This window comes from Callorhinus ursinus, unplaced genomic scaffold, assembly GCF_003265705.2.
Source record: "Callorhinus ursinus isolate GAN/ISIS: 27379988/994484 unplaced genomic scaffold, GSC_fseal_2.0 scaffold24, whole genome shotgun sequence".
Taxonomy (NCBI): domain Eukaryota; kingdom Metazoa; phylum Chordata; class Mammalia; order Carnivora; family Otariidae; genus Callorhinus; species Callorhinus ursinus.
In genome coordinates, this window is record NW_027397086.1 from 29673999 (window position 1) to 29734946 (window position 60948).

At 45.0% G+C, this 60948-nt stretch overlaps 3 protein-coding genes across 3 annotated transcripts in view; all 3 read right to left on the reverse strand.

Annotated features, from left to right (window-relative positions):
- NANS (N-acetylneuraminate synthase) overlaps positions 1-12282 on the reverse strand; it is a 21110-nt gene extending 8828 nt beyond the window's left edge. The window contains exons 1-2 of the mRNA XM_025888581.2: positions 12076-12282; positions 8355-8570 (exon numbers count right to left, since the gene is read on the reverse strand). Of these exons, the coding sequence (XP_025744366.1) occupies positions 8355-8570; positions 12076-12207 (348 nt within the window). The 5' untranslated portion in view covers positions 12208-12282. The remainder of the gene's footprint in view (positions 1-8354; positions 8571-12075) is intronic.
- Positions 12283-25426: 13144 nt separating this feature from the next.
- On the reverse strand, positions 25427-50565 carry ANP32B (acidic nuclear phosphoprotein 32 family member B). Its single transcript, XM_025888456.2, has 7 exons — positions 50189-50565; positions 39880-40029; positions 36282-36404; positions 30652-30841; positions 28205-28329; positions 26908-26977; positions 25427-25876 (listed from the first exon to the last, which is right to left on the reverse strand). The coding sequence occupies exons 1-7, from the start codon at positions 50240-50242 to the stop codon at positions 25809-25811; spliced, it is 780 nt and encodes a 259-aa protein (XP_025744241.1). The 5' UTR covers positions 50243-50565; the 3' UTR covers positions 25427-25808.
- A 9426-nt stretch (positions 50566-59991) lies between these two features.
- On the reverse strand, positions 59992-60657 carry LOC112836759 (ubiquitin-conjugating enzyme E2 L3). Its single transcript, XM_025888689.2, has one exon. It carries the CDS (start codon positions 60642-60644, stop codon positions 60180-60182), a length of 465 nt encoding a protein of 154 aa, XP_025744474.1. The 5' UTR covers positions 60645-60657; the 3' UTR covers positions 59992-60179.
- Positions 60658-60948: the final 291 nt, after the last annotated feature.

Here is a 60948-nt window from a genome sequence, read left to right on the forward strand (position 1 = left end):
CAGGACAGAGACGCCGCCCTGTCCAGACAGCGTGAGGCAAAACAACTCCAAAGGGCTCTCAATAACAGAACAGCTATCATCCGGTGGATGTAGATCTTGCACGGCCCTCACACCCAACCCCTCCCCATAGCCAAGTGGGCTGGGCATCTTTATTATCCTGTTTTTACAGATGGGACACCTGGGGTTCAAAAAGGTTACGTGGTGAGCCCGAACCCACAAAGGGTCAGCACCAGAACCCGAACTCAGAGAGTGTGGCCGCCGAGCATGTGGCACACCCCACACAGCAGGGCTTCCTGGGGAGCAGAGGGAAAGGCACCAAAGGGTAAGGCCGAGAGGCAGACCCCGAGCACCACCACCCAGGCTCTTCTCCATCTCCCAGCTGCTCCTGCTTCTACCCCAAAGCCACCTGGGAGTGAATGACCTAAACAAGTGACCTTTCCTAAGCACGCCTCACAGATGCAAGGAGGTGCCCTCTCTCCTTCAGAGTCCACATCCAGGAGCTCAGGTGCCCAGCAGCATGGGCTGAGAAGGGAAGCCCTCATTCCGGATGCAAGTGGCCTTAGTCGTATCTTCCCTGGCTCTGCATCGGAGCTGGGAGAGAGCCTCTGGACAGCAGCTTACACAAAAGGAAACGGAGGCCCAGGGAGGGAAGGGACTCACCAAGCTCACACCGAGATCAACTCAGAGCAGAGTCAGGGCAAGAAGCCAGATGTCCTGACGCTCGGCCCAGGTTGCCCTCCTTAACTGTAGCTAATGTTCGCTCAGCAACAGCTGTGTGCTATGCTTTATGTCAGTAATCACGGATAATCCTCACAACAACCTTGCAAGATGGGTTCAGGTACTAACCCTGCTCTGCAGGTGAACAAACAGAAGCACAAAGAGGTTGAACGACCTCCACATGGACTCAGAATCTGACCCCAGAGTCCTCGAGCTTAACTGTGAAACCATACAGCCTGGGTGTGCACCATTCAGCTTGGGGCTCCCAAGGTTTGGGTGTTCACACTCTTAAAAATGACTATGGACTCTACAGGGTTTTTGTTTATATAGGTTCTATCTACCCATATTTACGGAATTAAAATTAAAACTAAGGGATTTGTAGGTTTTTTAACTTTGAAGTTTTTATTTTGAGATAATTATAGTTTGACATGAAGCTGTAAGAAATAATACAGAGAGGGGCGCCTGGGTGGCTCAGTTGGTTGAGCGACTGCCTTCGGCTCAGGTCATGATCCCGGAGTCCTGGGATCGAGTCCTGCATCCGGCTCCCGGCTCAGCGGGGAGCCTGCTTCTCCCTCTGACCCTCTCCCCTCTCATGCTTTCTCGCTCGCTCTCAAATAAATAAATATCGTTAAAAAAAAAATAATAGAGAGAGATCCTCTGTACCCTTCAGCGAGCTCCCCCCTATGGTGACACCTTGCAAAACTAGAGTACAAAATCACAACTGGGAAAGTGACGTTGACAGAGTCTATGACCCAATTCAGGTATCATCGTTTCTACATGTATTCCTTTGTGTGGGAGTGCATCTAATTCCATGCAGTCTGACCAGATGCACAGACCGGCGACTACCAGAGTCACAATACAAAACTATGCCATCACTCCAAGGCTTTATAGCCACATCCACTCGCCTCCCTTCCTGTCCTTAACCACTGACAACTGTTCATCTGTTCTCCAACTCTGTAATTTTGTCATTTCAAGACTGCTATATAAACTCAACGGTATAGTACACAACCTTCTGAGGCTAACTTTTTCACTCAATATAATACCCTGGAGAGCCCTCCAAGCTGCAGCATGTATCAGCAGTTCACTCCTTTTTATGGCTGGAACCGTTCACCTGCTAGAGAACTCTCTGGGTTGTTCTAGTTTGGGGGCTATTACAAATAAAGTTGTCATGGACCTGCATGTACAGGGTTTTGTGTGAATTTTAAGTTTTCATTTCTTTTGAGATAAATTACCAAATGATACCTGGCGGGCTACGTGCTGAGCACATGTCTAGTGTGTGGTGTTGTTTTTTTAGGTATGCAATAAATGGTTATTTTTTATTGAGCTATAACTGACACCTAACAGTGTATTAGTTTTGGGTGTACAACATGATTTGATATATATACTGTGAAAGGATTACCATAAGTTCAGTTAACATCCATGCCCATAGATGCAAAATTTTTGTGTGTCCAGTTTATAAGAAACTACCAGTATACCCTGAGTGAGTGAAATGTGATATGATACTGCATGTGAACTGTATTAAAATAAGGTTGTGTTTAGAAAAAGGAGAGTGCCCTATCATTCTGCAGAGTGATTATACTTTTCTACGTTCCCACCAGCGGTGTATGAATGATCCATTTTCTCCGCATCCTTGCTACCATTTGGTGTTATCGTCACTCTTTGTTTTCGCCAGAGTGATAGCTCTGGAGCAATACCACATTGTGGTTTAAAACTGAGAAATTTTTTTTAAAGATTTTATTTATTTATTTGAGAGAGAAAGCATGAATGGGAGGGCAGAGGGAGAGGGGGAGAGAATCTCAAGCAGACTCCGTGCTGAGCAAGGAGCCCGATGCAGGACTCGATCTCACAACCCTGAGGTCATGACCTGAGCCAAAACCAAGTCGGACACAACTGACTGTGCCACTCAGGCGCCCCTAAAACTGAGAAATTTTAGAACAGACAAGCACAAAAGAAAAAACATTAATTGGATGTCATTAAAACTAAAGATGTTTGTGCTTCCAAGAATACCATCAAAACGTGAAAAGACAACCCAGAGAATGGGAACCATTTCTGCAAATCATGTATCTGACTAGGGACTCATATCTGGAATATATAAAAACAAATAACCCAATTAAAAATTGGCAAAGGATCTGACATTCTTCCGAAGAAGCTATACAAATAGCAACAAGCACATGCAAAGATGCTCGACATCAGGGAAATATGAATCAAAACCACAATGAGATGCCATTTCACACTTGCTAGGACACCTAGAATCAGAAAGTCGGATCTTAACAAAGGTGAGGATGTGGAGAAACCTGGAAGCTCCCACACTGCTGGGAGGATTATCAACTGGTGTAGCCACTATAGAAAACGGTCTGGCAAGTGCTCAGAAGTTAAACACAGAGTTACCATATAGCCCCAAAAGATTAAAAACATGTCGGCACAAAACCTGTACCTGAATGTTCATGGAAGCATTATTCCTGCTAGCCAAAAAGTGGAAACAATCCAAATGTCTGTCAACTGATAAACGGGTAAATAAGGTGTAGTGTATCCGTACTAGTGACTGGCACTCGGCAATAACAGGGGGCGAGGCGCGTGCACAACACGGACGGACCTCGAACACATCACTACATGAGAGGCCAGATACACAGGACCACACGCTGTCCCAGTTTATATGCAATGTCTAGAAAAGGCAAGTGTACACAGACAGGAAGCAGATGAGCGGCTGCCTCGGGCTGGGGGGAACTGAGGTGACTGAAAAATGACTATGAATGGGTACATGATAAAAATGTGAAGTCGACTGTGGTGACGGCCACCACAGCTCTGAAGGTACTAAAAACAGCTGAACTGTAAACTGTAATTGGTGAATTGTGTGGTCCGTGACAGGAGTTGTTACTAAAATAAAAGAGCACGCAGCACACCTTTCCTTAGCCACTGCCAAGGGAATGATGTCATCACACACCACACAGCCTCTGGAAAACTCCACTACACACTTGGGACAGAATGACAGTGAAGAAGGCAAATCCCATTTGAGTATCACTATGAAAACAGTTTGGAGCTGGTGGATCTTCTGGAAGATCTCCATCCCCCCAGGGGTTCTCAGACCACACTTTGAGAACCACTGTCATACTCTTCCCATTACTCTCCTCTGTTACTGTTGCTTTCAGGTGTCACTGCAGTGGAATTCCCATGTGAGCTTTCTTCCACTTCCCCTTTCTTTGGTCAGGTTTTAGGAAAACTGTCCTGGGGAAGCAACTATGTGGTGGAGGATGGGGGAGTACTTACACCACTGAGGCTAATTATTTTTATTTTTTTATTTTATTTTTTGAGGATTTATTTATTGGGGTGCCTGGGTGGCTCAGTTGGTTAAGCGTCTGCCTTTGGCTCAGGTCATGATCCCAGGGTCCTGGGACTGAGCCCTGCATTGGGATCCCTATCAGTGGGGAGCCTGCTTCTCCCTCTGCCTCTGCCCCACTCGTGTTCTCTCTCGCTCAAAGTCTGCTCTCTTTCTCTCAGAGAAAGAGACCGTGTGCTCTCTTTCTCTCTCTCAAAGAGAGACAGCGCATGCACACGCAAGCTGGGGAGAGGGAGAGGGAGAGGATCTCAAGCAGACTCCCCACTGAGTGCGAAGCTCAATGCAGGGCTCTATCTCACAACCCTGAGATCATGACCTGAGCCAAAACCAAGAGTCAGATGCTTAACTGACTGAGCCACCCAGGCGCCCTGAGACTAATTATTTTTAACCAACAGGTCAGGACTTAGTCCTCCAATGAGAGTACTTCTCAAATCTGTTATTCTGGGAAAGGCTGTATGCCTATTCCAAAGACAACACTAGAGATCCAGAATACTGGCATAAATCTTTGGAAATTCTCTCCAGAGCTTTGCGGGCCCTGTCTCGTTACTGACTCATTACTAAGCCAATCAGGCCAAAAGTTTCACATTTATTTGGCACAAGAAGGATTAGCAGTTTCCCAAACCCAAACCTGCCCTCTGAGGACAAGGGCTTGGCTGTCTCTGAGCGCTTGAGTTCTAGAGGATTGCCAAAGAGCAATACCAAAATGCTGTGAACTCACAGTACATGAAACAAGTACATGATGAAAACAAATGTCACTTTCTAGGTGTGATCTTCCTTCACCGAGGCACTGACTCAGGATGTACTAAGATCAGGATGTACTAAGTGCCAGGATCTGGGTTCACAGTGAACACACAGACAGGGTCCTATCTTGAGACATGTACTTTACATATATGGTCTCACCTGCTCCAGAAGACAAGCCTGCAAGTTAGGTATTTTAATCAATGCCTTGCCCTTTCCCTAAGAGGAAACAGGCCCAGGGAGATGAAAGAAGAGTGTGGTCAGGAGGGCAGGGGTTAGCTGATTAGTGACTACTGACATCCTCCCTGTGAAATGGGGATAACTGTGCTCTTTGAAGAGGTTAAGAAGAGTAAATGAGTTGATATATTTAAAACACTTAGCATAGGACTTGGTACATCATAAATACTCAAGAAATGTTAGTTAATGGTAGAACCAAAAACAACACCCAAATCTTTCAGATCCTAAAGCACATACTCTTTCCTCTTAAACTTTTTTGACTACAGATCCTTTAAGAATCTGATAAAAACCACTAATCCTCTCTTTTGTTTGGCTCCTTCATTTATTCCTTCAACAAATGTCTCCCAACCACCTACTGCAGGCCAGGCACTGGGGCTGCCGGGGCTGCCGTGGGGCTAGCAGTCTGGGAGAGAGATGGGGTAGTTAACACACAATTACACAAGTAACGAGCACCAGAACTTAACAGAAGGGGCCTGAACCAAGCTGGGGAACAAGAAGAATTCCCTGAGGAAGTGTTCTCTAAGCTGGGATCAGAAAAAAGCCCAGCAACCTCTTCAGGAACACTTTCCTCAAAAAATCTGTCTCCTAGTCCCCAGAGCAGCTCTTGGGCCCAGAAGCTCTCCAGCCACCAACATCAAGGTGGTAAAGAGCAAAGGGGAAGCCCAAAGGCTCTCTGAGCTCCACGAAGCCACACACACCTGGACTGATGCCCAGGCAGAGTTGTAGGACCAGAGAAAGCACACTGCACCTTCGAGACCCATATTTCCTAGCTATATGACTTTGTACAAACTTCCCGGCCCCTCTGAGCCTCCATTTCTTCATCTGCAGAGTGGGGCAGAGGAGGGATAAAATATATTTACTGTACGTGAAGATGCTCTGTAAGCAATAACATATAATTCAAAAGTAGGAAATTATGATCATCAAATGCACAACTGGATCTGATGACTGTCATGCTTATGAAAGCTGTGAATTAAGGGCTGAATCTGTCCTACAGAACTGAGGCCTGGACTTGTTGTCTCCCAAAGATGCCTAGGTTCTCTGCCTCCCTGCCCCTGTTAAAACTACCAACAGCCTAGACTAGACTTATGTTTCTTTTCAACTCAACTTACATATTTTGAGATTGGAACAGGGACACAAACGGTCAAGGAGGCCTACAGAATGAACTGGAATCGCTTCAAATATTCTGAATGCCCAAAAGCATTCCAAATGTTTCAAGGGCCATAAAAATGCTCGTAGGTTTCATCTAATGATCTATTTCTGCAAAGCTATCCTAAGAAACAACACAAAACACAGAAAAATGATGTTCATCTCAGCACTATTTATAAGCACAAAAAACTGAAGGAAACATTCATGCCCAAAAGTAGAGAAATGGTTAGGTACATTATAAATCCTCAAAAGAAGTATTTCATTGCTGGGGCGCCTGGGTAGCACAGTCAGTTAAGCATGTGACTCTTAGTTTCGGCTCAGGTCGTGATCTCGGGGAGTGAGACTGAGCCCCACGTCAGGTTCTGAGCTCAACAGAGTCTGCTTAAGTTTCTCTCTCCCTCTGCCCTCATACCCATGCACGTTCTCTCTCTCAAATAATATTAAAAAAAAGAAGAATTACATTGCTATTAAAAACTTTAAGCATAGGGCGTCTGGGTGGCTCAGTCGGTTGGGCGATCGACTCTTGCTTTCAGCTCAGGTTGTGATCTCAGGGTCGTGAGATCGAGCCCCACATCGGGCTTTGCACTGAGCTGAGCGTGGAGCCTGCTTCTCTCTCTTCTCTCCCTCTGCTCCTCCCCCCTGCTCACTCAAGCCCATGCGCAAGCATGCAGGTGGTCTCTCTCAAAAGATAATAATAGGTGCACCTGGGTGGCTCAGCGGTTAAGCGTCTGCCTTCAGCTTAGGTCATGATCCCGGGGTCCTGGGATCAAGTCCTATGTCGGGCTCCCTGCTCAGCAGAGAGTCTGCTTCTCCCTCTCCCCCGTGCTCATGCTCTCTAATAAATAAATAAAATCTTAAAAAAAAATAAAAAGATAAGGGGCACCTGGGTGGCTTAGTTGGTTAAGCAACTGCCTTTGGCTCAGGTCATGATCCTGGAGTCACAGGATCGAGTCCCGCATCGGGGAGGGGGGGGGAAATCCCTGCTCAGCGGGGAGTCTGCTTCTCCCTCTGACCCTCCCCCCCTCATGCTCTCTCATTCTCTCTCTCACAAATAAAATCTTAAAAAAAAAAGTCTTTAAAAAAATAATAAAAGTTTAAAAAAAAAGGAACTAAAGTTGTGGGGACTTATATGTCTATTATAGCTCGGTAAAGGTGGAAAAAAAACCCAGATGTGGGTAAAAGCTTATGGCATAATGTTAAATGGGAAAATAATGCACAAAACTAAATATTCACAAATGTAGCAACCAGGCAATAAAACATGCACATAAAAGACTTCAGGAGGAAATCTATAAAAAGAACCACCAGGGTGCCTGAGTGGCTCAGCTGGTTGAGCGACTGCCTTCGGCTCAGGTCATGATCCTGGAGTCCCGGGATCGAGTCCCGCATCGGGCTCCCTGTTCAGCAGGGAGTCTGCTTCTCCCTCTGACCCTCCCCCCTCTCATGTACTCTCTCTCTATCTCATTCTCTCTCTCAAATAAATAAATAAATCTTTAAAAAAAAAAAAAAGAACCACCATATAGGGATTATGGGTTAGTTTTTCCTGTTTCTAAACTTTCAGTGATATTTATTATTTTTACAATTGAAATTTTTACATTTGAAAAAGAGTACATGAAGGAATCTCAAAGAGGCAGGTCACAGAGCAGAAGGGCTGAACCCTTCAAGGACGTTAGCATGACATTCTGTGAGCTGCTCAGGATGACTACCAACACCCCCCACCCAAATCCACCAAGGCCACTCAGCAAGAGGCGGATCCCTATCAGAAGGGAGGTTTCCTGATCCCTCGTCCAGGCCACTTTCCGCTGGGAGAAAACTGGTCCGATAGGGGTCTCCCACAAGCTTGAGGGACTCAGGGATGCCAGTGTGGCTGCCCCCTACTCCCAAAGACAGCTTGTCTGGAAACTCCTGGTACTCCTCTCACAAAAATCTCACTGGGCCTCTGCTCCTCCTGGCCTTCTATTTAGTTGGGCATTGATACAGTTAAAGTGATTGGGAACGCTAGGTCTAGAAAGCACAATAAAAGTCTCAAGTAAGCAATGGCTAGAGCTGACTCTAGGCCAAAAGCCACCAGGCCACCTGCTGTCCCCTAGCCTTTAAAATGAAACGAATAGCATCTACCACATTGTGTTGTGGGAATGGAGTGAGATGGTGCATTTAAAAGAGAGCAGCTCCCATGAGGACTCACCTCATCCATGCCGGAGGCAGTGAAGAAGATGCCAACCTCCTGGGCGTAGCTCCGCAGCTCCCTGTACTGGGCATGGCTGAACTCCAGGTGGCGCTTGTGCTCCCCGTACGTCTTCCCCCAGGAATGCTTAGAGGTATAGGGCCTCTCCAAAGCTTTCCGATTAAACTTGTACTCCAGCTCACTCTTCTGGAACTTGGCACAATCGGCCCCACACTCCTGCAACACACAACAGGGCTCCTTTCAATGACCTGTCGGGGATTCTCAGAGAAAGGGAAATGCTGGGACAACTCTCTGACATTAGTATCTTTAAAAATAAGGTTGACTGACAGAGGCAAAGAGGAAAAGGAGAAGCAAGAAAGTCTCAAAGGAAGAGAAGGCTAGGGATGGGGCTTCCCCCTCTTTTTCCCCCTTAAAATGCAAAAAGAAAAAAAAATTGGCACTTTTTTTCACTTTGTTTTATATGAAAAATAATTAAACATCTAAAGAAGATTTTAAGTTGGGTAACTCAGCAGAGGATAACAAAATGAGCACTGGTCCAGAATTGAGGGGAAGTCAGGATCTGACTCTCACTCCTGGATAAGTCACTCCCACTCTCAGGACTCAGCATCTCCATCTCCATCAACAGCTGCTCTGGGCTCGCTCCAGGACCTGTACCGTTCTGAGGAGCCCCTCGTGGGGCAGGAAACAGACAACTCTGCTTTAGTTGTTCTGTACTTGTGCTTTTCAGCATGGCATCTCATTTGAACAAGAAGCTCTGGGGCAAAAAGTACACAAACAAGACTTAGAAAGGTCCAGGCTTTACTGAACAGAAGCTGTAACATAAAAGCTGGATTGTCCAGCTGTAAGAGCTATAATACGATTGCCACTCAACCCCCAATCTCTCAAAACTGCTTTTAAAAACCACTCAATAGAAAGATGGAGGAAAACCCTCTAAAGTCTCCGGCTCGCTGACATTTCTGTAGACAGTTATTCATGCTGCTAAAAACCTCACTTCCAGAAATATCTGTGCTAACAGTGCTCCTCCCACTCCCAGAAAGACCACAGGATGGCACGGTCAGGAGTTTAAAGAACATGAGAAGTGGGAGCGCCTGGGTGGCTCAGTCGTTAAGCGTCTGCCTTCGGCTCAGGTCATGATCCCAGGGTCCTGGGATCGAGCCCCATATCGGGCTCCCTGCTCAGAGGGAAACCTGCTTCTCCCTCTCCCACTCCCCCTGCTTGTGTTCCCTCTCTCGCTGTGTCTCTGTCAAATAAATAAAATCTCTAAAAAACAAAACAAAAAAAAAAGACATGAGAACTGAAAGTGACCTTGGGCAACAGCGTTCTCATTGTCTAGAGGAAGATCCCCAGGCCCAGAGTAACCTAAGCACCTTTGCACAGTGAGTCCCGGGCAGAGCTGGACAGATCGCTTTGCTAAGGCTGCCGAGCACCTGTCTCCTGGCCCATGACTGCCACCCGGATGCTGGCTACAGCAAGGCCTCCAGCAAACCAAGGGGGAGGCCTTCACAGGGCACTGCTTCCTGCTCCCTTTGCTTCTCAGCTCTAGCTCAAGGAGTGAAAGAGCCCGTCTGTTCTGGGCAAACCTTTCATTTACAGGAAGAAGATAAAAGTGAAGTAGCAGAAACTACTAAAGACAAGAGGTCAGGTTCTTCCTCTTCTTTCCTCAAACTGAGTGATTTCTCTATCTGTTTAATTCTATGGTGAACTCCAGGGTCAGAAAACACAATCACTGTCCCCGTTTTACTACAATGCTGATGGTTTCTTTGTTCAAGTATTTTTTTCTCTCTCCTGGCAAAAACAAAAAACAAACAAAAAAAACAAGCAGCAAAACTCCAGGATAGGCAAAGGCGTGATGCTCCCTTTGCAGCAAAATTTGGAAGTTAAAAGTATATTCAATTAATAAATCTCTAATTGTAATACATTTATAGTTGATATATATTACATAACTAATAATATATTTTGTAAGAAAATAAAAATAATTGAATGAACTCAACTTTTAATATTGCAGATAGATTCATTTCATTGTATGAGCTACTCTGAGTAAACATGGGAATGTGACTTTATTTGGCAACAAAGACTAAAAAAATCCTAAAATACAAGGATTTCACAAGATTCCACTGCTTTAAGTTTAAAAACAAACACACACACATTGTAAAGTAAGTGAAACTGAAGCCTGAAGAGGAAAAGTCACCTGCCCAAGATTATTCAGCTAGTAAGTGGTATCTTCACACCAGGACAATGTTCTTTCCACTGTACCACAGGCTCAACCTCTTCAATCTCCTCCCCTCGCCCCAGAACCAGCCTCCAAAATTAAGAAAGAAAAAAAGCTTTGTTTCTCTGGCTTCAGTATCTGTGGGTACTTTTACAACCTCAGCATTCAGAGGCCGCACCTCCACAAACAGGTTGTTCCCAACTCAAGAGTAGGAATTTCCCCCCTTCTAGAAAACAATGTTACACGCAAAGGCTAGCACTCCCTGGTTCGGAGCAAAGCTCTGAAATCCAGTATTTACTGTGTGCCCTTCGGCAAGTCACTTCTCTGAGCCTTTAAAATGAAACCAGTAGCATCTACCACATTATGTTGTAGGAATGAAGTGAGATGGTGCACTTAAAGCATTTAGCCCATTTAGTGCAACTGTCACTCTTTAGCAGTATTTTTATGATCCAGTAGGCTTCCCTAAAAGCAGAGTTAGTCCTGAAAGAAGAGCAAGGTAAATACCTAATCACAATCGATGACATTAGGTGAACAGCTTTCACTGAAGGGAAGGGGGGAAAAAAACGATGGAGTGAGCCAGAAAAGAGCAAGAAACTTGGACAGTGACAATGCAATTCAATGGGAGCAGTGATAGGGGCCCAGCCTTGTGGGGAAGGACTGGAAAAAGCATCCAAGCAGACCTGTACATGAATACAGGTTTGAATAGAAATAAAACTTGCCAAGAGGGCGCACTGAATAGTCATAAACCTCCTATAGCTAAGAGCTAACATTTATTGAGTCCTCTCCAAGTCCTGTGCTAAGAGCTTTACATAAGTCATCCCATTTGGTCCAACTCTGAGGTAAGTACTATCATCAACCCGATTTTCAAATGATGCAACTGAGGCTCACAGTGGTTAAGTAACCAGGCCAGGTTCACACAGCTTGCTAAGTGGTGGCGTCTGAATTTGAACCCAGAGCCCCGGCATTTTAACCGTTTCATTTTCCAAACACAAGGAATGGCAAGTGAGAGACCCCAGCAACTTCCAGGAACTTCAGAACTTGCTGGAGTAATTCAAGGTCGCTGAAAGATGTCAGAAATGAAACATGATAGGCAGGAAGGAACCAGGTCATTAAGGTCCTGAAGGTCATGTTAAAGGGTTTCGACTCTACCCTTGGACAGAGGGGAACCACTGAAGGTTCGTGAGGCGGTACGACCTGATCAAACCTGTGTTTTAGGAAGATCATTCTGCCACCAGAAGGGGGCAAAGTTCGGGTTAGGCGGCACCTGCAGTAATGCAGACATGTGAGGGAGGTGGGGAGGGATGAGGAGGAGTCCAAAGATTTAGAAATGGTGCAGGTGAGCTGGAGGCCAGGCCGCACGCCGGCTACCGAGAGAAGCAGAGGAAGGTGGTCCCGGCTCCCCACCGCAGGCTTTCCCGCGGCCCCGCCCCCCGGCCCGGGCCCCGCCTCCCGGTCCGGGCCCCGCCCCCCGGCTCCGGCCGGCCTCCTTTTCCTCGCGGTCTCTGCCCTCACCTTGGCCGTGCGGATCATGCGCTTGGCCACTTCTAGGTCGCCCTGGTGGTTCTGGCCGATCTCGGCAATGATGAAGCACGGGTGCTGCCCGCCCACCCAGCGCCCGGGACACAGCTCCAGCTCCAGCGGCATCGCGGCGGCTCGCGTACCGGCGCCCCACCGCCTGCCTCGAGTCCGGTCCGCAACCCAGTAGGGACTACACGCCGCGCTGGCCACGTCAGGTCCGCCACGTTAGCCGGCGGCCGCGCAGCCAATCCGCGGACCCCAACTCGCTCTCGCCAGCCAATCGCGACAGGGGGCGGGGCCTCCCGCGAGGCGGGCCGTGCGGCGGGAGGAGGAAATCTAGCTCGGTTCTTTTCAGCTGGCCTTGTTTCCTGGCCGGGAAGGCGAGGCCGTTGATGGTCGCGGCCTTCCCGCTTCCCCCGTGAGCCAACATTCTCCTAAGGGGAGTGGGAGAGGGAAGACGGCTGCCTTGGGCGTGAGGAGAGCGCGCCCTACGGTGTAATGGAAAAAATGGATTATGGAGTTGGAATTACAGAGCTGGTTTGAGCACAGGTCCTCCCACTAACTGGTTCTTGATCGTGAATACGTTAGTCTTACTGAACGTTATTTTCCTTTTCCCCGAAATGGGAAAATTATATAGGTTCATGAGATGATGTATAGAAAACCCTGATCACGGTACTTAGCCTGTAGTAAGGTTTCAATAAGTGGTCTCCAGTCTTGTTACACGAGAGACAACATGTTCAAAAAGTTCCACTGACTTGCCCAAAGCCATCCAGAAAGCCAGAGCAGAGCTGGGACCAGGACCCTGGTCTGCCTCCCAGTCTAGGGCTGTTGAAATACGCTGTTAGTTTGCAAAGTTCAGAAATGGAGGCAGTTTAAAGAAAAGAAAAAACACTGATTTCCAACTTGACTTACCAGAACTGATGAGCAAAGTAATAACAATAAGAGAAAGGCGGGGAGGAGGCATCTCTGGGTGGAAGGTGAGAAGAGTAGGGTTTGGACACGTTGGTATAAATATGCAGGTGAAACTGCCCACCAGGTAGGAGAAAAGGCAGGTCTGAGGCTCAGTGAGGTCTGGGCCAGAGAGACACCTGAGCCATTCTGAGTGAGGACAAGACCAGGGATGGTTAGATCGCTGTAGGAGAGAGTGTGCAGTGGGATGAACAGCGTGGAGGAATGAGCTTGGGCAGCTGCCATGACAGGAATAGAGAAAAGAGACTAGAAGCAGGTGACAGAATCAGGGTGGTCTTGAGGTGGGGAGACCCACAAGGTCAGAGGCCCAGAGCAGTCCAGGAGAATAAGAAAGAAGAGACCAGTGGACTTGGGGATCAGGGAGCCGCTGGAAAGAGCAGATTTGTTGGCCAAGGGAAGTGAGGAAACAGAAGGGACAAAAATAGACCTTTTCTGGGGAACATTTGGTTGTTAAAAGCAGATGGAAAATGGATCCTGGGCTAGATGGGGTCCCAGAGTTGAGGGGTTCTGAAGAAGGGCATCTTTGGAGGCCAGGAGGAAGCAACCAAAGGAAAGAAGGGGATTGTAGCAGGGTTCACTTATCTGTTATATGTGGGTGTGCTAGACTGGATGGCACGTGCGTTCTGTCAAGTTTAACTGGCATTGGACATCTGAGGCTGAGCAAAAGACCCTACCTGAGTCCAGAGAAAATTAAACCCCGCACTAAAGTAGCTCAGTGCTACTTGTGCTAAAGAAAACCATTATGGTTTTGAATAATTTGTGAATAAGTGAAAGTTAAGTTTAAAGGGAAAAAAAGGAGAAATCACATTTAAAATTACAACCAGGGGCATCTGGGTGGCTCAGGTGGTTAAGCATCTGACTCTTGATTTCGGCTCAAGTCATGATCTCAGGGTGGTGAGATTGAGCCCCGTCGGGCTCAGTGCCCAGTGTGGAGTCTACTTGAGATTCTCCCTCTCCCTTGCCCACCCCCCACCGGCTTGCGCTCACGCTCTCTTTCTAAATAAATAAATAAATAAAACCTTATAAATAAATAAATAAAAATACAACTATCCCACAAAAGAAAGTTAGGCTGATGTTATTTATGATTAAATAAAAGCTTTCAGTAAATTAAAGTAGTGCTGTATCTTACTATAGAAGGGAGGAAAAGACAATTTTCATTTCATGCTCATTCTTTTTTTAAAAGCCAGTTTCCAGTGCTTTCTGTTGCTTTTTCTGCTTGGATAATGAAGCCATGCTCAATATGTAGAAATGGATGAGAGTAGGTGGGAAGGTCTTAAAAACAAAACCAACAAGGGATTTTTTTTTTCCTGGTATTGGCAGGAGAGGGTAAGGAAGAACTTAGTTTTAGAGAAACTAGGGTAACTCAGAGTGCTGGGTCATGGGGATCAAGGTAGAGAGGGATGGAGACCCAGTTCCCAGACCTGAAACCCTTGGGTCTGAGGCCCCTGTGGTCAGCCCTACTGTGCTAATCCCTTCCTTAAGTTGGTTCCTATAAAGCTTCCTATGACCTGGCACTCCTACCTAATCTTTTGCCATTCTGTGCTCTAGCTTTACTGAACTCTTTTGAATTGCCCTGAAGGATCATGGTCTTTCACCTCCAGGCCTTGGCATAAAGCTTTGTCTGAGTCTGTGGGCTTCCCACTTCTCCACCTCCACCATACTGAGCCATGTCTGACCACCTTCTGGTCCATTAGTATAGAAGTCACTTCCTCTCAGAACCTTCTCTGATCTCCTCAACAATCTTCTCTGGGCTCCCATAAGACTCGTATTTGCCCACTTATCACCTTTTATGGTAACTGCCCCTTGTCTTGTCTGTCTTCCATCTAGGCTGTGAACTTCTCTGGGTCAGGAACCATCTGGATCACCTACTCAGCACTAAACCCAGGGCAAAGCTTTAGGGATACCATGGTGAACAAGACAGACCATACCTCTGCCCTTAAGCTGCTTAGATCCTTGTAAGTGTCCCGCAGGGCCAGGAGCTCCTTGAGAGCAGACCTGGACTGTTTCCTACTGTATCCCTCGCACCAAGCACAGAACTTAGCATGTAATAGGTGCCAATAAATATTTGCTCAATGCACAAGTGCAGAAAAGGAAAAATGACAGTGAATACTGAGACATAACTGACTTCATATGTTTACTCAGGCTCCCTTCAATCTCTTAGGCAAACATGACTATTGCCCGAGTTGCTCTTGAAGTCAGCTTTCTGGTAAGTTCCTCTGAGGAAGAAGTGAATTGTTGATCCACCCAAGTTTCCCAACCCCAGCTGCCAAGGACCTGCCATGGTGTTAAGGGGCCAAGTTGTCTGATTCTCCCGAGTTTCTCAGTTGTTCCATTTACAGGCACCCTTGCTAGTCACACCCTCACCCACACCTACTTCCTGCTTCCTCAACCTTGGGCCTCATTCCTGTAACATAAACATCTTTTTCATACTGTCCCTGAGAAAATAAGCACACCATTACACCCTGGGTGCTCTGGAAGGTGAAAGTCAACTCATACTGACTCCATCGGAGGATTTTGACCTGTGTGCACACCTTACCTGCCTCCATTTTCCAAACGGGACCTCACTCACCCAACAAATAATTCCTGAGCGCCTACTGCGTGTCAGGCACCGGGAATACAGTGGGGAACAAAAGAGGGTGGTCCCTTTCTGTAACCTCTAGTTTACAATAAAAGTAAACTATATTCACACGTTGATATTGTTAAATAACAAGATTCAACCAAGTAAGTGTGAAGATCTAGGTGGCTTTATTAAATGATTTATGAATTGAGCGGCACCCCATCTAGCAAGTAGAGAGGCACTCTGAAGAACTGTACAAAATGGAAGGTTTTTATAGACAGAGGATGGGGGCAAGAAAGCTATTCACAAAAGAAAAGGATTGTTCCAGAGGAGTCTGTTTGCTAGGGGAAAAGATAAGGTATCCTAACCTGCAGAGTCCCTCATCTTTCTCTCTCTCTCTTTTTTTTAAGATTTTATTTATTTATTTGACACAAAGAGAGAACACGAGCAGGGGGAGCTGCAGGCAGAGGCAGAGGGAGAAGCGGGCTTCCCGCCGAGCAGGGAGCCCAATGCGGGGGCTCGATCCCAGGACCCTGGGATCATGACCTGAGCCGAAGGCAGACGCTTAACCGATTGAGCCACCCAGGCGCCCCATTCCCCCATCTTTCTCTGGGGTACGGAGAGGATCCAGGTGACAGAGTCATTGGCTCTGATGGAAAGAAAAATTTCCTGAATGACCTGTTAAGGCCACATTTCTGGGGGAGGTTGCAACTGCAATTAGCTTGGGTATTAAGCCCCAGTTTGGGAACTGGGTCTAAGTGACACCATTTTGGGCCTGAGGTTTTCTTTTTTTAACAATATAAAATCATGAATTATAATAAGGACAATGATAGAAAACAAATTGAGTGCTGTGTTGAGACTAATAAGAGGAGCTCCTCTTCATGGGTAGTCGGGAAGAATCTTTCTGAAGAGTTGACATTTAAGCTGAACCCCCCATCCCAAATTCCTTCCAAATGAAAAAAGCACAGAGTTTGGAATAAGTCAGGCCTGGGTTCTCCCAGCTCTGTCCCTGCTGAGGAATGTCTCAACTTCCTATGACAGACAGGCAACCACCACCAGAGGGCAGTCGTCTGGACTGCGCAAGAAGCGGTGTGTGAGACCCCTAACACCCGGATTCTTGTCCCGCCCCGAGTGGAGACTTAGGGATGGGTCTCGTTCCTAAACTCTGGCAGGTACAGACCTGTGTACCTGCTGGGTATACGCCACTGCCTGTGGCCCGCTGGGACCTTGCCTACCCTCAGACTTCATCCTGATGGTCCATGCCTATCAGCAGCTGTATCTCCTCCTCACTCTGATAGGTCCTGCCCCACCCTACACCCACATTAGGAGAGCGGGCCTCTATGATGTATCTCCACCTGCTCTTCTCACCTTTAACTTCCAAGAGTCCCCAAAGCTTTAAGAACTTTACTTGGGGTGCCTGGGTGGCGCAGTTGTTAAGCGTCTGCCTTCCGCTCAGATCATGATTCCAGGGTCCTGGGATCGAGCCCCGCATCAGGCTCCCTGCTCCGTGGGAAGCCTGCTTCTCCCTCTCCCGCTCCCCCTGCTTGTGTTCCCTCTCTTGCTGTGTCTCTCTCTGTCAGATAAATAAATAAAATCTTTAAAAAAAACAAAAACAACTTCTCCCCTCACACTTAGAATTGCCAGCAATCTCATCTACTCAAAGGGCTTCAAGATCTCCTGTGTCCTCATGGGCAACTCCCAGACCCTCATCACCAGCCCAGACCGAGTTCTCTCCCTGGTTGTCCTCTCAGTTCACAACCATTTCTAAAAAACAGTCCCAGTAGCTCAGAATGCCCCACAGCAACCCTGTCTCAACCATGTGATACTGCCAACCTGAAGCCAACCAAATGGATATACACATGTGTTAAAAGACAATATTCCAGGGTGCCTGGGTGGTGCAGTTGGTTAAGCAACTGCTTTCAGCTCAGGTCATGATCCTGGAGTCCCGGGATCGAATCCCGCATCGGGCTCCCTGCTTGGCGGGGAGTCTGCTTCTCCCTCTGACCCTACCCCTTCTCATGTGCTCTCTCTCCCAAATAAATAAATAAAATCTTTATTAAAAAAAGATAATATTCCAGCCAATAAGCACGTGAAACTGCCACCAGAAAAATGCAAACCAAACCCACAATGAGATTCCACCTCACACTCATGAGGATGTCTAGAATCAGAAAGATAATACCAAGGACAGGGAGACATTGGCACCCTCGTACACTGCTGCTGGGGATGTAAAATGGTGCAGCTGCTTTGGAAACCAGGTGGCAGTTCCTCAAAAGGTTAACCATAGAGTAAACATTTGCACCAGCAATTCCACTCCTCGTATATACCCAAGAGAAATGAAAGCATGTCTACACAAATATAAATAAAATGAATAAACAAAACGTAATATAGCTATAACATTCTTGGGTCTATTTTGCCCCATGGTGTGACAAAGGTGGGGGTGGGGAATAAACCCAAATTCAGCTTTTTAAATGGAGTCCTGTAAATATTTGATGATATCCATCATGCCCCCCAAACCCCAACATCTTTTCCTCACAATTTATCTCAGTGGAATATTCTTTTTTTTAATTTATTTGAGAGAGAGAGAGAGAGAGAGAGAGAGTGTGTGTGCCAGAGCATGGGAGCAGGAGAGGGGTGGAGGGAGAGAGAGAATCTCAAGACTTCACACTGAGCGCGGGGCTCGATCTCACGACTCCGAGATCATGACCAGCAGAAATTAGATCGGACACTCAACTGATTGAGCTACCCAGGTGCCCCTCTCAGTTGAATGTTCTTGCAAGTTGTGATGAGATTCCAAGGTCAGGTTCATCCATGTTGTAGTATGCCTTAGTTTAGGGAGCCTGGATTTCCCTGCATTTTGGAGGTTTCCATGGGTGTCTGGAGATAGAGAACTTTGTTAGCTCCAGATTGGTGGGTTCTGATTTTGGGGTCTCCAGACTTCCTTGTATTGATTTGTATTTATCTGCTGCCACTTTGGCCCTTTGCTCCTCAAAATATACTCATTTTTCTGGTAGGGTTTGAAGGGGAGTAAGACAATGTGAATTAGTATGGTTTGAGAGAGAAATGTAGTTTGAGAAAACTGTCTTACCCAGGAGCACAAAGCTGATGGGAGGCAAATCGGGATTTGACTCTGCTCTCCAAAACTGAGTCCCCAGGTCCTCCTTTTAATCACATTGCTTGTATGTCCAAACACCCAATGGGGCCGGGGGGTGGGCAGGAATTAAGCACCTGACGGCCATTCTCTGTCCAGGGGCTTTCACAATTCCCTCCCTTGGTGTTATGAGTTGAATTGTGTCCTCCCCAAATGCGTCTGTTGGAAGTCCTAACATCCAGCACCCTCAGAATGTGACCTTGTTTGGAAATAGGGGTCTCTGCAGATTCAATTAGTTTAGATGAGGTCATTAGGGTGGGCCCTAGTCCAAGGTGACTAGTGTCCTTATAAAAAGTGAAAATTCCCACACAGACACACACACAGGGAGAACTCCAGGGGAAGAGGCACAGGGAGGAGATGGCATCTATAAGGCAAGTAGAGAGGCCTGGACCAGATCCTTCCCTCATGGCCCTCGGAGGAACCAACCCTGACACGGAGATTTGGGATTTCTAGCCTCCAGAACTGTGAGACAATGAATTTCCAGTTAAGCCATTCTGTTTGTGGGTATTTTTTCATGGCAGCCCTGGGACACTAATGCACTTGGTCATTGAGGCAACGTGCACAGAGTGCACGCGTGTGAGGCACAGCAGAGGGAATCAGACACAGGGCCCGAGTGCCCACTGTCTGCAGGGGAGGCAAGACAGGGAGCAGAGCGGCTAATGCCAGGACGGGGAGAGCAAGTCATCAAGCTCATCAAGGAGGACCCCAGGGAGGGAGGCCTGCCTGCCAGGCCGTGCAGGAGGCTAACAGCTCTGTGTTGGCTCTTGAAGATGGGGTGGGTTTTGCTTGTGCGGATGGAGGAAGAATGAACAAAGTGAAACATGCAGGGAACGTGCGGATGGCTGGGCCAGGTAGGACATGTGGGGGCGAAGGGACAGGGAATAAGGCCGGGAAGGTGGGGAGGTTGTGTGTGTGTCTGCGGGTCGGGAAGGTCGCTGGAAGCTCCCAAGTTGCATGAGGAGAGCCAGGCTGTGGGGAGATCCGCTGAGCAAGGGTAGGGATGACAGGTCCTGGGTGGGACGCTGAAGGGTGGGTCTCAAGTGGCCTATGGTGTGGGAACGTGGATATCCTCAGCTTCATTTCTTCTTTTTCTATCCGCCACCTGCTGAAGCACCTGTATTGTGCGGAGCTCTGGCTTTCAGAAGTTCCCAACCACGTGAGGGACCCCCGGAGAGCAGCTTCTCCCAAGTCCAGTAGACTTGGTCCCATAACCCTCTATTAGCTCTCTCACCCTGGCCGAGCATTCGCTGGGAAGAGCACGAAGTGGGAAGTGAAGTTGGCCTTGCTCTGCTCTCTGGGGTCTTCCAACAGTCCCCCCCGAGCCTCAATTCCCTCATTTGAAAGATGGGGTCAGAATCCCTACACTGCCTCCTTTGAGCCAAATTATAGTGTGCCAGGGACACACTGGGACCAGCATTTCTTTTGTCAGAAGTGGGGCTCAGGGGCGCCTGGGTGGCTCAGTTGGTTAAGCGACTGCCTCTGGCTCAGGTCATGATCCTGGAGTCCCGGGATCGAGTCCCGCATTGGGCTCCCTGCTCAGCGGGGAGTCTGCTTCTCCCTCTGCCCCTCTTCCCTCTCATGCTATCTCTCATTCTCTCTTTCTCAAATAAATAAAATCTTAAAAAAAAAAAGAAGTGGGGCTCAGGATGGGTCAGACTGGAGCTGGTGAGGCCTGAACTTGGCAGGGTGGCTGTAGGTAGGATTTAGACAGGTAGCTGTGGAAGACACAGGGTGGCTACAGAAGCAGGGGAACAATGGGCCAATGTCCCAGCAGGAGAACCTAAGGGCCAATCAGAGATAAGGCAGATGACCCACTTGGGCGCCTGGGTGGCTCAGATGGTTAAGCGTCTGCCTTCGGCTCAGGTCATGATCTTGGGTCCTGGGATTGAGTCCTGCATCAGGCTCCCTGCTAGGCGGGGAGCCTGCTTCTCCCTCTGCCTCTCTGTCTCTCTCTGACTCTCATGAATAAATAAATAAAACATTAAAAAAAAAAAAAGGAAGGAGACCCACTTACTGGAATGGACAAAGCCAAGGGCCTGACAGGCATTCCCAACCCCAGGGGCTGGCTGGGGTCCTGTGGACTTCTGAAGTTTCTGTAGGGTTCTGCCAGCCACTCCCAGAGTCCCCCAGTACTAGGCCAACCCCCTCCCCCTAAGATGCCCACTTCTCACCTACCTTGCTTGCAGGTGCATAGCTGTGTAGAACCCTGGTCTCATGAGTGCTTAGCTTAGTCTGCCACCAACAGAAGTCACTGGCATAGGCCATTCCCAGCTCTTCTCAAGAAGTTAGCCTTCATGGGGGTCCAGCACTTTCACACTCAGCAGAGGGAATAGGCAAGGCACTCCCAATTTACAAATGGGAAAACAGAATTCCAAAAAGCAAAGGGTCTTTTTCAAGTTCACCAAGGTGGCATATGGCAGGGCTGCCTCCCACAATGTGAAATCATTAATAATGGTGATTGTCAGTATTTACAGAAGGCTGTTTGCCTGTCCCCCTAAACGCTTCATGGTTTCGACTCTGAAAACTTTACCTGTTCTCTGTCCTGAACCTCCAAACAGGGTCTGGCTAGCCAGCTTCCACATTGCTCCCAGAGTAAGAAGGAAGAAACATGCCCACTTGCTCATCAGAACAGTCAGGAGCCCGAGGGCCCTAAACGGGCGCATTCATACAGAGCAGAAGCTTTGGATTCAGGCAGAGCTGGATTAGAATCCCAGCCGGGCCGGCTATTTACTGGCTATGTGACTTTGGGTAGGACGCTTCACCTCAAATCCCTTCAGTTTCCCCATCCGTAAAATGGGGATTACGGTGTATTTTTTTCACAGGGGCTAGAAAGAATCCCTCTCAATAAATGGCCATCTGCTCCTGACTGGAAGCTGTAGTGCCCTCTAGTGGCAGATATACATTCTGCTCATGCTAATGAGTCTGTAATGCTACTAGAACACGCACTAGTCTGACTGGTGAGCCGGTTTACTAATATTCCTGTTGCAGTTTTTGGAAGACACCTCACTCACAGTCAGTCCTGGGGTTGCAGCCCTCATCTGGCCTTGCCCAGATAACTGTTAGGTCTCCTCACTGGTCTGCTGCTATGGTGTAGTCCTTTTACTCCGTCAGCCTAAAACACAGCTGACCTTTCCCACCAGCCCCAACAAACACTTACCTACTACTCCACGGAAGGGCTCTGGGGTAACTGGGAGTAAAGCACGAGTAACTGATTACTAGCATCCCTGTTGCCAAACAGAACTTGGGAGTGTACCCCATTCCGATTTGTACAGCTGGAACAGAGCTGTAAGCTCATTTAGCTCAGGCCCCGTATTTTCCTTTGAGGAACTGGAGACTCACAGAAGGGGAGTGTGGGGGGAGGGGGTCAAATACCAGCCAGTGGCCAGGTTGGGGCTAAAACAGTTCTCTGGAGTCCCACTGAGGCCTTCCTCATCGCACTCCACTCCTGCCTCCCCAGGGCTGAGGTGGCGGTGTGCCATAATGAACACGCAGCCCCCTCACAAGCCCCTCAGGACCTGGGGTGAAGTCCCTTTCGTCAGAGTAACTCCAAGGGTTTTTCTCTGTATGCCCTCCCAACACCTCTGGGGAAAGTTATAAGATACTTGGTCAGAGGTTATGAGGCTGACCTAATTGGCTCTGGGAAGAATTCCTACACTTGCTGCAATCTTGGTGGTTTTCCTGCAGAGCAACTGTTTGGCCAACCTAAGCTTAAGTCTAAGTCAGCTGGTAACTCGACTCCCTTCTCAAACTGTCAACACAGCAGTATCATCCACCTCATTAAAATTGATGTCAGCACCACTGGACAGGGATGGAGAAAAGGGAAGGTCATAGCCTAAGCGTAGAACTACTTTTGTGGTTCTGTCTCACCTTTCTCTGGGGGTAGGGTAGTGGAGCCCAAGTAGGAATGCCAGAATGGAAACATGGACTCTGCTGTAACTACCCTCATGCGAGGGGTGCTAGTCAGGAGTCCCTGTGCTGGTGATGGGGTGGGGGCTAGCATCTCACACAAGATGGGTCTGTGTTCCCATCAGAAGTGGCTAGCACTCTTGGGCAGAATGAGGAAACTGAAGGTACGGGCACCAAGTTGAAAACAGGGCCATATGGCTTCAAGGCCAGGTTCTTTCACTTCACCAGGAAACCTTTGGGCCAGTCCTTGACTCACCCTCTCCTGTGCCTCAGTTTCCCCATCTTTGCAATGAGTATTGGTTCTCTTGTATTTTTAAAGGATAAATGCTTCAGATGCAATTGTGACATTCCAACATATCACACAGGGAGAGCAGCTGCTGCGGCTGGAGGGCAGGTCTGGGGAAGACACACCCCCTCTCACCCCGCACCAGCCCTCCAGCCCAACACAGCTCCCACCCAGCATAGACAGTACGTTTGTAACCCGGATAGTCACTGCAAAAGCTGGAAGCAAACCCGCTCAATGAGGGTCTCCTTCAGATGGGAGACAACTCCAGAAATATGGTCCACTCTGTGACCTCATCACCAAAAAGCTTGCTTCTCAAGAATTTAAAGTCTTTAGTCAAGAGCAGCTGAGCCTCAAGGCCCTTCCAGAGGTCAGCATGTCATAGACTTCTGGAAAACCCCATCTTAAAAGAAAAAACAGGGGGCGCCTGAGTGGCTCAGTCGTTAAGCGTCTGCCTTCGGCTCAGGTCATGGCCCCAGGGTCCTGGGATCGGGCCCCGCATCGGGCTCCCTGCTCCGCGGGAGGCCTGCTTCTCCCTCTCCCACTCCCCCTGCTTGTGTTTCCCATGTCTCTGTCAAATAAATAAATAAAATCTAAAATAAATAAAAAGAAAAAAACAGGGTAGGAATAAACACCTGGCTTGATAATTTTCTAGACATCCTCACCGGCCACATGTAGTAGGTCAAAGTGACATTTTACAAAGTGAATGCCCAAGAAAGGTTTGACCTTCAAAAGCCTTCTAGAAGGTCCCAAATTTACTACTCCAGTCTCACCTGCCATTCCCGCATTTCCCATCCTCCAGGCAAACTTACCTATTTGAATCTACATGTACTCAGCAGCTGCCCACCTCACACCCCAGCTCAGTCATGCTCCTCCCTCCTTCCCCCCATTCCTATTCTAAACCCTATTTTATTTCTATACCTGTGTTGGCATGTGCAGCTCAAATATTTTCCTTCCTAGGGAGTCCCCCAATCCTCTTGGTTGGATGCTCTCTTTCCAGCCTCTGAATTCCCCTAACACTTACTGGACCTCCAGTTCCCGGTCCTAATAAGTATCACTCCTGTCTGTCTTCCCTTTCCTACTAGTTACTGTGAGCGCCCAACAGCTGGCCTGTCTCCATCCCAGCCCTCTCCCAAGGAGCCTGGCCCAGCCTGAGTGCTTGGTAGATCCGGCAAAGTTCTGTAAACGTGAAAAGGCAGGAAAACAAGCGTCCAAAGTCACTGTTTGGTATTTGGCAATACATGCAAAACCCAGTTACAGAAGAAACTGCTTCATGATGACCTGAAGATCTGCCAAATGGCAAAGGCCTTGTGTCTTGAGGAAAACATAGTACCTGTTAAACCAGAAATCAAATTTAATTTTTCGGACTTTCCTTTGCAAAAAGCAAATTCCACTTTAAAGCCTAGAGACTTCAATTTTAAAGTACACAATCTGGGGACGCCGTTAACACTACATAATTTTTTCTAGATATAAATTCAAATTAGATTCCAGTCTTTTAACACTACGTTTATGCATTAAAAACCCTACTCATTCCGGTGGCTTATAGTTTAAAATTTACTAAAACAATCCTCAATCTTCTACTACAAAAAATACTGACAACAAAGTCACGCATCTATTAAATGGTTGAGCCATTGAACACAGACTGCAGAACATCTTACCCCTCCCCCAAATCCCTTTAAGAATAGAGAAAATTTCCATCTTCTGGAAAAGCCGAGCTGACCTTGGGCAGTGCCTACCCGCTTCCCTGGCAAGGCTTTTCACATGTCATTCCTCCTTAGCACGCCTGTCTTGGTAACAAACCATACTCTGTTCACTTGTCAGTCAAACCCTACATGTTTCAGCCTTGATGCAAAGCCCATTTTTTTCTTCAGACCTTCTTGTCAGTGAGGGTCACAGACCATCAGTGCTACAAGAGACTTCAGAAGCCATTTGGTCACACCCCCTCAATTTTACAGACTGGGAGGTGATCTAAAGGTCAATGCAAGGTCACACAGGAAATCAGTGGCAGAGGCAGAATTAGAATTAGGATCTCCCAGAACCCAGGGTAAGGCTTTTCCTTTATACTATCCTTTTTTTAAAAAATTCATCTATTACTTGGATCTAACATCTTTTATTGGCTTTCAGGGGCTCCAGAGCACTGAATCTCAAGCTTTGTTAAAAAAAAAAAAAAAAAAAGTGGACTCCCCCAGTAGAGAAATGAGGAGAATCAGATTTAAGTGTTCAAAGATCCTATACACTTGTGCATTTCCTCTCAACAACCATTAACATAAAAATGTCAGAGAAACCAGTTCTTTAGTGTTTTAACATGAGCTTACAATTAAAGTCTAATTTAAAAATGTAAGCATACAACTAGGCTTTACCAAAGAGGAACGTGTTTATTTCACTTAAATTCTTAAAAATACTTTTTTGGCAGTTGACACATAAAATGTCCTAATGTAAAAAAATTCATTAAAAAGAAAAGAAAAGCATGAAAAAACAGACCCAAAATGTTAAGATTTTATTTACAAAGCTTCTTTGTTGTACAGAAAGTAAAAATGCTGTTACAGTCTCGGTGTAACTGGTAGCCACAGACGGCCGGCTCCCCAATCACAGCTCTCCACGCTACAGCAAGTCTGACATGAAAACCTAACAATGCTTACAATTTTGTTGGGGTGAAGTCCCCAAGCTTGGTGGTGAATTTCCAAGAGGGGCTAAATGGAGGAAGGTGGAATGTCACAGGAACTATTCTTTGGCTCTTTGGGTGGGTGGGTGTCCTGGGGTTTGTATCACAGCTACCTTTTTTTTTTTTTTTCAACAGCTACCAAATCCATATGAGCAGTCCAACCAATACTGAACAGTTCTTTCTTTCCAAGTTATTTGGGGTCTTAATCATCTTCTCCTTCATCGTCTGTTTCTCTCTTCCTCTTTTCACCTTTCCCACTTTCTTCCTCTTCTGCACAATAACAAAAATTCACTTTTGAGACAATCAGAAAGGTATTTGCCTAAGTTATTGCTAATGGAAGTAACAACAATGAACTTTTTGACGGTTGGGAGATTGTAAAAAAAAAAAAGTAAGCTTGATTAGATTGGTAGGTTGCTGATTTTAAGAGGTATTAACTAAAAAGCATAAATAGCAACCATTGAATGAAGAAGGGCAAAATGCACAGCAGCATCTCAAATGACAGCAAGTTAACCCAGTTTTCTCCATTCATTTTTAACTTGCTCTCTTTAAGTTGACTCAAATTGTAGCAAGTGAATATTAACTCAGAAGGTATTTCTTAGAATCCTTAGGTATTTGAGCCAAGAATACCTATACATCATCCTGTTTTTTCCAACTAGTAAAAATTCATCGCTATTTCAATGAAATTACCTAAACGTGCAGGATGTTCCAAAAAGCTCCCTAAAGGCAGGTACTGATCCCTGCCTATTGTTGTACTAGTGTAAATTTAGTCCAGTGCCTGGCACAGAGAGCAGACGCTGAGAAAGCACGAACCAATGGAAAGCAGAGCAAAAAATCTGGTACTCTGAAACCCACACAGGTGTGAGAATCTATACTTCTAATGACTAACAAATAAATAGATGTTTCATTGGTTTTGTTTGTGGTAGGGAAAGAAATAACATTAATGAAGTTGGAAAGGTGCTATTATTATTACATTCTGCAAAAGTTATGATCCAGTTATTAAGATTTTAGTGAAAGAATTCCCAAACGAGAAATCTCATGTGTGGCAGTAATCCGAATGATGGTGTCTAAAAACACAACAAGTGTGTGACCAAGCGCAGCCTCCTGTCTGCACGCGGGCATTACTGCCAGAGAGCAGGAGGTTTCACCAGCCTGGGCGCACCGACAGTGCTACGGAAGCGCCTGTGAAGGGCACCGGGGCAAAGGGAATTTTATTTTGTTCTCTGTAGTTTCAAATTCTAAATTAATGGACTTTCCCCATGATTTTTAACTGAGGAGGACCTAAGTGCATGCATCAGACCCACCTTCATCTTCATCTTCATCCTCATCGTCTTCATCTTCATCAACTTCTCCATCATGTCCAAATTCTTCTTCCTAAAGAAATAGCGAGTGCTATTGGATTAATTTGCCAACTTGAGAAGTACAGAGAAAAAGATAATTTGCCACTAAATGCAACAATTCATCAAGGAGAAAACTTTTAATATATTATCTTTATCTACTTTAATGTCCTGAAATCTGTTCATTTTTCTGAATAAGCTTCAATTAAAATTTTCTTTAAAAACTGCTTCTCAGAAGTAAGCATTTTATTTGCCAGACATGTTTAATTAGCATAACAATTTATAACGGATAATTCGAGAAATGATTTTAAAATCTTAAATTTCAGAAGAGAATTTTCTAAATGCCCATTCTCATAAATAGCTTCTTTCAAGAACTTAACTTCATTAAACGCCTATGAGATTACACAAATTGCTCAGCTTTACTTTTTTTGTACTACGAAGCAATGTGCTTTTTGATGACATCTCATTTTCTTTGCCTGTTTTCACAATTTCCTTTGAGGTTTGTCAGAGTCAGGTCACTCCTTTCTCCTGTCCTTCTGTGGCACTCAGCTCCTCAGAGATACTGTATCACTGGGTGTCCCGTAAACGCGACTACATGCTCTTTCAAGACAGAACCACATTCTGGGTCAACTTTGCATCCCCAACTCTTTAAAACAGCAGGCATAGGATATATTCACTGAATTAAGCTGAACATACGAGAACAAGTTCAGACTTGGTAAACATACCCTTCCCTTCAACACAACCAAGGGCAGACATGCCAACAGCTCTCAACACTTCCAGTTTTCCCACCCTATGGAAAGGACACTCAACTCATTACTTCCCCCCAATAAGCTAAAGGGTCAAAACACCTGCAGAGCCAAGCAGTGTGTCTAATTAGCATTCTGTAAGCATTCTGCTTAGTATTTACTGAAAGGGGGACAAGAATTACATCAATCAAACCGTTACTAGTCTATTTACAAGTGTACTACTTTCATCAGAAGCCCTTTCTTTTCCTTTTTTTTTTTTTTAAGATTTTTTTACTTATTTGACAGAGAGAGCACAAGCAGAGGGAGAGAGGGAGAAGCAGGCTCCCTGCTGAGCAAGGAGCCCGATGTGGGACTCGATCCCAGGACCCTGGGATCATGACCCGGGCTGAAGGCAGCCGCTTAACCAACTGAGCCACCCAGGCATCCCTTCTTTCCTTTTTCTTAAAAAACAAAAAAAATCCTAAAAACACCCCTCCACATTTTAACTACCAAGAGGAAACAGCAGCAGTTACACCAACCTCCCCACTGACGTCGTCTTCATCCTCTTCCCCTTCCACATCTTCGTCTTCGTCTTCGTCCTCTTCGTCGTCAAACTCTTCCTCCTCACCATCCTCATCCTCCTCGTCCTCCTCATCTTCTCCTTCTGAAACAGTCCAAAGGAATTCACTAAACACCCTCGACGGCCCACAAGGCACACCTGCCAAGGTGCCGGCGTGCTTTAGGTCTGCCCATGAGACAAACGCTGGGCTACACCGATGCCGAGGAAACCCACGCACCACGCCTGCCCCCTTTCTTGCAGGCAGCTGCAACTCATTCCCTTTGTCTAGCAGAGCCCTTCGTATCTGGAGGCCAGGAGTCCTGATGGACTAGCTGTACAACAGTTACTGATGAAAGGACAGGATTCCTGGGATTTGCTTCAAAATAAGGAAGGGGAAGTGGGTAGGAGTGTGTACGTATAATGTAAGATCAGCCATGAACCAGTAATTTTTTTAAGATTTTATTTATTTATTTGACAGAGAAAGAGACAGACACAGAGAGAGCACAAGCAGGGGGAGCAGCAGAGGGAGAGGGAGAAGCAGGATCTCTGTTGAGCAGGGAGCCCGATGTGGGACTCGATCCCAGGACCCTGAGACCATGACCTGAGCCAAAGGCAGATGCTTAACGACTGAGCCACCCAGGCGCCGCATGAACCAGTAACTGCTGAAGCTCAGTAATGGGAATATGAAGTTAGTTTTACTATTATTTCTATCTTTGTCTATGTCTGAAATTTTCCATAATAAAAAGTTATCACCCCTGCCCAATAAATAAATAACAATGAGCTCCTTCTCTGAGGTAAGGGTACCACCACAAAGCCAGATACCAGATGAGGAACCTGAGAAACCCTCATAAGCCTGTGCTGGGAGGGTCAGGGTGGGTGGGGAACAAGAAGCAGGTTGAAAGGCACCTGCAACCTCTGTGTCTCCACTCCATCTGGTGCAAGCCTGGAGGCAAGTGGTTCTTACCTTTCCTGGTCCTGGAACTGGGGTGCTGTCTGGCTTCCTATTCTCTGCATGCTCTTCCCTTTCTTTTCTGCCTGGCTAACACTGATTCAAACCTTTGGGTCTCAGTTAAACATCACTTCCTCAGGCAGACTCGCAAGACCTCCTAATCCCAGCTCATACGCTCACACACGAGCACCTGATACTTCTCTATTATCACACGCTTTACTCACTTGTGATTACTTAACATTTCTCAGTAGACCGTAATGACCAAGAGGACAGGAACCATGTCTGGTTTTTACTTTCAAAACTATATTCCATAATGCCTGGCACATAACAAATGCTCAAACTTGTTGCTTGACTGATACTCCCTCTCAGGAGCTGCTCTCCTCACTCTCCAAGGAATTTCCTTACAGGCTCTTGCACACATGGCCATTCGACCTGTTTAAGGTGAACTTAAACAGACGACAAGAGGCACAAGGGTTTTCAGGACTACCTGAGAACCTTCAGTGAAGGGCGTAAGTGATGTGTACACCATCCTACCTCCCCTCCTATTTTGCCTTGTCTCAAATCTGCTGTAAATTTGCGAAGATGCTACCACTGTATTACACCATTAATTGCACCCAAGCTGCCTGATGTTTTCCTCCTCTACTTTTCTTGACTATTTGTTTTGTGTATTTTCATCTTTAAAGAAAAGGTATTTAAAATAATGCTTCAAATACAGTAATACCACAAATTCCAGCAACATCAGGAATTCTAGGAGAGTAACTTCTCTTCGTGCTGACTTCCTCTAAGCCACTGATCGCTCTGCTTCCTCTAAGCCACTAGAGAGGCGAGAAACTATTTATCCTGAGTGGCTCAAGAGTCAGTGAGTCACAGTGCAAGGAGAGCACAAGCCCATCAGAAAAGCTATTTTATTTACATTTGGATATAATGGACATGTACCTAGTATCTATGAAGTGCTAAGCCTTGTGAATAAAGATGAAACAGACCATTCCTACCCAAGAAGATCATCATAGCATAGTTGAAAGGGACAAGAATAGCAGAGTGACAGGTTATGAAAGAGGTAAGCGAGGAGGTGCTTTAGCATGCACAAGGAACCTAACCTAGCTCACGGGCATCAGGAAATGCAATCTGGAAGTGTTGACAAAGTTGAGTTTGTAAGATTAAGTCAGACAGTACCCAAGAATGGGGAGTAACGAATAAGGCAGGGAGACATGAGATGATGGTCCTCTTACTAAACTGTAAGCCACAATTATTTCAATGTGTGAGGACACAGTCTCCAAATTTAAGGCTAACCATTTTTATTTTGAATCATTTGAAGGCTTCAATGTCCCAAGATTAAATAGAGGTTCCAGTTCCAAATTTAATGGAAATGTCTATACACATGGATAGTCATTATTGTTCTCAATAGCAAGAATATTCAATAGCTTATCATGACCTTTGATAGGCAGAAATTAGGTTCACTGCACGTCACCCCCACTTACCTTCATCCTCCTCTTCTTCATCCACACCATCCACCTCAGCATCTGAGTCAGGGGCTTCCCGATCCTCCCGATCGTAGCCATCCAGGTAGGTCAGCTGGGGCAGGAGCTTGAAGACACTCTCTCGGTAGTCATTCAGGTTAGTAACCTCACAGTTAAACAGATCCAGGCTTTTCAGATATTCCAACTTTTTCTGAAGAAAAGGATGAAGAAACAAAATTCCTAAACCAAAGGAACATAAGCAACAAAACCCATCTGCCGAAGAGGTAAAATTCCAGGCTCTTTATTCATTTAGCTGCTACCAACGCAGCTTTATACACAGGAAAACATTTCAAGTCCTTTGCAACCTTTATAATAGGTCACTAGATCTTAGATTCTATAATCTACCTTCTCAGAGAACTGTCTTTTTCTGGCAGCACGAGTTTTAAGAAAAATGAGTTTGAAAAAATATTTATTAAAACGTAATCTTTTCACAGTATGAGACAATTCAAACAGAATTTTAATAAATTTGGTTCCAAACTACATTTTAATATTCAAGTAATCAAATGGCCAACAAGAACTTGCTGGATATCAAGCCTAGTCTTCAATGCTCTGGGGTGGCAGGATGGGGAAAAAAATTCATTCAATTAATCAATGCAATCAATCTTGAAGTACTTGAGATTTCTATTCAAAGACACAGATGTGAAACACTAGAGAATGGCATATAATAAAAGCAAGAAGTGTAGTGATAAGAGTTATTCTCCAGGAAGAGAGGAGTCAGTACAGACTGGGGAAAAGGAACGGGCACTCGAGAGTTGAAACTTGAGAAGGAGAGAAATAGTCTTTTTTTAATTTGGGGGAAAGGATCAACACCATTACCAGACCTTTCTGATATAAATTTCTTCTGACTTTACCAGACCCTGAAATTTTGTTGCAATACCTCATTTGTTTAGAACTTTGATTTAATCTATCTAAAATGCAGAATACAAAATAGCTGGTATCTAAAAGCTTGGGCTGAGGAAAGTTTTCTGAGTAGCCAAAGTGGGTAAGAAAATGTCCATGTATTTTAACTCAGAGGTTCATTTGTTATTACAACTGTGTACTAGTATTTTAATCCCAGCTCTTGTAAGTAGTGACTAAGGGTGAAGGGAGACACTGGGAGGGCAGAGGCAGTCTATTACAGGCAAGTAGAAGAGAGCAACAGGAAGTCACAGCAGACCCTCTCAGGAAGGAGAAGCGAACACAAAACATCAAGTAGTATGTAGCCTGGTGCCCTCTAGAATAGGGTCAATGAGCCTGGAGGGCAGAGGACATACAGCTTCATAAATGTCACTTTTAAGCGTTCTGAATCAGGAGAAAAAGCTTGGTATTCTCTGAGAAAGTAGTACTAAAACAAACAAACAAACAAAATTAAGAGGATCTCTGCATGAAGTTGCAAAAAATAAACACTGTTCAAAGGCTTTGATGCTTTATTGGGAAAACTATTTCAACATTCACAAGCACCCAGAAAGAAATGCAGATGAAAAAAACCTTGTCTTCAGGACTTGAGGTATCTTAGTGATTCAGGACAGTTACAAAATGGCTTAAAAATCTTTACCCTAAAGCAGGGCTTGTCAAAAGACGACTGGCCCATCCTGGCCCACTGCCTGTTTCTGTAAAATAAGTTTTATTCTAACATAGCCACTTCATTTGTTTATGTACTATGTACAGCTTCTTTTGTCCTAGAATAATGGCAAAAGTGAGTAGCTGCGACAGACCATATGGCCTACAAAGCCCAAAACATCTATGTGGCCCTGCAGAGGAAGGGTTGCTGACCCCTGCACTTACAGAATCTTCATCTTCCTGGTCAAAGAAGAGGTTCCCACACTTGTTTTATTTGTACTGAGCAGCCCTTGGGAACAGAGAGCCAGGCAGGGAACACAGAGCAGGGTTAGAGCAACAGGCAAATGCACTCCTCAAAACACCAATGTACAATGATCCAAGAGTCTGGGGATCAAATAATGTGCTTATGTAAGTTAGTCCCCTGAGGTCTTAAGAAAGCTGTCCCCAGCCCTTCTAATCATAGGGAGAGCCGCTTTTATGTTGTGTAGCTTTCAGATTAGGTTCCCCACTGGGCAGGCCCTGACCTCCAAAAGCCCAGGTAGGACTTCTTGCCAAAGAGGGAAAAAATGTTGAAATACCACCCCAGACAACTAGCTGGCACCCTGGGAACTCTTTTCTCTTCTACAAAAGGTTGTCTCTATACCAGCTAAGATACGACCACAAGTAAATTTAGGCAGCTTTCCCAAAGTCTAAAAATTCTTCACTCAAGGGAATGAGCCATTTACTTCTCAAAATTATTCCCTAGGAACGGATGCACAAAAATGCATACAACCCCTGATCTTTCACACTCTACAGTGCCTCAAGCCCCTTCTCTAGTTCCATCTCCTGTCACAGTACACAGAGCCTCCAAGGCCCACCTATTTCTGAAACTCCATGAATCTGTGAGATTTTGGCTACTTCCTGAGAAAAGAACCCATTATGAATAATTCAAACATGCCAAACAGTAGGCTAGAAAATGAAGTGAAAGCAAATAAACAACAAAATTCCAAGTAAATGTAGTACTCTACAACTGTTTAAAGTAATAAAATTGTGCTTTAAGGCCCAAAATACACTACCCACAGATTATTCAGGACCCCAATGTAATGTGTAAATACTGCTAAAAAAAAAAAACAACAAAAAACCCCAAAAACAAAAAAAAACAAGAAACAAACAAACAAAAAAGCCCAAAAATCAGAATGCTACCACACCAGAAATGTGGCCTAAAACTAATAGGCTAGCCATAATACACATTAAACATTTTATTAACAATAATTTTGCTTGCCTTCTTAGAATTTAGAAGGGCTTTGGGGGATGGTTTGGATGGCCCAGGTCTCTTAAAAAAGGTGTCCAAGGAAGTTTGGATTGATGCCTTCTTTGTCTCTCGATTAATATCCCTGTAGCAAGCAGAGGCATTCACAATCATTGCAATGACTGTAAGAACTGGGCTCAAAGTAGACGGTGTTCAAAATGTACGTGGTTAATGAGGATGAGGATGGTGTTCCCACTGAAGAATACTTTCAGAAGACAAAACGGACCCAACATTCCCCCCTTCACCTTCTCCTACAGTTTTATTTTATTCCAAGATATAACTTCAGGAGACCTACCTAGCACCCCCAGGCATCTGAACAGCAAGTTCAGGAGAATGGTGGGAAGTCAAGCCTTTCCAGATGGCCCTGGGTGTGCAGCACTGTGGCTCTGTCACTGGCCTAGCCAGGTGTGTGACTCTGGACAAGGGATTCGGACTCTCCCAAGCCTCAGCTTCCTCATGCATAAAACAAGGGCCATGTTATTTCTTATTCTCTTTGTAAAAATGTTTTTTAAGGATTACTAATGAAATAGCATACCTAAAGCATCTACCACAGTGTATGGTATGTAGCAGATCCTCCAAAAATGGTAAATACAACAATGATTATTTCCCACTCTTCACTGTTCTGGGGGACCTAGACTTTCACTGCCTCCAAAGGGCCCTCATACATCGCTGACCAGGTCAGTAACGCCCCAAAAAAACAACTCCCATATAACATTTGCTTCTGCTCTGCCTGTGTGTGCTACGACATGGACAAAGGCTTCTGGTGAAACACCAAAGAGGACTGGGGTTGCCACAAGAATCAGGCAACAGCCAGTGATCCAGCAATGGGAGGGTACTGCGTGGCACTCTGTTCTAGAAAAAAGGGGTTCGTATGCTCACAGTGACCCTGAATCGACAGGCCTATCATAGACACATAAACAATAAAGAAAGGTTCAGGGTAGCCTGTCTAGCTGGGAGACACCAGCACTCAATTTAGTGCTCCTGTTGGAATTCCCAGTTTAATGTCAATTTGGATATGGAATAAATACAAAGGCAAAAATAACAGGTCCCAAGGGCAGTGGAAAGAATGGTAGTTGGATTTGAATCTCTACTTTGCCATTTATCCTGTGGTCACTGAGTAATTATTTAAGCTCTCTGAACTTGGTTTCCTCATCTCTAAAAGGCGGACAGTCATTCTCTTTTCTCTGGGTTACAGGAGGATACAATGGGCCAATGTTAATGTCCTTGAATACAGCAAAACTCACTAATGTTTGCTTAAACATTGGAAATGGGGACTGGGTTAGAGGAAATGAATAAAACTAGTAAAAAGGAAGCAGCCCAAGTATCTGGGTGTACCTATAACAGAACAAAGGGGCAAATTCAAGAAGCAAAGGTGAGAAACAGGCTCCCAGCATTTGAGAAATAGGAGCTAAACGTGGTCCACTGAATGAAACATAAAAATAAAGGGACTCAATAAAAGGTGATTTAACCTACATTGGAGCAGAGCCTTAATTATTGATTAGGAGGAAAAAGATGCTATAATTCTGGCAAGAACTCCTCTTTGTTAGAAGAAGTCACAATTTAACTCTATCTTCCCTAGAAATATCGACAGAGCATTCTGTATAAGTTAGGTGAAACCCAAATATTTTAATGTACTGTGACACCAGAAAAGATAACGATAGCAGAGAAAGATGCCTTATCCTCTTGGGTTTTGCTCTTCTGGATCCTGAGACCCCTCAATATCTGCTTGCAAAACCCTCTCCCAATTAATGTTTGCGAGATAAGTCAAATGGAAACACTGACTTCATGTATACGTAAAAACAGAAAGAAACCATAGGTTTCTTTGGATAGTGTGAAACAAGTTGGGAGTTCTAGGAGCTTATTAAAATGGAATTCAGTCTAAATGCCAAATTTATAGAATGTCATAGTTAGACAAATCAGTCACTTAACAATCTTGAATTCATAGCACTTTCCAGGTGGCAGCCACACAGAACAGCCTGGGAGGCTGCCCCACACTTTACATTAACCTCTCCCTCCAGCTCTTTTCTGCCCTACAACTTCCACGTGGACTGGACCCCCACTAGCACAGCTTCCCAACTTACAGGGCAAAGTTAAGTGCATTACCTTATTTTATTTTCAGAACTCCTAAGTAAAGTAAGGCAAAGCTTATTATCCTCCCTGCTTCATAAGTGAGGAAACTGAGGCCCAGAGAGAAGAAGCAATTTGCCCAAGGTCACACAGTAAGCCTGTAACCCAATTGGCACTTAACTTTTTACAGCTTATCCCATTATGAAGACTGAGGATTTTGGGGTTCCCATGTAAAACTTAAGGCAACAGTGATCCAGCTGGGGCACAAGATCAATTAGAAGACCTAAAACTAACTGGAGCTGTCCTTGGACTGTTCCATCTGCAATTCAGGTATGCCATCCAGTATGAACAGCTTTTTCTGTAAAAGTATGAAAGTACAGAATAGCCTGGCCAGTTTGAGGAAAAAAATTTAAGATAATTATTTAAGTCTATGGTCAATATATGAAAGTTAAAAAGGACAAAAAAAGAAAAGAATTCCCCATTGAAGGAAACCACCACGGTATCAGGCAGGGAGAGAAAAGCCACAGGAACACATAACTAGAGAGGCCCTGATCTTTAAAACTTCTATAGAAAGTACTATAATAAAAACCACCACCTTCTTAATCAATTATTATTTCCAAGCATTTCCCTCACTATAAAGAAATATGAAAATGAAAATGACCAATAAGTCCTGGTTTCCAAGTTCTCATTTACTTACCAAAGGTTCCAAGGTGCTGATATCTTTCAGTTTATTTCCACTTAAGTTTAGATGTGTAAGATTTGGAAGTTTTTCTGCTAACATGTCCAGACCTCCAAAGATTCTATTGTCACTGAGCTCAAGCTGCAAGAGAACATACAACATACAAATACACAGAGAAACACTTATCACCAAGGTGTTATAAGTAGCAAATACAATTCTTAAATACTTATCAAGATCAAATAATATCTGTTCCTATTAGGGCATGTTTGTTCATTTTGTTTGATTAAAACCAGGTAAGTAGTTTACAGATCCCAAGAACATTTCAAGGCAGAAGGAGAAATAGGATGGGTAAGAGCTGCATTTCCTTAACCAGCTGCTAATTAAATAGTTTGCTCAAGATCTGGCCCCTAACATCTGTGAAACCGTTTTCTAACCTAAAAAGTGGGTCAAGACAAATTAGAATTCTTTGAGAAGTTGCAATAGTCTATACCTGCCAGGACGGGTAAATGGTCTGTGCATTCTAAGCAGCTTATTCCGTGTGCCAAACAAAGCTCACTATGCCCACTTAAAACCTGTTCTGGTTCTGTATAGTTCTGACACATTGGAAGGTTCTCTACCTGGAAGCCACCAGGGAGTGTTGCTCCAAAGGCTATAGGAATGGCACAGGTCCCAAAGCAAGCCCTTAAAGAAGCTCCATGACCTCAGTAAAGTGAGTGGGGAAACAGCTTCAGGGTTGGTGAAACCAACTCTCCAGAGGCCCTTTCTTGCATAAACCTGGCACTAGCCTTTATGAGAACCTACTCTAATTTCTTAGTGGCAGGTCAAGTAGCACAGCAAGTCGTGTGCCGATGAAGGAATGAGCCTTCACGGAGGAATTAGAATCTGAAGTGAAAGAAATTGGAGCCGGAAAAATTAGACAGTCGAGAGCATATAATTCAAACTCTTCATTTTGCAGATGAAAAAACTCAGGCCACAGAACTGGTTTCACTTCTCTAGTTTAAGTGCAACAACAATGGCAACCAAATCTAACTCTTACATAGTAAGTGCCAGGCACTGTTCGAAACACTAGAAATGTATGAGCTTATTTGCTCTTACAACAACCCTATGGGATAGGTAGAATTATTACCTGCATTTACAGATGAGGACAATGAACTATAACTCTATGACTTGCCCTAGATCACACAACAGTTACAGAGGTGATCAAGGACTTGAAGCCAGGCAGACTAGCTTCAGAAAAACTCGCCCTTCCCACTATGCTATGTACTCAGAATAGCATGAAAACTTCATGTAATTTAGTCTTTGGCATGCAATGAAATGAACTACATGATGCAGAACAGAGGAACTTTTAAAAACTTGAATATTTGTTGAAAGAGTGAGTTTAAAAAACAACTCAAGTCCTACTTAGGTGTTACTAAATATTTCAGAAGAGGAAACACAACATTTCAAAACTTTTTTTCCTTCCCATGAGATATTCCAAATTATCTAGTCATGCTCTAGATTTATAAATACAAGCCTATGGGTGTCTGGGTGGCCCAGTTGGTTTAAGTGTCTGCCTCTGGCTTAGGTCATGATCCCCGGGTCCTGGGATGGAGCCAGAGTTGGGCCCCCGCTCAGCAGGGAGTCTGCTTCTCCCTCTTCTTCTGCCCCTCCCCCAGCCCGTGCTCTCTCACTCTTCTCTCAAATAAAAAAATCCTTAAAAAAAAAAAAAAAAATACAAGTCTATCAATAAAGACTCAAGTGTCAGCTTTATTAAGATTTCAGTAAATCAAAACAAAAACAGAGACCACTTCCCATTTTCCTTGACCGGTTAGACTATCACACATATATAATATTCGTATCCTTTCAACATGAATATCTTAGGGAATAGAGATAGCAAGGCAATCTGCCAAAGCATTTAATGGCATATTTATTTTGAAATGAAATCAATGGGTAAATTTAGGAAACCTGTGATATTTACACACTAAAAATTCTTTCAGAATCTGTTTCTTTTTTAAAAAACAATCTATGCTCCAGGGTAGGAAGAAAATAAAGTCTGTATCAGTTGTGAGAATGTCTTATCTGCCTTTAAGTTTGATTTGTAGATCTCTCCACTCCTCCCTAACTCTGCAAGTGATTAACAAGGCTTCAGAAGGATTTGATAAAGCCTTTATATAGACGGTCACGGATTCACTTCTCTCCTATGTCTGATAGTACAGACCATAATAAATCAGGAAAATGTATCAGGATGCTAGGAAAAGAGAACACGAAATACAGTAGGATCATACTAGTTTATGCAGACACATGCTAGAAAGCCATCAGTTGTTTAATGGGGTTAATCAGAGCTCCCAGTGTCACCAATAACCCATGTAAATATAAAAGGATTACACTTGAACCTCTAAAGTAGATGCTTAGCAGAAGAAAGGGAACAATATACTAATTTAAATATAACAGGATTATTCTTTCTGATAGGAAGCTAAGTTATCTGAAACTCATGAGGACTGCCTAAGCATTTATTACCTAAATAAGGTCATGAATAAAAAAAGCTTCTGGTTTTTACTTCATGTACTTAACCCATAACTATCTCCTCTCAGGACTCAAGCAAGCTACAGAACAGCCTACCTGCATTTTGCCTAAATCTGATTACAGATTTCTATGTGTAGCTTTAGATAAAAGTTCTGCCTAAGTTCCCCAATAAAGTAAACACCAAAACAGTGGAAAAGTCTGCAATAGTTACATATACTTTTCATGATGTAATAGAAAAAGTACTGGCTTAGGAAATAGGAGGTATGGGCTCTAGTTCTGGCTCTAGTACTAACTTCTTTTGTTAAGTGTGGCTTTAGGCAAATCACTGTACCTTGCTGGGTCTATTGCTATGCCTATAAAGCAAGGGACTAGGCTGGAAGATTCGAGCAAAGTTTCTTCCAATTTGACATTCTGGAGCTCTGAGACAGTTACAAGTGCAAGGACATGAGAACACATTTTTCTTGAGGGTTTTTAATTGGTAGTGTGGAGGGTGATTTATAATTAGACCAATAAAGTACTAACAATGAGCCATCAGCTAGGATGGGAAATACAGTCGCTTTGTTACAGTGAACTCTTGCAGTCACAACCACATTTTAAACTTTCTAGTCATTAAGAATTACACAATGGGTTTGAATTATCACAGACTACACACCTGAAAAGTCTTTACTGAAACTCACCCTTAACCAACAAACATAGAACACGAAGAGTGGGAGGCACCTGTGGTTCCTAAACCAGAGCATACTAAGAAAAAAACACAGCTAACATTATAACATATAGCAATTAACCAGTAACAGCTTAGTCACAAAATAATTATTTTTCATAACTATTATTTATTGAGCATCCAACATGTATTATTTCTAACCATCACAGCAGTTGTGTAAGACTAGGTGATATCACCAGTTTACAGGTGAGGAAATTGAGCCTTAGAGAGATTAAGTAACCTGCAGAAGATCATCCATCAGGGAACTGGTGGAGCTGGAATTCAATCCCATATATGCCCAGGTCCAAAGGCCATTTGCTTCCTGCTACACTAACTGCTTCCTTACAGGTAAAATCATGTATGTTTCCCCTTCTCAGGATGTTCTCTTTTACTGCTAAAGAAAAAAGTACTTACCTTTTTCAATTTAGGTAGTTTGGGGAGATTTGAAACTGAAATCAAGCCTACATTTATTAAACTGAGGAACTCTAAGTTCACAAATTCGGCTGTTAAGCCCTCAATTTTCCCATCATTTGATTTGCAATTATCCAGGACAAGTTCTCGAACCTGTGGATGACAAAGGGAAAAAAAAAAATAAGCTTTCAGAACCATACATAAAACAAAGAACAAAGCAAAACCTACAACCATAAACACCCAACAAAAACATCCACATACAGGGGCAGCCTCTACTTAGACCTAGATTACAGTTATAAATAAATGAAAAATGATTAAGCCTTTAGTAACAACATGCCAATAGATATCAAGGATGGGATTTTACACCATGGTATAAAGATTTAAACTCTTTACTTCCCAGAGACAGAACAAGAGTTCTTAAAATATAAGTGAAGAAACTATACCCCCTTATTCCTTTTCCCAAGTCTGTTCCCCAAGAGGGGGGCTTTAACTATAAAAGCAGAGAAAACACCCCCACCCCCATCCCACTGGCTGAGTCTCTCTCAAGGCCCAGGGGACTGACACAAGAAAAAGAGGAAAACTTTACTTTGCCTATCAAATCCCTGAGAGATTTTGGCAACAGTATACATTTTCACTTTTGGTTTTATTAATCTTTACTAAGATAATCAGAAGGGGTCAAGATGCAAGAGGCCTTCATTCAAAACAAAGATCAATCTGGGTTACATGTGAAAGATATTTCCAGGGGAGAAAACTGTTAAATTAGGTTCCGTTTTCAGGCCATAAAATCTCCTTTGTGGGTCCTGAAATTCAGAATTCCAACCCATCCAAGGGTATCATATCTGAAGATTTTATTTATTTGTGTTTATTATTTTAAAGTAAGATCTACAACGCAGCATGGGGCTTGAACTCTTGACCCCAAGATCAAGAGTCATATGCTCTACTGACTGAGCCAGCCAGGCGCCCCACAATTTTAAATACTGATCAATTAATAAACAGTCTACTGTCTATCTCCCATGCTAATCCCTACCTTCCATTCTTGCTCTGTGGTCGACTCTGAAACTTGCAACTTTTTAACAAATTTTGGGCAATTTACGGTGATGCAAATTAGAGCTAACGGCCAAAGGCACTCTTGCAGTAAATCTACTATGTTAAATAGCATTAATCAAGCATGTATATGGAAGGGAGATCCTCATAGTTCTAAAATGAGAATATGAGCTAATAATGTCTTCATCCTCCCATACAAAATCCAAGGATACCACTCTAGCAACTGTTACCATTACGGAGAATTTACTCATTATTCTTTGCACCACCACACCCTCCCCCCATTTACAGAGAAGGAGACAGATTTAGAGTCAGTGATACCCACAACACCACAACTTCTCACTTGCTTCTTTACTACTTCTCACTACCCTGTCTACTTCCTCCTCCTAAGCCCTGGTTACAGTTAGGATACATGCAGGCCAATTACACCTTTTACTTCTTTCCTTCCTTCATTCCACATTCGTTTACACACCTCTGCCGTTTTCCCCTTTTCTGGAGAAAATCACACCTGAAATCTTAAGGTGACCAGTGAGGAGAGGTGGGCTCTAGAAACAGATGCCCAAGGTCTTATCCTGGCTCTGCCACTTACAACCTGTGTGACCTCAGAAAAGTCACTTAACCTCTCTGTGCCTCAGTTCCTCATCTGTGAAGGGGAGATAATAGCATTCATGGCATGCAGTTGCAGAGGAGTAGCACCTGGAACATACTAAATGCTGAAAAAAAAAAGTAACCTCTGGGGAAAGTGATGAGGGGAACGACAGGGACCTTTGCTGTTTATTCATATCTGTACTGAGCTTTTTATAAGCATGTATTTCTTTTGTATTTTAAAAAAGTAAAACCAACAAACCATAAAAATAAAGTCAACCAGAGGCACCTGGGTGGCTCAGTCGTTAAGCGTCTGCCTTTGGCTCAGGTCATGATCCCAGGGCCCTGGGATTGAGGCCTGCATCGGGCTCCCTGCTCAACCAGGAGCCTGCTTCTCCCTCTCCTGCTCCCCCTGCTTGTGTTCCCTCTCTCGCTCTCTGTGTGTCATATAAATAAAATCTTAAAAAAAATAAAGTCAACTGTAATTGCCCACACATCTAATACAGCAATACAACTAAAAGTTCTCATTTGGTTTGGGGGATTTTCTACGACTGTAGCTCACAGAGAATCCAAATTATTATACAGAATGACACTAATATGCCAAAAGCCAAGTGAGGAGGGACTAGAGTTAGCCATATTACCTCCCAGCTCACTGGGAGAAATCACCTCTAGGGTATTTCTTTCAACTGGTAAAATTTCACTGTAACTAGGGTCATCAAAAACTACCATAAAGGGGTGCCTGGGTGGCTCAGTTGGTTAAGCGGGTGCCTTTGGCTCAGGTCATGATCCCAGGGTCCTGGGATAGATCCCCCCATCAGGTTCGTTGCCCAGTGGGGAGTCTGCTTCTCCCTCTCCTCCTGCTTGTGCTTGCTCTCTCCCTCTAATAAATAAAATCTTAAAAAAAATTACCATAAAGATTCAAATGTGAACTAAAACAGGTCTGCTGAACCAACAGCAGAATAGGAATTAAGAGGAGGGAATCGGAAGGAAAAAAAAAAAGATGCTAAATGGTTCAAATCTGCAGGTTTAGTTGCTGGGTATGGAAGATGATGGAGGGGAAGCTGAAGTCTGGCTTAGAGAAATGGAAGCCATGTAGCTAGATGGAAATAAGTAGGGAACAGCTTTCCGAGGGGCAGATGTAATGAATACTATGAGGGATATTGAGTTTGAGATTCCCTTGGGATGTCTGGGTCCAAGTATCTCCAGACAACTGGACATGTGGTCCGGGGCGCAGAGGAGAATTGTCAGCTCTGTATTTGGAGTCCTCAGGGCAGAAAAAAAGAGCGGGAGGAAGGAATCCCCAGGAAGAGGACAAAGGCCAGAGCCCTGGGGAACGTGCAAAGACAAGAATCAGGAGTGGCACCGATGGTGAAGCACCGGCTTCAAACACCTGCAAAGGCTTCTGAAATAAGGCACAAGAAGTTATTGAGGAAAGAACTGAAAAAAATTAGAAAACAACTTCAAATGCCCATCAACCAGGGACTCATTTCCAGGATACACGGTGGGATGAAAAATGTGCAGAATAGATTCGCTGTCTTATATATACAGAAAATCTCTCAGGAAGAGAAAGTGAGCGGCTGGGAGACCTTCCTATATAACCTTACTTGGCGGGCACCTGGGTGGCTCAGTCGGTTAAGAGTCTGCCTTCGGCTCAGGCTGGGATCTCAGAGTCCTGGGATCAAGTCCCGTGTCAGGCTCCCTGCTCAGTGGGGATGAGTCCTGGGATCAAGTCCCTGCTCCTTCTGCCCACTCCCCACTCATGCTCTCTCTCTCAAATAAATAAAATCTTTAAAAAAAAAATCTTATTTAGCATTTCAATGATGATAATATTAATCTATTAAAAGAATAAAGATCTAAAAAGTCACCGCTAGACTTCAAGCTTCATGATGGGCAGGGTCATGTCTGTTTCAGTCACCCCTACCCCAGGACGAGAAAGAGCTTTCACAACTGTTAAATGATGAAAACTGGTCACAGGCTTGTCAGAATACTGCCTACGGGTTTGTCAGGACTGTAGGGGATTGAGGAGATGCAGCAATAGAAAACTTGGATATAAAAGAGAACCTCTTTCTGATCACAAGCATTATCACATCAATGCAAGAAGTATGTTTGTCACTGTTAATATTTTGGTATATTAGCTCAGTCTTTCTTTGTATATTTCATATATAGGTGAAATAAAACTCTATTACTTAGCATACTTTAACAACTCAGTATTTTTAATGGCTAAAGAAATTAGAGTATATGGATATACCACAAATTACAATCCTCCCTGTTGAATATATTTCCAATTTTCCCTTTTATAAATAATGGTATCTTTTTACACAAAACTTCTGTAATCAGGATTCTTTCCTCACAATCGATTGCTAGGTGAAAGAATAGACACATTTGAGTCTGTTATTGAGTTCCGAGTTCTTTATTTAAAATGGCAACCAACCCCTGTTATTTTTGTGACCTTTTCTTGATATCTGGAAATTTTAGGTATTTGAATTTATCATTTTCTCAAGGATACCGTTTTTACCTTGAGAAAAAAAAAAACCCCAAAGAAACATGGACAAAAAACAGACAAGCCAAAAATAAAAAAAAAAACAGATCACATTAAAAAAGTTGATGTGCAACTACAACAATAAAAACTGCATATTAAAAATGAGATAGATCATCTGCTATGGAGAAAGCCAGGATGGATACAGGTGTAGGTGAGTTTATAAGTGGGAGAGCAAGAAGTTCAGGGAATGCACACCTGAGACCTTTAATAAATTTTCTCCACGAGTAGGAGGCAACAGAATTCACTGGGGTGAGTCAGGCAGAGGACTGTATGGCTCAGCAGAGAAGGCTGAAGTAGTAGTAAAGAAACGTGCCCCACCCCAGCCCCAACAAAGAGCCAGAGGCACAGTGAGAGGATAAGCCCCTGGGGAAAATGCACAGAACAGAGGGGGACTTACTGAAGAAAGCAGAGACCACAGGGTTCCACTTGGGGCTGTGCCCGAGGACAACACGTCTGGAAAGCCAACCCTCAGCAGTCTTCTTCTAGCCCCTATAAAGTTCTAAACAGGAGCACGTGAAAGGTGTTTGCTCTCAGGCACTGCGTCAGCAGCATTTGAGAAAACTAAGCCTTCCCCCTGCCCTATTCCTTGCTATGGAGGGACCCTGACTTGCTTGCAAGGGATAAAACTGTGGGAGAGGGGACAGAGGGCAGGGAGTTGGGGGTAGAAAACCCCGTGGCCTCCCAATCTAGTCCCAGAATAAATGAGGGATTCTAATCAAGAAAAAATGGCCCCAGGGCGCCTGGGTGGCTCAGATGGTTAAGCGTCTGCCTTCAGCTCAGGTCATGATCCCAGAGTCCTGGGATTGAGCCCCGCATCGGGCTCCCTGCTCAGTGGGGAGCCTGCTTCTCCCTCTGCCTCTCTCTCTCTCTCTCTCTCTCATGAATAAATAAAATCTTAAAAAAAAAAAAAAAGGCCCCAGTTTCTCCTTATGTTCCAAATCCTCACAGAGCTACTATCTAAGGAGATAAGGTTGGGCAGGCATTTGTACATTTATTTGTGTGTACAACTCAGGGAGCTATTTAGTCCAAGAAAAAGTTAGGTGGCCTTCTGCTTGAAGATAGACAGTTTAACTTTAGAGACCAAATTTACTCTTCATCCTTCATTTTCCAATTAAACCAGATTTTTTTTCAAATATGAATTCAAGGTAAATACTTAAAAACTAAAAATCACATTATTTCCTATTTAACTCTTGTTTTTGTTTTCTGCAACTATCAGAAAAGCAATACTATTTTCTACTACTTTTTAACCAAAAAATCTGAAATGTATACTGTAGTCAAGTTATGGGGATTGGTGCTAAGAGCCACAGACAAAATCAAGCAATTTTCCTTTGATCCTCTCCAACTTGCTCTCACCTTCCACTCCCCTGGCTACTCAAATCAATTTTACCTAACTGGTTTGGAACTGGTTGGGTGATTTTCCCAATTAGAATGGTTATAATTGTTAGAGGGGGAAATTTATGGAGGAATTATAGATCATTTTGAATTATCAATTCCTTTAGTTAAATTAGAAAAGTAATACATGGTTATTGCAGTTAAGTGAAATAATCCAAAAATGCAGAAAAAGCAACTCCTGCCATCTTTGTCAACTTTCATTCTTCTGAGTTAACGGATGTTCAAACCTTCCACCTTACCACTATTTTAAAATAATGTTTTCAAAATGACAGAACAAATTTATATTAATGGTTCTCAACTGTATTTAGGTGACAGGACTATCAGCATTAAAGAAGGAAACACCCACATCCTATTGGTGGGTAGGTAAAGAAAGCAACCATTCTAAACAATTTGACAGAAGACAGGTTCACATCACAAGATGGTCATTTCAGTACTATTTAAAATGGCAAAAAGCCTTCTAACCACCCCTATAAATTATGATCTATGCAGACATTAACAACCAGACTGCAAAACAATAGTGACACAGAGAGATAAAGTTTACTGTATTTATATAAACATATGCATTAATAAAATTTGAATTTGGAGAAAATTAAATATATAAATATACTATATACCCCAATGTCTAGATGGTAGAAATCACCCACCCACCCAATCCTATTTTATTTTTGTTTATCTACATATACTATTTTTGGCTTACCTGTACCTATTTTTTCCTTCAATTTAGATATAATACTTAAAAAATGAAAAAACCAATTAGTTGCTATGCAATTAGAATATCCCATTATGCTAAAAATTACATTAATAGACACAAGATGACAAAAGTTGAGGAAAAAATTTTAAAAGGTATAAAGTAGAGGAAACTGAAAAGTGTCTCCTAAGACTACTCTTATTTATAGGGGAGGAGTGCCTAGTCTCGCACACAGCCCACCAGAGTCCCACAGAGGCATCCACTGAACCATAGGAACTGCCTGGCTTTCTAAATGAATGAAAAACTCAAACAGCTACCATCAAAGCTGGCTGTCCCTGGACGCATAGTTAATACGGTGCTCATAACAGAGTGCCATATTTGGTGCAATGGAAGGATGAGAGCCTCACATAAAGAACAGCTATTTTTTTCCATTTTGGAATGTAACTAAATTATATCTCACTAGCCCCTATCAGTGTCTCATTTCAAAATCTGAAAATACCACCAATTTCTGTGATGTATGTGGTGTGTTCTAGCACTACACAATTTGTTCTCAGTGAACTGACAACACAATATTTTGTATAAAATATTTATTCTTGCCTATATTCTAAAATGGTGATCTCCATTCTTTATGTAGATTTTTAAATGCCATCTTAGGCATTTTCCACTATGAGAACACACCTGATATTAAGAGCTGTTTTGGTCTTAGAAAAAAGCCTGAAATACACATTTCTTTGCAAGTCCCCTCTTAAATGTGCATACTTGCGTTTATAAGGAATAAAAATATAGTAATAGGTGAACTGAACCTATTATCTTGGTCTCGCATACACTGGCCAAGGAACACAAGAAGGTAAAAGTGTTACCAGGGTCATCTTCACACCTCAAAATAAAAACAAAAAAGCCACACACACAATAAAAGCCCATCTGGTCTTAAAAAAAAAAAATTTACAAAAAACATTTGTGAACCTCTACCCTCCTCCAACACTTAGTTCTCACTTGATGGCATTAAGTCAATCATGGAATGCATGTACGCATTTAAGAGCCTCCTGTCCATACTCTAAATCCGAAAAAAAGGTTTTCTTTTCCCAAATGACAAGTCTGCAGGATCCCAGAGGCCAAGCCTACTCTCTAACAGCTGGCCCCACAAACATAAGGAGCCATGTGACTGAGTTTGGTTTTAAAGGAGTCCTCTTCCAACAACTTTTCATTTGCCTCAAGGATGATTCTTTTGTGCAAAATATTTAGCTTTTTAAGAATGTCCTTCAAAACCTACAGCATTTTTTCCCTGGAAAGCCTTCAATTTAAGATCAGAGCTTTCCTCTCTTAAGAACCTAACTCTTGGGGCGCCTGGGTGGCTCAGTCGGTAAGCATCTGCCTTTGGCTCAAGTCATGATCCCAGGGTCCCGGGTTCGAGGCCCGCAGCATCGGGGCTCGCTGCTCAGCGGGAGGCCTGCTTCTCCCTCTCCCACTCCCCCTGCTTGTGTTCCCTCTCTGTCAAATAAATAAAATCTTAAAAAAAAAAAAAACCAAAAAACCTAACTCTTGCTGTCTCAGTCTCCTCCTCAGGGTTCCCAGGGGAGCCTTTCTTCACCTATCCACCAACCTTAGCAGGCTTCCAGCACGCAACCAAAGCCTCTAAATTGCACCAGTACAATAGATACCACCGGGTTCTTAGGCTCCAGGATGGAAGGGATTGCTGTCTAGTTCACCCTGCTTTTCCAGACCCTGCCATAACTGCTGGTACTCAAATATTTATTTAATAAACCAGTGGATTGCTGTAGGCTAGTGCTGTCCAGTAACAGTAGCCACTAGTCGCCTGATAGTGCAACTGAAAACTGACTTTTAATTTAACGTTCATGAAACAATCACATGACTGACCTGTCTTTGGCAAGAGCGTAAGACCTAAGTTGATTTTACTTGAAAAGTTAACACCTGCTCCTATTTTATTTAAGTATTTCCGAAAATATCCTGGTTACTGCATATGTGAAAAAATTCCATATAGTGAGAACATCAGCCCAGTTGTGCTTCCCAGAGGGAGCAACATTGCTCTTACCGACTACTTTAAAGTACTTTAGTTTTCGCACAAAGAATTGAAATTTTAGATTTTAAAGCGCCTTGAAGATCCACGTGCATACTTTTGGAAATTTTGGCTAAATTTACTCCACATTCTATTGACTTGCAGCTACGCAGCAATAATGCAAAGGTCTGAAGTTAACAACTCCTCAAAATGAGAACACAACTCTTCAAGTTTTAGGGTGCGAAAAGGCTTAACCATTCAATACACTAGCACGTGGCCGACACAAAATGTCTGACTGTGGACGGATGGGACTGCTGTGGTCGAACCTCAACCTGAAAACCCAGGGGACCAAGTGGAGACACCCACCCCTCCGGTCCTCCAGGGATGCGCGGGGCGCTTCTCCCCGTACCCCATTTGTGGGGACACCAGGAGAACGCAGGTGGATGAATTTCCACAAGTTGGCAACTTGTTACCCACAGCTACCTGACTGCACGAAGCGCGCCCATCGCTCGACTGGGGCAGGGTGAGAGGGCTTCCCCTGGGCTTCCCCACGGTGAGGGAACGCCACTCACCCGAGGCCCGGGTCTGGCGGAGGCGCGGCCACCCTGCGCGGGCGCCGGGGAACATGGCCCCGCGCCCGGCAGCACAGAGGGTAGGGATGGAGAAGAAAGAGGCGATTCTCAAAGGCCCGCCCGCCGCTCACGCAGCCGCCGCGGCGAGTGACGGCCTCCCTGGAGCACGTGCGGGGGCAGAGGCCGCCGAGACCGCGCGGCCCGGGAGCCCAGCCGAGGCCCGCCCGTACCCCCGGCGCCTGGCCCGGGCGGAGGCGGCCGCCTGGCGTTGCCCTTTTAAGAAGGGGGGAGGGGGACGGCGGCGCTCCCGAAGAGGAATCGAGCCGGAGGAGTCCGCGGCGGCCGCAGCGCGCGGCTCCCGCCAATGCCAGCCGAGCCCCGGCGAGGCGGGCGCAAAACAAGCCACGGGCTCGGCCCGGCAGCAGTGGCCCGAACCCACAGGCCGGCATACGCGGCGGAGGGAGACGAGCGCCCGCCAACATGGCGCTGTGTCGGACCGTGGCGCGCCCCGGCTGGCGCGAGGAGCCGCAGCCCGCCCACACCGAGGGGCCAGACTCCGGGCAGGGGCCCCGGGCTCCGCCGCCACGGCGCGGAGGAAAGGCGAAGCCGCCGCCGCCACAACGGCTGGCCTGGGCCGACCGGGGCGCGCCTTGAGAGGCCGGGAGTGGGAAAGGCCCGGAGGACGAAAGGGGAACGAGAGAAATGGGGGAAAAAGTTTTATTTTTAGGCTTGAAAAATTGGCGGGAACCGCGTCCTTTTTTCAAACTTGGCTTCGGGAGGGGCGGCGGTTGCGCCACCTCCGCGGCCCGGCTCGCCCCTCCCCCGCTCCGCGCGCCAGGCCGCGCCCGCCCAAGCCCCCCGGCGCGCGAGGGGGCTCCTCGCCCCCCTCGGAGGCCGACAGCCGCCTCCTCACCCCACGGCCCCTGCCCTCGGCCCCGCCGGCGCCAACCGCGAGGCCCGACTGGAGGAGTCCCCGCCCCGCCCGAGCCCCTTCCGCGGCCGGCCCGGGGCGCGCGGAGCCCCGGCGGGCCGGGCCCCGGCTGGCCGCGCGGCTCCTCGGCAGGCCCCGGCCTCCGCCCGGCCGCGCATCTCAAGAGGCTGCAAACATGGCTCCCAGCGTTACACAACCCCCTCCTCCCTCCCTCGCCGCCGGCCACATGCACACGCGCTCCTCCGAAAGAGGACCCCGGCCGGCGAGGAGCTCAAAGTTTGCTTTCCCCCACCCCACCGCCTTCCCCAGACGGCCGCGGGGGCCCTCGGACGCCAAAGAGTTAATCCCCGCGCGCTCGCTCCCCCCCTCCACGCCCGCCCGCCCGCCCGCCCGCCTGCCTTCCCCGTCCGAGCCCGCGAGCTGCGCCCTTCTCCGAGCCGGGGCCGGCGAACCCGCGGCCCGGGCCCCGCAGGTGGCCACCATTACATGCAAGTCATCGGGGGGGTGGGGGTACTGGGGGTAGAGGGCGCCCGACGGGGGTTCTACTTACAGCTGCCGGGGTCCGGTTCCTCAGCTCCAGGTGGATCCTCCTCTTCATGTCCATGTTTCCCTCTTCCCCCCTCTTCAAACTTAACTTTCCGCGGCGGGGGCGGAGGGGGGAGAGGCGTCCCGGCCTGCGCAGCGAGGGCCGTCGGAAGGGGTCTGCTGGCGGTGGAGGCCGGCGGCGCGGTCGCAGGCGGCTGGCGGCGTGCGGGCTGGCGAGCGGAGCCCCCCGGAGCCAAGTTACTCACGGGAGCGGAGAGAAACCATGGAGGGAAAAGGGGGCTGGAGCGCAGCGCTGGTCTCACTACCGCCGCCCCCGGCCGCGGCCCCGCACTGCGCTTAAACCGGCGACGCGGCGCGGGCGGCTGCTCGGCTCGACTCGGCCCCGCGCGGCGCTGCTCGGCTCGGCGGCCGCGGCTGCACCAAGGACGGGGCGGGGAGACGCGCGGCGGGAGGGGCGGAGGCCGGAGGGGGGGCGGGGGTAAAGGCGCAGCCCGGGGGACTGGAGCGACTTCCTCCCTCCCTCTGACTGCACGTGGGGTAGCTGATGTAAGACCTTGCTCGGGGGGCTTCCCCGCCCGCTGCCGAGCCGAGACCCCCGGGCCCCACCTCGCCGCGCTTGGAGGCGGGTCACCGGCCCGCGCTCGGACGTTTGCTCGGAGGGCTGCGGGGAGCCGTAAGGCCAAGTCCGTTCTCGGAGGCTCGACCAAGCCAGCCCGACGCCCGCTAAGTCGGGAGACGTGAGGGGAGCGCGGGACTGGGGGTCGCCTTTCGCTCCCTCACGCAGTTCGAGGCCAACAACCCGAACTCCGCGCTCCATGGCCGGGCCGGGGAGGGCAGTGCTGCGAGGACCCCCCGTCGGGGGCGGAATCGCTGCCGGCCCGCGTCGTACCGCGTGGCACCGGGCGGAGTCGGCCTTCGCGGCCTGCGGGCACCGGACAACCCCGGCCGCCCACGGGAGCCACAGAGGGGCCGAGTGTCCCCGAGCTTAAGAGAATCTCCGTGGGTTTTTTCCTAACATTTAAATATAGGCTAGCAAGGCAGCAATTAGCATTTCTAATGGGATCTCGGAGTTTTACAGTTTTCCCGCAGACTTTTATCTCATTTATTCCTCGGGGCACCCCTGTGAGGTGTGTAAATTATCTGTGGGCTCTGTTTCGGCGAAGCTTGGCAGGTAGCCGTTGTAATGGTCTGGCTCGGAGAACAACCACTCTGAGAGCCAGGGTTAGAGCCCTAAGTTTGCCAACCTCCGGGGAGTCACGTAAGGGTGTATTAAGCTTAAAATAAGTAAGTATGTCATGTGTCAAATCAGATGCCATCTTCATAGAGGCTCCAAAGATTGAGAACAACTTATGAATAGAGAAAAACTGCACAATTGTATGCAATAACCTAAGGTTTTCTTGAGGCGAAGAAAGACTCCCCATTTTACCTGAGTTCATTTAGTGGCAAACAAAACCGTCTATATCAATTTTTTAAATATCCAGTTAAAATTTCAAAGCAAAAGAAAGTTTTAGAAGCATTTTGGGAAAAGGCAAAAACTTGACGTTGTTTCTCGAGTCTTGTATTTAAAATGTTAGTCTTGGGCGCCTGGGTGGCTCAGTTGGTTAGGCAGCTGCCTTCGGCTCAGGTCATGATCCTGGAGTCCTGGGATCAAGTCCCACATCGGGCTCCCTGCTCAGCAGGGAGTCTGCTTCTCCCTCTGACCCTCTTGCCTCTCGTGCTCTCTGGCTCTCATTCTCTCTCTCAAATAAATAAAATCTTTAAAAAGATAAAATGTTAGTCTTAGCCTACATCAATGTGATGGGAAAATGGTGAATAAAGTGGTCTTCACGATGTCACAGGAGGTCTGTAAATATAAGGTTATGAGATCCACAAGGCCATGAGATAAACGCTTTTATGAAAAACTAGCAAATCAGTTACATGAGCTAAGGGGCAATTACTGAGCCATCCGCTTTTAGGGTTTGAATATGTTTTCTCATTTAATCTTCAGACAACCCTGTGAAGTAGATTGTACTTTATTCATTTTACAGATGAGGATCTGAAGCACAGGGTCCTTAAGCTGCATGGCCAACAAGAGGTGGAGCTAAAACTAAAACCCAGATGGGTCTGACTCTAAAGCCTGCCATCTTGTCTGCTACACCATCAGTCTAACTAGAATGCAGTCATAGCCTGAGGCCTGCTTTGGTACAGTAGATTGAGAGCAATTGTAGAGGGCCTTTAATACCAAACAGAGCACGCAGGTGCCATCTTGCAGGTAAAGGAGAGATGCTGAAGGAGCCTGGAACATGGTAGCTCTGTGCTAGACAAAGTGGTAGCCTGGTGGCTGGTGGGGGAGGTGGTATTGATCCTTAGGAAGAAAAGGGGCAAATCATGAGATTCTGTCCTCTTTCTATAACCAACCCGAGGGTATGAAGGACTCTTTCGCCATGATACATAGCTCACAGGATAAATGTCTGTTTTATAAGATTAAGCTACAAAGTAATTAATAAACATAGCCACAATGTGCAAGCAAATAAAACGAAAGCAAAAGAGCCAAAGGAGGAGAGACTACAAGCCCGGTACTGTCCCTTCTGACACAGCCGGTGCTGGTATGCACCTCTGTGAACAAAGAGCATGTGTTCCAGTGACATGCTTCTTTGTCAGGGGCTTCACTGCCAGAGGCATAAATAACACAGGCAGAACAGGGTGTGTCTCAGTGCCCTGCCAACGTCTTCCACTGGACTGTCAGTCCACAGGCCTGAAGGGGCTGTTGTCATAGTGCCCTGGTTTTGAATGTTGCTGTACTTAAGTGCATCTGGGTGTGAAAAAGTAGAATATATCATTGTATCTAATCCACAATTATGTCCAGAGATTTCTGGATTTGAACAAGGGCTGGAAGAGATTAAGGAAAAGTAAAAAACACTTTGTTTCTTAGGGAGTCTGAACTATGGGCGAATCTCTTTTTACTCCCATTAATGTTAATGTCTGCATATATATATATATATATATATATATATATATATATATATATAAAATAATGCCCGATTTGGGCACTCCTTTGAGTCTTAAAGCTGCCTGTGAACCAGAATGTGTGTGTATTCCAAAAAGCTCCAAAATGTCCGAGAACACTCTGAGCTAATTTGTAACTCCTTGGACCTGCTCTCCACCCCACTGCCTCAGCAGCATCATCAGATGACCCGAGCCTTCCACAAACTCTGTGGCTGTGAACAGAATTTAATAAATCTGAAGGTGAGAGGAAACAGCCCCACTCAGGCATTGGTTTAACTGACTCTGCAACCAGTTTAGCAGAATGGGCACATTTTCTCTTTAGTAAAGACAGTATATGAAGCTGATGCATAATAGAGGGTGAGGAGATCATTGTTCTTTAAATACTAAATACTTCCATTCTTCCCTTCCTCTCCCATGCATATGTGCATACACTGGGAAATCTGCCTTTTGGGTTTCTACAACATATGTGGGTACCTGTTACAGCAGTTTGACAACAAATGGGAGTTGAAGGATCTAAATTCTCAACTAGACTGTGAGCTCATACAAATATTTCTGAGGATATGAATGGAGAGTAGAAGCCTGGGGCCATCTTTAGGACACAGGTGCTCTGCAAACGTGTGTTATGTTGAAAATAATGTCACATGTATTCAAAGATACTGTCTAAGCAGCTGCGATTGTTGAGACAAAGGGAGAAAGAGAAGCAAATAGGTGAAAATGGGGTAAGGAATGAGATCCTATTAGTCTCCAGATGGTAAAAACAGGGGAGGAGAGAGTGTCAGGTGTGTAGACAGCTGCAGGTCTAGTAAGGGGCCTCTGACAAGGAAACCAGATTCCTTTCTGCTCTCTGAAACAGCTGTAGGTGCTAAGCCTTCCTGGTGCAGCATGAAGAGCTATGACTAGTCAAGTTTAATGTTTATTAAACATCATCCTTATGCCAAGTACTTTGCTTGGGACTTTCATGTACACTGCATCTCAGTTAATCCTGGCAACAGCTCTCTGGGACAAGATTATAATCCCCTTTTATTGTTTAGGAAACAGGTTCAGTGAAGCCAAGTGGAACTCACATAACCAGTAAGAACCTGGATTTCTCTGTCATTAAGGTCTCACTGTAATTCACTCCAATTACTTTGATCCACTAGTCCTCACAACTGCTTCTGAAAATTTTTTTTGTTTTCTCTGCTTTAAGAAGATTTACGTGCTCATCATGGAGGAGGTGGAAAGTAAAAAAAAAAAAAAAAGCAAAACACCAAAACCGAGAAAATAAAATAAAATTTAAAAATTAAATTCCTACCAATGAGACTTAGCCACCATTAAGGCATATATTCTTGCACCTTTTGTCCACCTGTGTATTTTTTTGTAAAAAAACAATATTCATATTTATCATGAGTATAAATTCTGCTCAATGTTTTTCCCTTTTCAGAGAGGGACTCTATTGAGTTAGGAATTCTGTTCCATTACTTATTGGCTGTGTGCTTTTGGACGAACCACATAACCTCTCTGAGCCTGAGGCTGCTTGTCTGGGGACTGTTGCAAAGATTAGACATGGTCATGTGAGTGAAGCTCCTGCCTGGCACAGTGCCTGGCATTCTCCTCTGTGCCCCGGGCACAGTCACCAAAAGCCCGAGTCCCTCCCTTACCCTAAGCAGAGGCCCAGAGTTCACAGGCTTCCTCGAGGCTATAGAAGTTCTGCTGTGGCCATCAGTCCTTCACCTCCACTCCATGTCCTTCATCTCCTGTAGGGACCGTGCCCCTCTGCCTGAGAGAAGGGCTCACCCAAAATCAATATATGTTTTCACTCTCAAAAGGGGCAGGCTCATTTTCAGTTTCACTCAGTCCATGGTTTCCCTTGAGGAATTGGGAATGTGTTCCTGAGCTAGTCTGGAATATATCTGAGTGGCCCCACAATGTTGAGCATCCCTCTCCTCCATAATTAGCCATCGTCCCCACCATCTGGACCCTCTCCTACCTCACAAGGATTTCCTTGTCTTGTCCACACAGTACTAAGACTGAATCTCCGAGTCCTGCTCCTGTTGACCGAACTTTCCATCTGTTCTCAAGCTTGCTTTGCCAGCCCCTGCCTGGCCCAGGGCCCCTCAGTGGGCATGCAAGCCACTCCTCCCTCACTCTAGACTCGGACACTACTCAGGGAATTTATGTGCTCCCCAATTTGTTAGGTTCTTATTTTGGTAAAGGCCAGAAATCCCGGTACCCTCACACTCTACTTCTTCCTTGAAAGCAGGTTCCTGGGTGATTTTTTTTTAATGTTTATCTATGCATGTACTATAGAAAACTTGGAAAATATACTTAATGAAAGAAGAAAATAAAAATCTCAATTCAGGGCTAAGTACAGCTCATGTTTTGGTGTCTATTCCTCCAGTCTTTTCTCTACCCACATATGACACTTTCTCAAGTCTCAGGTTGCCAGAAGCATCGTCTCATTAATAACAGCTTTTCAGGGGGGCAGGGAGGGGAGAGCCCACTACATTAAATATTCATATAGATTATAAAAGACATCCTTATTTCAGAAATAGCAAGTAGCGAAAAAAAGTATCATAGTACCTAGGAAATACTGTATATATTACATTAAAATTTTTTTTCATAAGCGGAATGATACTGTAACCTGCTTTTTTTCGTTAACAATATATTATGAACATATTTCCATGTCATTGAATAGTCATCTACAATATATATTCCTTGAGGACATTCTTCTACAAAATGAAAATAGCTTTTCTTTTTCTGAATATAAAGACAATACATATTCATGTAGCAAATTCATGCAATGCAAAAAAGTATAAAGAAAAAAATAAAAGCCAGCCAAAATCCCATCACCTAGTGGCCACCACTGTTAACATTTTTGTGACTATTTTCTGAGTTATCTCTATGAATGTAGATGCATGTGTAAAATATATAATATTATATAAGTGCAATCCGACTATAAATGGTGCTTTGTGACATGCTTTCCTTTTTCTCTTAGCAATAGATTGCTCCAAGTCAATAAATATAGGTCTCCATTGTTTTATTTATTTGTTTATTTCTCTGTAGGTCTCCATCATTTTTAAAGTCTGCATCATATTTCACTGTATGGATGTAGCATAATTTATTCACCTGGTCTCCTACTCATCGACATTTAGGTTACTTCCAGTTGTTCACCACTATGTTTAACAGCTTTGTGCAATTAGCTCCTGAAAATAAATTCCTAGAAGTGCGATTCCTGAATCAAAGTATATATGTTTCAAATTTGGATGTGCATGGCAAATTGCCCTTCAAGAGGCTGTACTTCTTTCATATTCCCATTAGCACCATGTAAGATTTTCCCCTTACCCTTTCCTAAATTAGGTATTATCTTTCAAAAAATCTTCAGCCAGTCAGTTTCCAAGTAATGATAAGGTTGAAAACCTAAGGGTGCCAAGACAATTCAATGTGAAAAGAGTAGTCTTTTAAACAAATGGTGCTGGGAATATTATACATCCACACGCAAAAGAATGAAGTTGAACCTGTACCTCACAGGATATACAAAAATTAACTCACAATGGATCATAGACTTCAGTATTAGAGCTAAAACCGTAAGATGCCAAAGAAAAGAAAGGAGTTCATCTTCATGACCTTGGATTAGGTAAAGCTTTCTTAGATGTGACACCAAAAGCACAACACACCAAAGGAAAATGAAAGATAAATTTGGCTAATCAAAATTTTAAAACTTTGGGTTTCAAATGACACCATGAAGAAGGTAAAAAGACAACGTGTGGGATGGAAGAAAATATCTGGAAATCATATATCTAATAAGGGACTTGTGTTCAGAACATATACAGAACTATTAGAATTCAACAACAAAAAGACAACCCAATTACAAATGAACAAAAAATTTGAACGACATTTCTCCAAAGAAGGTATACAAATGACCAATAAGCACATGAAAGGAGCTCAATATCATTAGGCATTGGGAAATGCAAACCAAAACCTCAGTGAGATACCACTTCACACCCACTAGGATGGCTATGATAAAAATGATGGACAACAAGTGTTGGTGAGGATGTAGAAGAATTGGAAACTTTGTGCGTTGCTGGTGGGAATGTAAAATGGTACGGCTGCTCTGGAAAACAGCTTGGCAGTTCCTCAAAAAGTTAAACAAAGCCAGCAATTTCATTCCTAGCTATATACCCAGGATAATGAAAATATATGTCCACACAAAATGTGCACATGAATGTTTATGGTAGCATTATGCATAATAGGTATAAATTGTAAACAATGCAAATGTCCATAAACCAATGACTGGGTAAACAAAATGTGGCATATCCATACAATGGAATTTTTTTTCAGCCATAAGAAGGAATGTGGTACTGATAGATGCTACAACATGGACGAACCTTAAAAATATTATGCTAAATGAAAAAAGCCAAACATGAAGGCGACGTATGATTCCATTTATGTGAAATGTATAAAATAGGCAACTCCATAGAGGCAGAAAGTAGGTTAGTGGTTGCCAAGGGCTGGGAGTAATGGGGAGTGGGCGCTAATGAGTATGAGGTTTCTTTTGAAGTAACAGAAATGCTCTGTAATTTGATAATAGTGATGGATTTAATTCATATGCTTCTTGCCATCCCCTCCCAAATCCTTCAAAGGATTTAAAAGTAAGGTTGGGAAGGGGCACCTGGGTGGCTCAGCCAGTTAAGCGTCTGCCTTCACCTCAGGTCAAGATCCCCAGGTCCTGGGATCAGACCCCACGTTGGGCTCCCTGTTTAGTAGGGAGTCTGCCTCTCCCCCGACTTGTGCTCTTGCTTTCTCTCTCTCTCTCAAATAAATAAAATCTTTTTTTTTAAGATTGTATTTATTCATTTGAGACACAGAGATACAGAGAGAGAGAGAGAGCATGGGCAGGGGGAGAGGCAGAGGGAGAGGGAGAAGCAGGCTCCCCGCTGAACCAGGAGCCCAATGTGGGGCTCAATCCCAGGACCCGTGGGATCATGACCTGAGCCGAAGGCAGATGCTTAACCATCTGAGCCACCCAGGCTCCCCACAAATAAATAAAATCTTAAAAAAAAATAAAGTTGAGGAAATTTTCCCAGAAAGCAGAACAAAAAGATCAAGAAATACTGAAGGAAAAATACAATTAAAGGATAGCCCAGGTGGTCCAATATTAAATTAATCAGAATTCAAGAAAGAAGAATAAAATGGAGGGAATTAGTGGAAGTCTACATCCCAAATGGAGAGATACCCTTCCAATTCCCCTTCCAGAAGGCTACTAACTAATCTCCAAAGGCAGGAGATTGGAGAATTCTTTTCAGGGGAAAGTACTGATTTAAGAGAAAATATCTAAAATAAGCAGATTTATTTTTTCTTAGCTACATTTCTAATTTCCAAGGGCTTTCTCTTGTTCTTTATAATTGTTCATTTTTCATAGCATCCTGTTTTTATTTCACTGATGTAACATCTTTTCCTTTTTTTAAGATTTATTTTTTAACTTAAAGATTTATTTATTTTATTTGAGAGAGAGAGTGGGGGGTGCTGGGGGGCGGCTGAGGGAGAGGGAGAAAAATCTCAGACTCCCTGCTGAGTGCAGAGCCATCCTGGGGCTAGATCCCATAACCCTGAGATTATGACCTGAGCCAAAATCAGGAGTCCGACGCTCAACTGAGACACCCAAGCACCCTCAAGATTTTTTTTTTTTAAACATTTTATTTATTTGACAGAGAGAGACACGGCAAGAGAGGGAACACAAGCAGGGGGAGTGGGAGAGGGAGAAGCAGGCTTCCCACGGAGCAGGGAGCCCGATGCTGGGCTCGATTCTAGGACCCTGGGATCACGACCTGAGCCGAAGGCAGGCACTTAATGACTGAGCCACCCAGGCGCCCCAAGATTTTTATTTTTAAATAATCTCTACACCCAACATAGCACTGGAGCTCACAACCCTGAGATCAACAGTCGTATGCTCCACCCACTCAGCCACCCAGGCGTCCTGATATAACATCTTTTCTATCTTTGAAGAGATAAAGTTTTATTCTCCTATCTGAATTGTTTTCATTTTCTCCAAATTCCTTTTTACTAACTCAGCTTTTTGGCTCTTGTGTTAGAGTCTTTCCCCAGTATCCAATCATTCTTGAATATTCATTCATACTTACAAGAGAGGCACTAAAAAGGTGAGTGGAAACTGTGTGCACCGGTAGGTCTTAAAGGCTAATGGGCATCATGCCATGGTGATCAGGAAACGAGCTGCCGCTTCCACTGAGAGACCCTCAAATGTCAGTCTTTTCAGTACCTACAGCTATAAAGGATGAACTTATCAAGCAATAGTACAACACAGATCCTTTGAATTTCCTGATTGAAATGGCCCACCACGTCACATTGTAATGAGATTTCAGAAAACCAGAAATCCTAAAGGTGTCCTAAGAGGCAAAAAAAAGTCATAATGAAAGGATCAAAAGTCAAATGGCATGAGACTTCTCAAGAGAACATGGGAAACTAGAAGACAGTGAACAACAGATGCCTTCTGAGGAAAAGGATCCTCCTCTGAGAACTTAACACATAGCCAAACGATCACTCAGGATGAGAGAAGACTACAAATGTTTTCAAACATTCAAGATCTCAGACTAGTAACCCTCCACGCACCCTTTCCCAGGAAGCTACTGGGGAATACCGTCCCACAAGAGTAGCTGTACAGCAGGCCTGGAGAGCAACCTAGTATGAATGGAGCAAGAGGTTAGAGGGCTCCAGAACGGATGCTGGAAAATAAAAATGCGGATTACCTCCCATGTAACCACACTGAGAGGTCATTTTACAGCTCTGATTGAGAAATGAAAACGATGGAAAGAGGTAATTCTTTTTTTTTTTTTTAGAACATCTTAAATTTTTAATCCTTTCTTTACAGGTTACCTAGACCGCTTTTGATTAAGAAAACTGTAGAAAGTTAGTAACTGCCACAAGCAAACGCCAGGCAGCCGCACATGTCAATTTTCCACAGAGTCCTGCTTTGCGGGGTCTCCGCTCACACTCGCTGGAATCGGTCGCGGCAGAGTTTAGTCCACAGGTCGCTTCTCCCCGTATTTCTTTGTAAACTCTTCAGCATTCTTACAGAATTTTTTACGGTCCTTAGAGTATTCTTCAGCTAGGTCAGCCCGAAGTGGGTGCTCGGGCTGGGGGTCGTTCACCAGTGCTATGAGGGACTGGATTACTTGGTCGGTTTTGGTTGCTGGCTTCCAGTTTTCAGCACTAATTACTGGCAGACAGACCTGCCCCTTTTCATCGATGTTCGGGTGATAGATCTTTGTTTTAAATGTGATCTTCGGTGGTTTGAATGGGTACTCTGCTGGAAAGTTGATTTCGATTCTGAAGGCCCCCTTATCATATGGAGGGTTGTCAGGAACAATAAGCCCTTGCCAAGTCAATAAATTAGCTTCATCAACCTGGATGTTACGGAAGTTTTTCATTCCACATTTGCGGATTTCTTCAAGCTCCTTCATCAGCCTCCTGCTGGCCGCCATCTTGGATCTGGTGCTGCTGTGGAAAGAGGTAATTCTTAACTCGAGGAAAAATAAAAAGTTGTATGAGAAATACAGCTACAGAGCTCATCTGCAAACATGAAGTCACACTAACATAAATAACCGGGACTGAAAGGAGGGGTAGTCAAAGCTGGGCGGGAGTGAGGGAGGAAGAGAAGGAAATTCCTCTTTTTCAGGGTAGGAAGTCACTAGTTAGTGGTAGGGGCACCTGGGTGGCTCATCTGCCTTCGGCTCAGGTCATGATCCCAGGGTCCCTGAGAGCCAGCCCCTGCCCGCCCCCCCCCCA

What these genes read in the sequence shown, in the direction of transcription:
- ANP32B (XM_025888456.2), bottom strand. Translation starts at nt 50,242, where the DNA reads ATGGACATGAAGAGGAGGATCCACCTGGAGCTGAGGAACCGGACCCCG. An exon ending in AAGACGACGTCAGTGGGGAG is followed by an intron (nt 26,978 to 28,204) that starts GTTGGTGTAACT and finishes CTATTTCTTTAG; the next exon opens with GAAGAAGAATTTGGACATGA. An exon ending in GGATGAAGATGAAGATGAAG is followed by an intron (nt 25,877 to 26,907) that starts GTGGGTCTGATG and finishes GTTATTGTGCAG; the next exon opens with AAGAGGAAGAAAGTGGGAAA.
- LOC112836759 (XM_025888689.2), bottom strand. Translation starts at nt 60,644, where the DNA reads ATGGCGGCCAGCAGGAGGCTGATGAAGGAGCTTGAAGAAATCCGCAAA.